This window comes from Nicotiana attenuata, chromosome 11, assembly GCF_001879085.1.
Source record: "Nicotiana attenuata strain UT chromosome 11, NIATTr2, whole genome shotgun sequence".
In the NCBI taxonomy this organism is placed as follows: domain Eukaryota; kingdom Viridiplantae; phylum Streptophyta; class Magnoliopsida; order Solanales; family Solanaceae; genus Nicotiana; species Nicotiana attenuata.
The window spans coordinates 49,393,024-49,463,410 of record NC_031999.1 but is presented as its reverse complement, the minus strand read 5'-3'; the positions used below and the strand labels follow the sequence as shown (position 1 = coordinate 49,463,410).

The 70,387-nt window shown below is 38.6% G+C and overlaps 1 protein-coding gene, 2 long non-coding RNA genes and 1 pseudogene across 11 annotated transcripts; all 4 read right to left on the bottom strand.

Annotated features, from left to right (window-relative positions):
• On the bottom strand, nt 13,444–17,771 carry LOC109234493. The gene is made up of 2 exons (XR_002069234.1): nt 14,957–17,771; nt 13,444–14,432 (listed from the first exon to the last, which is right to left on the bottom strand). It is a non-coding gene; the product is annotated as an uncharacterized LOC109234493 (long non-coding RNA).
• On the bottom strand, nt 27,166–38,539 carry LOC109234491. Of its 9 annotated transcripts, none has more exons than XR_002069231.1 (5): nt 30,952–38,539; nt 30,282–30,844; nt 29,764–29,830; nt 28,136–28,300; nt 27,166–27,899 (listed from the first exon to the last, which is right to left on the bottom strand). It is a non-coding gene; the product is annotated as an uncharacterized LOC109234491 (long non-coding RNA). The 9 variants fall into 9 exon arrangements; XR_002069232.1 differs by having other exon boundaries at nt 30,308–30,844; XR_002069229.1 differs by having other exon boundaries at nt 29,764–30,844; nt 30,952–31,490; nt 31,621–38,539.
• Nucleotides 54,200–60,190, bottom strand: LOC109234877 (annotated as a pseudogene).
• LOC109234876 lies at nt 63,284–63,985 on the bottom strand. Its single transcript, XM_019400919.1, has one exon. The coding sequence runs from the start codon at nt 63,983–63,985 to the stop codon at nt 63,284–63,286; it is 702 nt and encodes a 233-aa protein (XP_019256464.1).

Sequence of the window (70,387 nt, the reverse complement as noted above, 5' to 3'; positions counted from 1 at the left end):
AAACTATCTACTTGGGTTGGAGTTTAGTTTCTGGTTGAATTCGAGCTTGTGGTTGCTTAGTAAATTCTGGTTTCTGTTGTTGCTGTGCTGACCATTTCTCCCATTTGTTTTTGACCTTCAGGTACACATCTTGTATTTCCAGGCTTTTGAAATGAAATGAAGTACTGATCAGGCCTCACTTGTTGAATTCCTTTGTTTTTAACTTGTAATTGATTAGAACTCTATTTTTGTATGTAATCAAACTAAGGACTGTATAATTGGACTGAATATCTGGACTGTGCAATGGATTTGAATTCTGATTATGTCAATTCACATGTTAGCATCCAATGTTTAATTTCTGTAATCAGAACTGGGCGGTGTTAGGCTGATATGATTGGACTGTTTCAATTTTTTTTTAGTTCGTATCAATAGGACTGCATATTGCAGTTGTTTGCATGAACAAGTGTTAGTAGAATAATGTATCATACCAGCCTGATAGGTTGAAGTTGGAATGGAATAAGGACTTGAATATCTTGAGTTTGATATCCCCATATTATTTGTAATCACCTTAGTTTAGTCATCCCAACTCTATTTCTAATATTATTTGCAGCAAGTATTGGATACAATTTGAACAACTTGATTGGGGTCTATTGGATAGTAAAAGCGTATTATTATTCCAGTTTTGATTGGGGTCTATTAACGGATCAAGGCTTAACAGCCTATTTCTGAGTAATGTGGGCACCAGTTTCTACTGATGTGCAACCCCGCCCAGTTGTAATTAGCCCCTCCTTTGGGTCGGCGTTAGCCCTGAATGTTTAGTTGGCCTCTTAGGATCTGGGTTGATTCTAAGATTGAGGCCCAACGTGACGAACACCCAGTCTACCATAGGTTCTGGTACGGGTTTTGGACCGTTCAGGCAAGTATTAATGAAATTAAATTGCGTTATAGATATAGTCATTAATAGAAGAATTATAGTCCTTTTAGGATATCCTTTAAAATATTCGAGGTGCGCCGCGCCAAATAAAATCACAAATTGCGTGGCCCTTTTAATCATATTTAAAATATTTAGACCTCGGGAAAAGCCATTTAGCGAATTTCATGGCCTCCCACAAAGTTAATAATACGCTAGTTGCTTCAGGTCCGACATTTAATAATATTACCTCCCTAAACTCGGGTGTACATTTATGTGACCCAAATCTAAATCTCAACGGAGTCGAAATGCGTCAAAAGCCACGGGTGCACTGGCGTAACCTGGTTCGAGATACATTTTCACGACGTTGCAATTCTTATTAAAAAGACATAAAGTAAAAGCGGTTAAAATAAAAGGCACATAGGTTAGGATATGTTTTAAAATCAGATAAAAGCAAATACAATAGTTGAGCGACCGTGCTAGAACCACGGAATCCGGGAATGCCTAATACCTTCTCCCGGGTTAACAGAATTCCTTACTCGGAGTTCTGGTTTGCGGACTGTTAACAGAGTCATAATCTCCTCGGATCGGGATTCAACCGGTGACTTGGGACACCATTAATCTCCCAAGTGGCGACTCTGAATCTTAATAATAATCCCGTTTCGATTGTCACTTCAAGTTGGAAATAACTCCCTTTATTATACCCTTCCAGGGTGTAGTAGGTAAGAAAGGAGGTGTGACAGCGTGGGCAACCTCATTATGAATCCTTGGAATATGCCTGAAATCTATTGATTGAAACCGTTGACAAAGTTCATGCAAACACTGCCGGTACGGTATGAGCTTCAAGTCTCGTGTCTCCCATTCTCCCCGAATCTGGTGCACCAGAAGATCCGAGTCACCCATGACCAAGATTTCCTGGACACCCATGTCTATAGCCAACCTCAAACCCAAGATACATGCCTCGTATTCAGCCATGTTATTGGTGCAATAGAAACGAAGTTGAGCCGTGACAGGGTAGTGTTGCCCTGTCTCGGAAATCAGTACTGCTCCTATCCCGACGCCTTTGGTGTTGGCAGCCCCATCAAAGAACAGTTTCCATCCCGACTTCTCGACTTGTTCTAATTCTTCAACATGCATTATCTCTTCATCGGGGAAATATGTCTTCAAAGGTTCATATTCATCATCAACTGGATTCTCGGCCAAATGATCAGCCAACGCTTGTGCTTTCATTGCAGTCCGGGTCACATAGACAATATCAAACTCCGTAAGCAAGATTTGCCACTTCGTGAGCCCCCCTGTGGGCATGGGCTTCTGAAAAATGAACTTCAACGGGTCCAACCGAGAGATGAGATAGGTGGTATATGATGACAAGTAATGTTTCAACTTCTGCGCTACCCAAGTTAAGGCACAACACGTCCTCTCAAGCTGAGTGTAGTTCACCTCATACGATGTGAACTTCTTGCTGAGGTAGTAAATCGTCTGCTCTTTCTTTCCTGTGATGTCATGCTGCCCCAGTACACAACCAAAAGAGTTATCCAAAACTATCAGATAAAGGATCAAGGGTCTTCCCGGCTCCGGCGGGACCAATACGGGTGGACTAGCCAAATACTCCTTAATCTTGTCAAACGCTGCTTGACATTCATCCGTCCATCTGACCGCAGCATCTTTCTTCAGCAGCTTAAAGATGGGCTCGCAAGTCGTTGTAAGCTGGGCAATGAACCTACTGATATAATTCAACCGGCCAAGCAAACTCATCACCTCTTTCTTGTTCCTTGGCGGCGATAGCTCCTGAATGGCTTTGATCTTGGACGGGTCTAACTCAATACCGCGTAGACTTACCACAAACCCCAACAACTTCCCAGATGGGACTCCAAACGCACACTTCGCTGGATTAAGTTTGAGGTTGTACCTGCGGAGCCTCTGGAAAAATTTCCTCAAGTCCTTGACATGGTCACATTGTTTCCTCGACTTTATGATCACGTCGTCTACATAGACCTCAATTTCCCGATGTATCATGTCATGGAACATGGTGGTCATTGCCCTCATGTATGATGCCCCGGCGTTCTTCAACCCGAATGGCATGACCCTATAACAATACGTTCCCCAAGGCGTGATGAATGCCGTCTTTTCCGCATCCTCCTCATCCATCAAAATCTGATGATATCCCGCATAACAATCCACAAAGGAACCAATTTCATGTTTGGCACAATTGTCAATCAATATATGGATGTTTGGCAGTGGGAAGTTGTCTTTTGGACTCGCCTTATTGAGATCACGGTAATCTACGCACACTCTGGTCTTTCCATCCTTCTTTGGCACAGGCACAACATTGGCTAACCAGGTGGGATACCGCGTGACCCGGATGACCTTTGCCTCAAACTGCTTGGTGACCTCTTCTTTGATTTCACACTAATGTCCGTTTTAAATTTCCTTAGCTTCTGCTTGACAGGAGGGCATGCTGGGTCGGTGGGCAATTTGTGGACCACCAAATCAGTGCTTAAACCAGGCATATCGTCATATGACCATGCAAAAACATCTTTGTACTCAAACAACGCTTTAATTATCTCTTCTCTGAGCTGAGGTTCCAAATGGACACTTATTTTCATTTCCCGTACATTCTCCTGATCCCCTAAATTGATTTGCCTCTGTGTCATTTAGATTAGGTTTGGGTTTTTTCTTCAAAATGGCTTAAATTCTTTACTGATTTCCTCAAAGCTTCCTCATCATCGGTATTCTATTTCGTCATCACACTCAATTTCTTGTATTATTATTTCGGAGTTAGATTGGCATTTAAGACTGGGCCGAAGATTCCTCATGCATGACATATCAACTGAACCAGCGTAAAAGGGACTGTACAAGAAGGAAAAGAAAAGACAAAATAAAACTATCAGGAATGAAAAAGGAGGAAAATTGCATTTCAATTAACATTTAAGATAACAAGGTTTTAAACTCATCCAAACGGACGGAACATAGCATCCGAATTACACCTTGGAAATCATCCCGATTAAACTGAAAGGACATCACAACTAACTATCAGACTCCCTTCTGGGTAGGAAGGGGAGTTGACTTCCCAATTGTTAAGCTTTGCCTGGGGCCCACGAACGGAACATCGGCCGGGCGTGGACCTGCTCCGGCCGCCAATACATTCACCTTCATCAAACAACTTTTCAAACCTCTCGATCAGCTCCTTGTCGGGATCAACCACACCACTGGGCATTGCTTTGCTAGGCGCTTCTTAGTACCAGGCCTGACAAAGGAATGGGAAAAGGCGGGGTAATAGGTTTTGGAAGGGTCCATGCTTTTCTTTTTCCATCTTTCTAGCTCGCCTTATGTCTGCAGCAGTGGGCTTGAAGCCTAAACCAAAGTAATCCAGGTTTCCAGGAAGGGATACCGGCTGTACGATGCCTTGTAAAGAAGCACCCAAGCCTTTTCCAGGTAAAAATCCGTTCTTCAGCATTTTCCGACGCAACCATGAACGGATGCAGTAGCTACCTTTGGCACAAGAATACACTCCCTTCCGGGATTTTTTCAACCGATACCGTATCAAAGACTTGATAAACCATGGACCTTTGTCGTCCTCAACTTCTTAGAAAGGCACAATGGCACCACCCAGAGACACGAACTATCTTCCCATGCACCACAATCTCTTGGCCTGTCACACTCGAATTTTAACCATCTGGTGCAAGGTAGATGGCACTGCTTTTGCTGCATGGATCCAGGGTCGGCCTAACAGGAGATTGTAAGAGACGTCCACGTCGAGCACTGGACTCCATAGTAATTCAACCGGACCTACCGTCAGTTCCAACACTATATCCCCAACTGTGTCCTTTCCTCATCGACCAAACCCTCGCACGCAAATACTATTCTTGTGGATTCTCTCACTGTCCACCTTTAACTTTTCCAGGTGGAGAAAGGGCAGATGTTTGCACTGGACCCGTTGTCAATCAGCACCCAGGTGACCACAGAGTCTTCACATTTCACCGTGAGGTAGAGTGCTCTATTATGCTCAGTGCCTTCCAAAGGCAGCTCATTATCAGAAAATGTAACCCCGTCGACCTCGAAAATCTTGTTTGCTATTTTCTCTAAGTGGTTTATAGAAATATTATCAGGAACATGGGCCTCATTCAAAATTTTCATCAATGCCTGGCGGTGCTCATCTGAGTGAATCAGTAATGATAGCAAAGAGATTTGTGCCGGGGTCTTTCTCAACTGTTCTACAATGGAATAATCTTGTGCCTTCATCTTCTTCAAGAATTCTTCTGCCTCTTCTTCAGTTACAGCTTTCTTTACTGATACTGGATTATCTTTGGTGAGTTTAGCCTTTCTCAGCTCGTCAGGAGCAATGCATCTTCCTGAGCGAGTCAGTCCATGGGTTTCACAAACTTCTTCCTTAACTTCCTTCCCTGATACATCACTGTCACTCGGCCGTAATTCCATGGGACGGCCTTTTCACTGATTACTGGTAACTGAGTCACTAGCTTGATGACAACCGGCTCTGTGAGAGCCCCTTTCACAATCACAACGGGCTTGACAGCTGCCCCCGACACTACCACTTTAGCTGGTTCTTGTTTTACTGCAACACTGCTCAAAAGCTCCTTCTGTACCACCACAACTGGTTTGCTAACTGTCTCTTCTACCTTGATCGATGCTCTCCCCCTTGTTGGTTTCTCATTTGATCTGTCCTCACTAGCCCTGATCATCATTACAGTTTGTGAAGGCTTCTTATGCTCTCCCTTTTGTACTAGCTCAATCATATGGGTCTCGTGATGGGTTGGCAATGGATTTTGAGTGATGTTAGGCGTCTCTGGGGCTTGCACTTCAATTCGGCGGGTGTCAATGAGCTCCTGGATGGCCGTTTTCAAATGCCAGCATTTTTCTGTGTCATGTCCCGGAGCACCTGAGCAATACTCGCAACTCACAGAGTGGTCCAGATTCCTTGGGGGAGGATTTGGCAATTTGGGTTCAATCGGACTCAACATGCCCAACTGTCTCAATCTGTGGTATAAGCCGGTGTAAGATTCACCCAATGGAGTGAAAGTCTTCTTCTTCTGCAACCTATCATTCTTAGATGCAGGGTTAGGTCGAAAATCGGTTCCAGTGGGGTTTCTGTTGGCTCTCGAGGGTGGGTAGGTACTTTGAGCTGGGTAAGTATTTTGTGGGGTGGGTGCACGCCATTGCGCATGGGTAGGAGGTTGGGGGTATGTTTGGGCATGATGGACAGAGAAATGGGGAACAGGAGGTGGGTAGTAGTGTTGCGGTGGGCCATATGGGATGTATGGGTAGGTTTGGGGATGAGGTCGAGGTTGGTGATAATATGGTGATGGACCCCTGGACCAAACTCTCGATTCCACTACTGCAACATCTTCTTTCTTTTTCTTTCCCAATACCCCTCCAATGCCGCTCTGAATAGCCTGGGTAGTTGCTTTGATTGCCGAATAGCTCATAATCTTGTTGGATTTAAGCCCCTCTTCCACCATACTTCCCATTTTCACTACCTCGTCGAAAGTTTTCCCCACTGCTGACACCAAGTGACCATAGTAGGTAGATTCCAGAGCCTATAGGAAATAATCAACCATCTCGCTCTCTTTCATTGGAGGATCGACCCTTGCCGCCTGCTCTCTCCATCGGAAACCGTATTCTCTGAAGCTTTCTCCAGGATTCTTCTCAATTTTAGTCAGTGACAGACGGTCCGGGACAATTTCAAGATTATACTGAAAATGAAATGCAAATGCTTGGGCCAAACCGTCCCAAGTGTACCAACGAGCATGATCCTGGCGTGTGTACCACTCCAGGGCTGCTCCACTTAGACTTTGGCTGAAGTAAGCCATCAATAACTCGTCCCTTCCCCCAGCTCCTCTCATTTTGCTGCAGAACCCCCTTAAATGGGCCACCGGATCACCATGTCCATCATATAAGTCAAACTTGGGTAACTTGAATCCTGCTGGCAACTGGACATCGGGAAACAGGCACAGGTCCTTGTAGGCTACACTCACTTGACCTCCGAGACCCTGCATATTTCTGAATGACTGCTCTCAGCTCTTAACCTTCCGTATCATTTCCTCTTGCTCAAGGTTTTTGGGAGGCTTTTCTTCTTCAATTGAGAGATCAAGACGGGGAGTGTAAGAGCATGGTTCTGGTGGTTTGAAGGTGGCTTCGGGCGGGTAGTACTAGTTATCATGGGTTTGGAACAAAGGTTCACTAGAGGACCTGTGTAATGCGACAGGTGGCGGAGCCACAAACACAGGAGTAGTTGGTGGTGGAGGGCATGGAATTTGTTTGGGTGGTGGAGGTGGTGGTGTTTGAGAGGTGGTTCCGTGTACTGCTGGTAAGTAGGGAAAGCCGGAGATGAGTTCACTGTGGGAGGATCTTGAGGCTGAGCTAGTGGTGGGAGGTAGGCGGGGTTAGCAGGATAGGCTGGTGGTGGATGTCCCTTTGACCAGGCCTGGTACATCTCGGCCATTTGTTGCTTCAGTTTATACATCTCCTCCTTCATTGCATTAACGTCCATTACTTCCTCCTCCCTAGACGGGTCGACAATGCTCGCTTCTAATTCCTGGTTGACCATGTTTGACTTATCCTTAGAGCGGGTGTTGTAGGGATGGGTTGCCAAAATGCCAGTCAACTTAACCACTTGCCTGAACTCATCAACAACAACTTTATTAGCGGTTAGAGCATTAACAGATAGATAACCGCACATTGGGGAATGAATGTACCTAAGCAGTTAATCATTTCTATTATGCCTTTGCTTGGTTGCATGCGTCATCCCGGCGTTCTTTTTTTATTTGCTTTAACCTCTCACTCTTCCCTCTCATTTTATTGCCTTTCTCTCTTTTCGGGATTTTTCAAATTTCCATTAATGAAACTCCGATTACAAATTTATTAGGTTATTTATGAAGACTCGATGATTAAAACTAGATCAGGAAAGCTTCACATCCTGGGGCCCGCGGGGCATCACTCGGCATCGCCCGGGCCTGCGCAAGACTGAGAAGGTTTCAATGTCAACTGCGACTATTTAAAGAAAACTGGCTATGTAATGACTTATTTTGACTTAAAAAGCAAAGTGGCTATTTTTCAAAAAAATTTATTTAAGAAAACAGAGACTCGGTTTTGCGAATACGGCCCTTCAGCACTTCCGACAGGGAGATTTTAAGGCTGTACCCACAACCCATTTTAAAATGACTCAGGGTGGCTGTTCTTGCAAAAACGGCCTTCCGGCGCCCTTTTGAGGGGCATTCGGCTTATTGTTAACAAGAATGGCGTCACCCGACTTATTTTGACAACAATTTAAAATTTTGACATTATTTAGCTATTTTTGAAAAGGGGTGGTTGGACCCGATAAGGGTTGCCTACGTATCTCACATCCGGTGAGAATCAAACCAGCGTAGTTCGGGCAGATTTGCCAAAACCAAAACTATTATGAGCAACAATTTTCTTTCTATTTTTTCAAATACTTTTCTCTTTTCCTTTTTCTTCATTTTTCAAAAATCCGGCAGCATTTCGGTACTATTTGGGCATTGGGTTTTCCAAAACAAATGGTCACCCTCACTTAGTCCTAACACTACTATTTTTCTCAATTTCTCTTATTATATACAAGCCGGTCAATATGCAAAGCCGAGCAAATAAATGCGCACGTAGCACGTAAGATGCATCGGATGGTCAATTCAATTCAGGTCACCTGTCCTAGACGGACCCAACCCCTGTGTTGAGTCCCCTAAGTCAAATGCACATGATGCAAACAAGCGTCCTACTAGGGATCCGGCATGAGGTTATTGTTCTTCTAGGTTTAAACCCTAGGTTTATTGGTCTAGACCTGGCTTACCCGAACGGACAACTCGGGCCGAGGGGGAGGCAGCGTACCGGGGATACAGAAGCTCCGCCGGCTTAGCAACTTATCCAAACCTCGTTCTAAATTGGGAAAGACTCTAAATAGAAGAGAAGCTACACGAAGTGCACCCTTCTCCATGATGTAGAAGACTTAGAGAGAGAAAGGTATTCGCGACAGTTTATATACAATTCAACAAATATCAAAGTGGTAAAGCATTTAGCACATTAAGCCCATACATGTTACAAAATTAGATAAAGCCAAATATAACAATTTAACTGAGCTCGAATTCTGAACCCTGAACCAAAAGTTCTGGGTTCTTGTCCCCAGCAGAGTCGCCAGAGCTGTCACACCTCCTTTTTCTTCTACTACACCCCGTGAAGGGTATAAAGAAGGAGTTTTTCCAATTAAAGGACAATCGAAACGCGATTCGTTTATTAAGAGATTCAGAGTCGCCACTTGGGAGATTTATGGTGTCCCAAGTCACCGGTTTGAATCCCGAATCGAGGAAAGGGTTTGACTCTGTATTACAGTCGCGAACCAGAAATCCGAGTAAGGAATTCTGTTAACTCGGGAGAAGGGGTTAGGCATTCCCGAGTTTCGTGGTTCTAGCACGGTCGCTCAACTGCTATATTTGGCTAAAATCTGATTTTTATATACGTTAAAACCTATAGTGCAATTTTAAGATTTTTACCGCTTTTAGTCAATTTTTAAGAAAGTGAACGTCGTTTAAGAACGTGTTTTTGGATCACGTCACATGAAATGCACCTGGATCCTCGACACATTCTTATTCAACGTTTTGGGATTTGGATTTGGGTTGCATGAAATGCACACCAGTATTTAAGAAGGTAAAATTATTAAAAGCGCGCCTAAAGTGGCTAACGGGTTATTATCTTTGCGGAGGGCCGTGAAATTTGCTAAACGGCACGCCCCGAATTCTAAGTATTTTAATATAAGCATTTAATGAGGGCCCCGCAATTTATGCATTTTTGTTTGGCGAGGCTCATTTCACTTTATTATTTAAAGGCCAACCTAAAGCAAACTATGATTTTCTATTGATTTTTTGTCTCTAAAGAGCCTTAGTTAATGTTATAAAATCCGGGCCTCAAGTTCAAGTTCGGATTCAAACAAAAGGGACAACCTTTTAATTTGAACCCGCTACCTAACTCGAAAGCCCAAATATATTACTAAACCAAATTACACCTTTAAAAGAATTTTAAGCTTTCCAAATATTGGCCCAAGAACTAGGAATTTCAATAGGATCTCTGGCCGGCCTTGGCCCTTTGCAGGGGCCCAAATGGAGGAAAACACTAGGAAGGGTCTTATATCCGACTGGGCCTATTATTAACATGACTGGGCCCAGTATAAGCGACTATTTTCAGAGTTTGAGATTAGCTTTAACAATGTGACTAATACAACAACTAAGTAACTATGCTACGACAATCATTGGACTGTCCATGACTCTCCTGAATGCCTAAACCAAAATTGTATCATATATTGTGTCAAAACAAGCTATCAAGTGCTTCAATCCACAGGCTGATTCTAAATCTGGATTTCATGTTTTGTGCTTGGATTTGTATATTTTTAATAAAACAAACGCTGATGTTAAAACTTAATTCCAAAACTGAAAACCTACGTAAGTCATTGTCAAATTCCTTTGGACCTGGATTTAACTGTAATTCAATATCTATTAACATAGCATCAAATTCTAAGTGAAATGGAATTTACTAGAGCTATACTAAACAACTGTACTAGACAGCTTCACTAACGCAACTACACAAAAAAAAACAATTTAACAGTCTAATTACAACAGTCCAAAAGTCTCATCAACGTGACTAATTATTATTCGAACAACACATTCGTGTAACAGCTTGTCCATTATTGAACTTCAGAAGTGTATACAAGTGGATCTGATTCTTCACATAACATTTGAAGCTTAAAAAGGTACCTGGATGTGAAATCAAAATGAGGAGAAGAAGAGGTCAGCTACAGCAGTATAAAACAGATGCAAGGCTTCAGCAAATGTAATCCAGCAACAACACAGCAATAGGATTAATTGAAACCCAAAACTGTATTGCTATAACCCAGGAAGAAGGACAGACGAACAGCAACCAGTAAGACAAAACGAACAGCCTCAATTTAAACTCCATCACTCTCGAATTTAAACCATGAACCTCCAGAAAGTTTTCAACAATCAAATCCTTAGGCTTAATGATGCCAAATCAGTTGATGAACTTTGAAATTGACCTAGAATTACAATAGAACAGATTTTTCTTTTTGATTTTTGGAGTTTTGCTTTGAAGGACTAAGATCTCAGGAATTTTGAATTTGAAATTCAAATTTGAGCTGATGAAACTTGGGACAGTGGGGGGAATTTTCAGAGCTCAAATCTTTTTGGGGAATTTTCAGGGGTTCAAAACTTATAAATGAAGGCAAGGGGGATGCCTTTTATAGGCAGGAAAGGGGGAGGTAACTTCTAGAATTCATTCACTCATTTTTCCCCTTTTTATTTTCAGATTTATTCAATAGTCCCTAATGTTTTGACTTGTTTCTCAAGTTACTGCATTTACTTGTTGAATTTTCAGATTAACACCCTATCTAGAAGGTTCTAGGGTGTTCTAGTTTCAACTACAACATTAGTCTCTACCTAGGAATGCCTATTTTACCTTTGCTTTTAACCTAAAATTACTATCTAATCCTAGTTTCTATTACCTTGATCAAGACCAACCATGGTTAGTTATTCAACAAGATTCAGCTAGTTTGATCCTAAAATTGAACTAATCCCTCAAACTACTTGATCAAAACCTAAAATTGAATCTAACCAGAATGTTAATCCAACAGAGATTCGGTAATTCAAAAATTAAACTAACGCCAAATTATCAATAACAAACAAGAATTATTCAATCAAAATCAACAGAAAAATCAGAGTAAAAACAGAACAAACTTAATCCAAACTAAAAGACTAGCATGCCAACAGAACCTAATTAGATACTTGGACCTAAAATTGAAATAGTTATAGACCCAAACTAATTGACTTGAAACAAACATATGTAGACTGAAATCAACAAGATTTTAACTCGAAACTCAGAAAAGGAAAGAAAAAGAAGATGAAAAGACAAGCGGATTAATTAAAAATGAGTAAACGAGAAAACCTTACCTAATTAACACGACCTGAGACGGACTCCAACCACACTCGAAACAGAAAAACCTCAAAACTCCGCTCAAGCTTTGGCATCCGGACCCTAGATTTGAATTTCGACCAATCTTGGAGACCTTTGAGAGAGTTTGATGTTGAATGTTGGATGGGGAAGACAAGGTGATCACAGGGTGTGATTTTGGGATGATTTGATGGTGGCGCCGCCACCGGAAAAAAATTGGGCGGCGCTAGGGTTCTTGGCTTCAAGCCTAGATTCGAAGGATTCTAGGCACGTTTGAAGGACACTGAGCTTGGATTGGGGATGTAGGGAGTGAGGAGATACTAGGGTACTCATTCTGAGGGGTTTGGACATCGGCGCCGTCGTGCACGGCGGTGGCGGCGCTAGGGTTTGAATCATTCGAGATGTTTGGGTGATATTTGAAAGAAATCAATGGCGGATATAGAACGGGGAGGTGAAGGAGAGGGGGTGGTGTAAATTTGGGTTTGATTGGAGTTTCTCCGCCGCCGTGGGCGATTTCCGGCCGACGGCGACGGCGGAGGGGCGGCGGAGAACAGGGTACGAGGAAGAGAGGATGCGGTCTCTAGGGTTATTACAGGATTTGGACAGTTTTATTCAATTATCCTTGAACTATAGGGACCGTTGTATTAGAGAAATGAACGGTCAAGATGGATTGGGACTTAAACGGTGTCGTTTTGTATATGGGGGTCTGGGCCGGGTTATTGGGGTTTTGGGTTGGGCTATTTTGGACGGGTTTAGGGGTTTATTCTTTGGGCTGATGCCAGAACTGGCCCAAAAATAATTGGCCAGAATTCTCTTCTTCTTTTTTATTTCTTTTTCAATTAACTTCTTTCTTTTATTTAAATTCAATTCAATTCCATTCCATTTTTGATTTTTTTATTTTAAAAGCAAAACATGGATTAAACTAAAATTAAACTAATTAATTTCCTCAAACTAACTAAATCCTAAAAAAGAATATAAAATGACAAAATACTATATTTTATATTTTTGTGAATTATGCTAACTAAACATGCACAAAAATGCAAACAAACACAAAGATCACGCAGTTAATTCCTAAAATTCAAATAATAAAAGAAAAATCCTAATTCTAAGGCATTTTATAGGAGTAATTTAAACGTGGGAAAAATCACGTGCTCACACCAAGGCTATTAATGCATGCATTAGCATGGTTAAAGACAAAATTATACTTAACATCACTTAAAGCTAAAGAATATGGAGGGTATTTTTATAAACAACTAATTATCTTAAAAATTAATAATGCATCTCTACATAACTAATCCCTGCATTACTAACACGTGCATTACTAATCCTTGCATTATTAATACACCTTATTCAGCACTATAAGAACCTTATTCAGCACTATTCTTATAAGTGCTACCGGACGATCCCTAACTGTATTAGTAATAAAGTCTCAATTTACTCGGTTAGTTAGGCACTAACAGAAGACTATATCTTGTATGTAAGGAAATATTTCTCTAATATAGAGAGCAATTGCCTATTAGAAAAGAAAAATTGAAAAAGACCACCAAAAGAAATGGATCTATGCAAAAACCATATAACAAGACGAATAATGACATTCCATAGAAAAAGGGTAGCTTTATAAAAGTCTGTATATATCAGATATATTCTGCGGCAGAAATCAACGCCAATATCAAGCAAATGAATACATAATTCCAAGAATTGGACTAGGCTCATAAATCAGAATGAGGTCCAACTGTCCAATTACTACTACTACCGGTGGCGAAGCCACATGGTCGCAAGGGTGGCCAACTGAAACTACTACTGTTAATGGTCTACTCGAGTTCTCTTGCACCTGCCATGGCTGCATATCACAGTAATTAAAGTTGCCCCGCCAAGATACAGGCAACTGTACTGCAATGCTCGATTTCAGTTGGCTCAGCAAACATTATCATCATAGCCCCATCGTTTCCTGTTTTCGATATCATTGATGTGATACTTTGCTTGCTTTGCATTGAAATGCAGCCGGTGAGGAGAAGATAAGAACTGAAACAAACGACACAAATTCACATATACAGAAACATGCATAGACACAAAGGATTGTTAGGCCTAAAGCAAAAAAAGAAATCATCCGCATGTCAGAGATAGTCATTCACTCTGAGAATCATCCCCCAAAGCCTCAAGGTTAAATCAAGGTCTTTCAGTTAAATTTTCTCCACAAAAGAGGGGCCGTTTGGTTTGAAGCATAAAATCATCAGACAACGGAGAACGCAAAACACACCAGAACTGAAATTTCACCAAAATGGTTATGAGGGCTCAGCTGATACTGAACAGATATGGAGAAATATTAGGACAGCAATATGATTTATAACTTGGTTCAACATATCCCAACATTCAACCATGGAAAAGATTCTTTTTTTTTTGTCTTTCAAGCATGTAATGATAAGGCAAAGAGAAGCCAGCCACGCCAAGGCTGCAAACACCGGCCATACCGGCTTGCCACGCCAAGATACAGGTCAGTTAATCTCAATGCCCGAATTAGTTAGCCCAGATATAGAAACACCATCATCACGGCCTCTTCATGTACCTTCCATCAACACCGAAAAAAAATAAAAAATCTACACTTACACAGAGGAAAGACAGAGATGTTCAGTATATATAGGTTAAATCCATTATGCATGTTCCAGTTTCTGTTTCTGCTATTCAATAAACAAGGGCTGTTGGTTGTTTAATAATTAAGGAAAATCAATGGTGCAATAGAGCAGGGCAACCACCCTTTAAAGAAAATCCCAAGCCCTGTTTTGCCTCATTTCTTTCTGGGATAACCATTTCTGATTATGGGAATTTTTTTTGGTCTTTTCAGCTCCGAATTTCCCAGCACTGTCTTGTATAAAAATCCGCCGTATAATTAAAGATAGAGCAAGATCATATTAGCTCTGCACAAAGGGCCATAGGAGAAGTAGAGATCAAATAAATCATAGACAAAAGCCCAAGCAGGAACACCATCAAAAATATATATCCATATCCTTCGGTACAATCAAATATATCAAACGATTTGATGGTATAATACGATTAAAGTTGTTTGTAACCAAAGTGAAATCATAGGCTTACCAGAGAAGTAGGCCAACCACCCTTACATTTTTCTCAGATGCCACATTTGAGGTTTTCAAGATGCTTTATAACACGTAATCAGAAAACTGCAGGTTCGACTTAACCCCATACTGAAGCATGGAAAAGTTTCTGTTTTATTTTTCTTTCAAGCAAATGGGGCTCAGATGTGTATTATGATAAGGCAAAAGAGAAGCCAGCCACACCATGGCTGCAAATACTGGTTGCATGTGAGAAAGAGAAAATCTCCATCACATGCCATACCGGGTTGCCACACCAAGATACGGGCTGGGTCATCTCAATGCCTGAATTGGTTAGCCCAAACATATAAACATCATCATCACTGCCACGTTATGTATCTTCCATCAACCTTGTCAAAAGAATACACGCGCACACACATAGAGGAAAGCCAGAGATGTCACTATATGTAACTTAAATCCTTTTCGCTTCTGCTTTTTTCATAAACAAAAAGGTTGTTGGTTATTTATTTGTTTTGATAATGGAGGAAAATCAATGGCGGAACAGAGGGGCAACCATCGTTTTAATGAAAATCCAATACTCTCTGTGTTGCCTCATTTCTTTCTTTCTTATCAGGGCTAACCTTCCGGTTACTTTCTTAAATCGAGACGTACACGCGGCTTCGGGTTAAAGTGAGGGCTCAGATTTGCTGTAAGTTTTGACAAAGCAAAAGAAAAGGCGACGTCATCATGGCTGCAGACACCGATTTGCTATACAAAACCATACCGGGTCACCCTGCCAAGATACGAGTCGGATATTTTCTCAATGCCATAATTGAGCATAGCTCAGAAACGAAAGCAATCATCACAGCCCCTTCACAACATCAGTATCCGGTAGCAGCAGCACAAAGAGTGGAAAAGAAGAGGAATATATTAGGGGTGTGTTTGGATGAAGTTTTTCTTTTTTTCTCTTTTTCTTGTTTATTTGAAAGGGCTGTTGGGTTTTTTGGTTAACAATGGAGAAATCATAGGCATAGCAGAGAGGCGCAACCACCCTTTACAAAAAATCGCTCTCTCTCTAAGAAGCACCAGTGATCTAGTGGTAGAACAGTACCCTGCCACGATACAGACCCGGGTTCAATTCCTGGCTGGCTCAACTGGTTGAGCTGTGAGGAATCCGTGCACTTCATGAGGTGATACGGGTCTCAGCAGTTATCTGATTACTGGACAGATACAGTAGTGCATCTGAGCTCTTCCACCTTTTTTTCCATCAAAAACAAAAGCTCACTATCTCTCTGATGCCTCATTCTCTAGGCCATGCTCAACTCTTTGCTTTTCTGGTAGAACTTTGGGTAGGCTCAGATTCACCTTTTTCAGATAAAAACCAAAAAGCTTTGGAAACCGCCATGGCTGCAAGCATCAGTTAGACTTATGAGAGATGAAACACCAAAAATGGAACTTTTCCCCCATATCTCACAGACCCACTGAGCTGCCACGCCATGTAACAGTTTTCTTCAGCTCACTTTAGTATATGTCTGATTCAACTTACACAGAAGACAAAATCTTCATAGCCTAACATAAAATGAAACAGAGGGAACAACAAGAATAGGAATACAAAGAGGTCATTATGTATTTTCACCATACCGTATTTCTTTCTCAAAACTGCTGTGATTATGCTTTCCTTGAGCCGAGGGTCAATCAGAAATAGTCTCTCCACCTTCACAAGGTAGGGCTAAGGTATGCGTACCCACAACTTTCCCCAGACCCCATTTGCGGGATTACACTGGGTTATTTTTACCAAAAGGGTGGTTTTGTAATTGGATCACTGGAGTGATCATCGGGGTGGAGAATGACAGAGAGGGGCAAAATCACCCACTGAAACTCCCCAACAGCTCTCTGCTTTTGCCGCTGCCTCACACTTAAACTAATGAGACACCATTTCTTAAATCGCACAAAAATTGAGGCTAAAATCTGTGTTTAAGTTCAGGCGAAAAGAGAGTCCAACAACGCCATGGCTGCAGAAACCACCAGAAAATCTGGGAACATGCACTGCCAAGATACGGGTTGGATAGTCTCAAATGCCCTATTTGTAAGCTCAGATTCTCCAAAGAGCTTTAAACACAGAGGGCTGTTGGTTGTTTGATAAAGGAGGAAAATCAACAGCGTAACACAGAGCAAACTTTTTCAAATAAACATAGGGCTGTTGGTTGTTTGATAATGGAGGAAAATCAATGGCGGAACACAGAGCAAAATTTATGTATTTCGGCTATGCCTTAAATAGCTGTCCTCAATTCGGCTATTGCACTTCCCCCACCTCACCATGGCTGCAAAATACCGGTTGCATGTGAGAGACAGAAATCTGCATCACAGGCCATACCGGTTGCCACGCCAAATACGGGTTGGTTCATCTAACTGGTTGCATGCTTTGCAGCTTTTCTTCTCATGTTGAAGTAAGCAAATTCCGCAAGGATCAAACTTGAATAAAATACCCCATCAAAAAACATTGCGTTGCAAAAGTCAATTGTTTAGTAGTCAGAAACAAAAGATTAGCCCACCATATTCCCATCTGAAATAACAGAAAGCAAGCTGAAAATTTGAGACGCAACAAATTGGTTAATCACAGATGATAATAACAAGGACTTTAAGGCTCAGATCTGTATTCCGTCTCAAGCACCACCAGGCTGCAAATCCCGAAACCGGGATGCCCCGCCAAGTTACAGGCCCACCGACTTCCTGAATCCATCTAGCTCAGAAAAATCAATAACTTAAGGGGCCATGAGGTCCTTTTGGTAAAAATAGCACGGGCTAGCCAATTTTCGGACTGGTCATTCAAAATAGCCAGCGTTCGCAAAGTCATTGAAAAATAGCCATTATTTTGCAGCAACACGAAAAGTTCCAGCATAATATACTGGAGATCGGTGCACCTGTATATGAACTTCCAGCATATTATGTTGGACCGGTATATTATACTGGAACTCAAGTATATTATGCTGGAACTACAGTATATTATATTATGCTGGAGCATTTTCCGGATTTTGAAGAGTGTTTTTGTTCAGATTTATCTTTACATGAAAAGTGGCTAAATCTCGATTACTTTTGAAATTGTGGTTATTTTTGAATGACCACTTGTAAATCTGGCTATTTTTGAATTTCTCCCGTCCTTTTGTTGCCCCATTACAATATCTGCTCCATATTTTCATTGTGTAGCTTTTTAAAGTAACAATACAACTTGTATTATCACTTTTAGCCTGCGCCAAAAACTATTTACATTCCGTAGCCGAAAAAGTGTACAAAATTTGTATAATTTTCATATAACATACAAAATGTATATATATACAAAAAATATAAACAAAATATACATTTTTTGGATATTATGTTGAGAGCGGCGGTACAATGTCATTTTCCCTAAAAACAACCTTGTAACAGAGAAAAAGACGGATACATGCATATCCATCAAGAGGTGGATTTAGGATTTGAACTTTATGGGTTCGAGTTCGAAATTTTATCACAACACATTTGATTTAATGAGTTCGCAATCTATCATTTTTAGCAAAGCTTGCATTCGACATATCCCAATATCGAATCATGGAAAGTTTCTTTTTTCAAGCAAATGGGGCTCAGATGTGTGTTATGATAAGGCAAAAGAGAAGCCAACCACGCCATGGCTGCAAAACACCAGTTGCATGTGAGAGACAGAAGTCTCAGTCACAGGCCATACTGGGTTGCCACACCAAGATACAGGCCGTGTCATCTCCATGCCTGGACTCGTTAGCCCAGATATAGAAATATCATCATCACCGCCTCTTTATGTACCTTGGATCAACACCACAAGAACACGCACACACAAATACAGAGTAAAGACAGAGATGTCAGTATATATAACTTAAATCCTTTTTGCTCTTTCTGCTGTTTTCATAAACAAGGGCTGTTCATTTTTCTGATAATGGAGGAAAATCAACAGTGAAACAGAGAGGGGCAACCACCCTTTCAAAGAAATCCCAAACTCTGTTTTCTGCCTCATTTCTTTTATCTTACTAGGCTGACCTATCTTTGCTGGGGAAGTTCAGACTTGTGAGGTCTCTTTGATTAAAAGCTCTAAAAAGAAAGAGTTAGTATCTTAATTCGAGACTTACACGGGCCTTTCTTTTTTTAAGAACTTAACAAATACTGAAATACCGTATCTCGAATACCAAAATCTTAATTCGATATATACCAAATTATGCACACCCCTAGCTGCAAGCATCAGTTAGCCTTATGAGATATAGAAGAAAAACCATAAAATGGAATTTTTTCCAATATCTCACTGACCCATCTGAGTTGCCATGCCAAGATAGAGTTTTTTTTTCCAGCTCAATAGAAAAATATGCCTGATTCATCTTCCACAGAAGACAAAAACAGAAATATTCATAGCCTCATAGCAGATAATATGAAACAGAGAGAGTAACAAGAAATTTAGGCTCAGATTCGTGTTTAACCTCAGGCAAAAAAGAGAGTCCAACAACGCCATGGCTGCAAAAACCCACTGGGAGCATGCCCCGCCAAGATACGGGTCGGGTTATCTCAAAATGCCCCGATTGATTGATAAGCTCAGAAAGGAATGACAAAATCATCATCGCCTCTTTTTTAACCGCCGATTATACTCACCGCCACCGCCACCGCCACCGCCAGCTCCACCGGCAACATTGAATGCTCCGGCGAAAGCATTAAAAAAAAGAAAAAAACAAAGAGTGGAAGGGCTGTTACTAATGCTATTCTTATACCCTCTACCAAACGACCCCTTAATAAAATCGATAAAAAGGGCTGTTGTTAGGGTTCTTACAACATATGGAGAAATCAATGGCTAATTGCAGAGAGAGAAGCAACCGCCCTTTCAGAATATCCTCAATCTCTGTAGCCTCATTCTTTTCCCTTCTGAGCTTTTGCTTTCTTCATTTCACTAACATTTTTTGTTTGTATAGTAGTATGCCGAGAAAATGATCCTTAATGTATAGGGGTTGGAATATTTTGGTCCTTGATATATACCACTTAATAGGAATAGTCCTTAATGTATACAAAAGGTGATAGCTTTGGTCCTCAACTCTAAAACTAACAGTAGAACACAAAGAATTCTGTTAAACTTCACCCCAGCCTCTCCCGACTACCCCCTCCTCTTCTCTCATTCACCATTAACGACCTTAAATCCAAACCCTCTCTCAAACAAGAATGGATCTGCTTGGGAAGCTAAATTGTTTTGCTTGTTAATCTTATGAATTTTATAAATGGAAATCCTTTTTTTTCTTGTTTGAATTTATTTGCGAATCTGTTTTAATCACTTCATTTGTTAAAATTTCAGTTTGATTTATAATTTGCAAACAGAGATACATAGACTTGAATCTAATGCTTGGGCGATGGATCATGAAATATATTCTCTATAGTATTCAAGTTTGGAAAACCAATTTAATTTCATTAAGTCTTAAGAGAATAGTTTTCAATGTGCTACGGAATTCTAAACTTTTTCTTTGTATCTTGATGAAGTTTGAATTTTTTTCTTATTGGGAAAGATTCAAAGAAGTAGAATAATGGTGAACCGGAAAATTGTAGCCATTATAGGACTAGTAATATAGTCGAAGAAGAGGTGATGGGCCAATTCATGATATGCAACCAATAATGTTGCTTGACAAGATTTTATATTGGCAAAGATTGATAGAAAGAGCAATCGCCACAAGGCCAACAAGGACAGTTAAAATCGTCTTGTCCAATTTGCTTTGTAGCTGTTGTGCAAAAACAAGTTTTGGTCTTTGGATATATCATATGGGTTCACTCAGCTTGTTCTTGATATTTTCTTCCATTCAACATATCAATCATGTGTAACAGTTTTGATTGTTTGAAATGGGTGCTTTGGTAGTAACAGAAATGGTGGAAGAGATGCGAGCTGGGGTTGGGTCTTTTTATCGAGGACCAAAGCTATCACCTTTTGTATACATTAAGGACTATTCCTATGAACTAGTAAATATCAAGGACCAAAACATTCCAACCCGTATACATTAAGGACCATTTTGATCATTTTCTCTGAATATAGTTTGGACTTTCTTTTTTTAGGTGGTGATTTTCAGTTTTTTTCTTTTAATTCAAGAATGACTTTGACAATATTGAAATGGCCTTTATAAATACTAAGGGCTCCTTTGCCAATAATTTTTTTTTTGTAACTTTTTTTTAAATTAGTGTTTGGTCATAAAAAAAATTAAATTTTAATTTAATTTGAATTTCGAAATTTTTTAAAAATTTAAAAAACTCTAAGAAACTGTTTTTCAAAATATTAACTTTAAATCACTCACAACAATTTAAAAACAGCTTCAAATTATATTTATGTACAAACATAATTCTAATTTTCTAATACCATTTTTACTTGAAAACTATTCACTTTTTCTGAAATTTCAACATTTGGATGTCAAATTTATAAGAAAAGTAAAAAATAGTTATTCACTCTTTTTTTTCCCTCCCAATTTAGGAGGATCTATAGTATTTACATACTTCTCTTTCAGCGTAACTCGGACCTAACAATTGTGGGTGGAAGACCAAAGAGCAAGCATCACTTGTCACAAATACACTTGTGTACACAAATTTCAAGACAAAGTAAAAATTGTAAATTATAATTTTAATATTAAGAGCCTATTTGGGTTACCATCTCCAGGATTTTTGGCTTGTTAATGGATGGAACTCGTCGCTAATAGTTGATATATATTAGTCACAGAAAATAATAGTCTCTAGCTTTACTTAAACTCACTGGATGTATTTCTAGTGTCTGTTGGCTTGATGGGGGTTTTCTTATTTATAGTGATATATAGAACAGAATAATTGTGATAAAATCAATTTTATTTCTTTAATTTAATTGGTCTGTTTGAACTATAAACTTAAGTCTCATATTTCTTATGATAAACTTCCACTTGATTGGCCAGAATGTCACTTATACACTTAGGCAACCTTATTGCGAGTTGAATTGACTTGGCATGCCATGCTATTTCACATGTAATATTTTCCTTTGATTATTTTGTTTGATTTAGAGTCAATTAATTTGACAGTGTGACAATAGTTTATGCTTCAAGATGAACTAAGAGTCATGTTTGGGACATGTGCGAGCTTGTATTAACAAGTTGATTTGACTTGACATGCTACGTTACTCGACATATAGCATAATTCTTTGAAAGAATTACAGCCCATGTCACTTGGCCTAATAGCCCAATCGAAAATGGCCCACATTTGAAGCTCTTACCCTATTTAGCCCATGTTGTATATAACTTGAAAAAAAAATTTCAGCCTTTAGCCCACTATTAAAGACATACTTTTAGGGTTTTTATTATTTTCTTCTTTCTTCATTCCCTTCTCTCTCTCACCGCCTCTCACTTCTTTCTTTCTAACCCACATAAATCTCTTTTTTCCTTTTCACTCGATTTCAGTTTTCTGAGGATTTACAACTACCACCACCGCCACGACCTACATACGTGATTGCCCTTGAAATCTCACACACTTACTTTGTTGAATATGCATCAGATCTTAATGCTTCGCTGGATTTTTTACCGGGGACAATTCCCCCTATCCCATCGTTTTGTAGGTTTGAAAAGGATTGGGATGAAGAAGAGGAGCTTCGTAGCAGTGCACGCAGTGTGAGTCCTACTGATTACCAGAATGATCCATATCATGACTACTCTGGTAATGTTCTCGAGTATATCTTCGCATTAAGGGAATATACTGGCGAAGGTGGAATTTGTCCAACTAAGCCACCCATTGCGGTAAATGTACCAAGAGGACTTGTGGAAGTTAAACCCTCTACCCCCCACGCAGTTCTGCCATTAATGGCTCGAAGAAGGCTCGAAGAAAGACTCCGTCGTCCATGGTGGCAAGCAGAAGAATGAAGAATATTTTTGAAAGAAACATGAAAATACACACAGATTTGAAAATAAATAGCTCTCAAACTTGATTTGCACCTAAAATAACCACTAATGTTGGAAGATTTTGAAGTTTGAAGTTCTGGTCATTATTATTATGCCCTTGAAGTCTCGAATCTGAAATTGGGTTTGGATAAAAATCATAACTATGTAGCAGTTTGTATCAACACTGTATACTAGTGTATAATTGTGTATATGATATACAAGCACCTCTTATATACTATTATACATGTTTATACAAAGTTATACAGTATTGTATAATTGTGTATAAATGTGTATATTTGTGTATAATATTGTATAATTATATATTTTTTCAGTTTATAAGGATGTATATACATTGTTAGTGTGTAAGAGGCCTCTACAGAAGTTTGACACTTCCTTCTCTTCTTCTTTTTCGTGTAATGTGTTGTATGAGCGTTGGAGGGATTCTACAATTCATTTATCAAGTTTTTATTTTTCTTTTATCCTGTTGGATTGCTTCAGCAATTGCACATAAAAGTGTTTGAATTTCTTACCTTCAGATAATATGTATTATTCAGGATTTTTGAGTTGCGTTGTGGCTGATTTGCATTTTTTTATCAAATGCTTAATAATCAAAGGAAATTAACAGAATGAAAACAACTGGTTGTATACAGAGGGAGCAAAATAAGCTGTCTTTCGGGAATTAGCCTATTATTTTTTGGGCTATAGATTTGTAAAGTGGTATCTAGGCTATTATGTTGCAAGTCAGGTGTGTGAGTTATATTTATGTGAAATTATCCCTAATTCTTTTCGTTGTTTTATTTGACTCAGCGACACATAATTTGACATATGTTAGCTTGAACTTTGAGGTAAACTAATAGTCTTGTGGATATGTGCTCATTATTTGAGGCCTAACGGGACTTGCCCATATAAATTTGGACCTTGAATTTAACTACGTAGTTTGAAGTTAAATAATGAAAAAACAACCCATTCAGGCCTTTCAGAGCTAAAATACTAGTATCAAAATTAGTCCATTCATGAGAAATTTTCATAAAGCACTATCTTTTAGTAGTAATTAGCCATCTATAAATATCATTTGCTATATTACGGATTATAGATACCTTTTATGTGGTTATAAAATATATTTGATGTATTTAAGCTATTGTATTCATGAATACAATAGCAAAAATAGGCGTGAATCAGGGAAGTCCAGCTAATCAGTTGTTGTATTCGACTGTATTCATGGAGTGAAACATGGGATTACAGCTGCACAGAGAGATTACAATGTTTTTAAAACGAAAAGTGAATCAATTAACATAATAGACTCCTAATATAACTCAACAAACTCAATTATAACATACAAATTTTTTTATTTTCAGTTATAAAAAAGATTCTCAACCGAAAAATACCCAAAAGCATAGCAATCTTCAGAGAAATTATATAATACATATGAATACATAAATTATATTAATTAAAAAAAAACTTATGAATACATTTATGGCATATAGCGAGACAGTGAATACAATGAAATACATAGAATACAGCGGGATACATTGAAATACAATGAGAAAAAAAGACAGTGAATATAATGAAATACAACGAGATACATTGAATTACAATGAAAAAAAAGACAATGAACACAATGAAATACATGAAAATATAGCGTGATACGTTGAACATACATTGAAATATATTAACAGGAAAGCAAGTTGCTCAGCCCCAAAATCCGTCGTCTTTGTTCAAGGAAAAAACCCTAATTTCTGGCGAATCTGCCGTCGAGCAAAAACCCTGAATCTCACTGTTCCCACGCATCATGTACATTGCTTCTGCCACATGTTTGAACCAACGATAACCATTTTTGAATGATTTCTTGACTTTTCCTTCCATGGAATAAAAGACAGTGAATATAATGAAATACAACGAGATACATTGAATTACAATGAAAAAAAAGACAATGAACACAATGAAATACATGAAAATACAGCGTGATACGTTGAACATACATTGAAATATATTAACAGAAAAGCAAGTTGCTCAGCCCCAAAATCCGCCGTCTTTGTTCAAGAACAAACCCTAATTTTTGGCGAATCCGCCGTCGAGCAAAAACCCTGAATCTCACTGTTCCCACGCATCATGTACATTGCTTCTGCCACATGTTTGAACCAACGATAACCATTTTTGAATGATGTCTTGACTTTTCCTTCCATGGAATATATTTTATATTTGGCCACCCTCTTCTTTCCTTTTAAGCTCCGGCGTTGAATACCATGGCCGATTCTCTGGTAATTGATAGTTACTGGATTTTGAGGTTTGGTATTTGTGAGAAGGCATCACATCCGTCAACGTCGTCGTCGCCAAGAGAAGTGGTGGCCGGTCAATGAATCTGGTATTATTTGGAAGAGAGAATGATGTGTATCAAATTAGAGAGAGAAATAAAATAGTGTAACTGAATAGCGTATTTAGTGGCTTAGGGGTAGGAGGTACCAAAATGAGATATTTTGCTATAAACATTAAAAGATATCTATAGAATATAATTTTTTTTAAATAATTTTTATTTAAAATAAATAAGGTGTTAACCTTTGCTATAGGAGGTAAAATTTCCTTCATAAAATACCATCAATATTAGCCAAATGTTACCAAATTTAGTCCTAAATCCTATTTTATTAAGTGGTTAGTCTCCTTCTTTGTTTGTGCGTCGTTGCTTCTAAAAGCACATAACTGAATGTGATTCAACAGCGGGTTGAAAGCAAAAGGCACAAAAAGATAAGGTCCTTGATTTTGAAGCGAAAAGCGAGAAACGAAGCACATGATAATTTGAAGTAAAATCAAGCAGAAAATTTTAACAAATAACTGAATATATATGAATATAGTACTATGATAATCAAATTGCAAGTAAGACAACTAATTCTAGCAACCAATCTACAATAATGCAAATCGTAATCGTAATCTTTCTGTGTTGAAGTTCAAAGAATCGAGCTCCTTAATTCATATAACATGTTAAATTAATATGATAATCTAAATTTTTTAATTTCGTTGGTGATATCAGTGTGGTGATAGTCATATATCACCTTATTAGCAATTGAAATTTATATTCTACGAGTAGAAATTTAATTGTGGATAGATGGGAAGCTATGCATTACAAAACCAGTAAAATTAGAAAGCAAATAATACATTATGGAAATGTTTCCTCAATTAGCTACGCACCAACAGACTATTTTGTACAATAGAAAATGTTTTTCGAAAATATTTAGAACTTGGGAAAGAAGAATAAGCCTCTCTAAAGGAAAAAGGCAGTGGGTATCACTTATTACTATGAAATGTTCTTATATCGAATACATATTAAGAATTGATTATTAGAAAATAATCTACGCCAAATCAAAGGAAAGTAAGTAACATATTTTAGCTCAATGCAAGTAGTAGAATTCCTGCTGAAATCCTTGTCACCACAACAATACCCCAATTTACTAGTGATATTGTCGATATTGTCTGCATACATTAAACTAAGCTTGCACGACTTTAGAATACGTCATTAAAATCTAATGCTTGCCTCCTTGTATACTTCATATGTCTCTCGTATTTTGCCACGGTGTCGCAAACATCCCACCTTAGGGACTACGCATTTGATAGACTCAACACTTTTATAAAACACGTTACTAGAGTCTAAAATTTGCTTTGTTCTATACCCAATATCTCTGTTGCGTCTTCTCAATGTAATATTACCTAGAATGTTACACTACTCGGGTAGTAATTTCCTAGTAGTAACATTTATTTCAGCTAAACATATGGTTTCACTACGACTCAAAAAATTTCAAAATATTATCCTTCTTCATAAGAACAGTAGAGCTTTTGTTGATAAATAAAAGATCCTCGAGGATGAACGTTATACAGTTTGATACCCAGTAGCTAATGGGCCCGTACCTCTACCCGTCCCTACTTGAATACTAGACTTGAGTCTAAAACTGAGGTCGAATTATGAAGTGCGCCTAACCTCACATCACACATTGTGCTCTTACACTAGACCAAAGCATATTTATGAAAACAACCGAGAATTCCTGCCCCATTAAGAAGAGAATAATATAAATACGAGCAACATCTATAGCCAGACACGGAAAAGTGTGAAAAGAAAATTGCAACTCTCTTAGCAATCTTGAAAACAAGTAGAAAATAGGGGGAAGAAAAAGAATGAAAAGAAAAAGGAATTACATAACACTCCTCAAAACGAGTAAAAACGTAGTTACAAAAGAAAATCACATTAAAAAGGGGAAAACAAACATAATTACAAAAGAAGCATGTAGGACTGAGCACAAAGTTAAAAACCTGAAAACGAAATCTTGAAATATAAGGTAAAAATATGGATCCAAGCTTGTCCAGTGTAACTTTTTTTTTTTTGGTAATTAAACTTTTTATATTAATGTCCAAGTGAAACTGTACAAAGGCAATAGGTAAGCTATACACAGCTAGCTAGCTGTAATTGACTATTTGAGCTATCAGACTTCACTAGAAAGTATAACTATGAATTACATTCCTTAGTCTAGGTGGAGCTCTAACCAGAGGCGGATCCGCGACGGGGCACATTATTCTACTCAACTAGTGCCCCCAAACCCTAAACCCTAAACCCCCAAAGGCTTTTAGTGTTCAAGATGCCAAGTGCTTTAAATTAACCATTTTGAAGGTATATATATACATATACATATAAAAGATTTCTGCCGAAGCTTACGGGGTCCGGCGACCCCTCACTATAACACATAGGTCCGCCTCTGGCTCTAACACAGGCTCACATAGACGATCTCTTTGGCAATGTTTTCCCAACTTCTACTTCTCTTTTCAAAGATGCTCCAGTTTCTTCAATCCATATGTTGTATATGAGCTCTGAGTATAACATCCTGAACGCTTGAGCCCACTGAGATTTACCTTTAGCATTTTCAATCACTCATTGAAGGTGCTGCTCCCATGATTAGGCTCTGTTGCAATGCATTTACATCCACTGTGCCACTTTGTCCCAGACTCATCCTTGCCTCGAAAATCTTTCGGATCATCCAACAGGCTTCCTTTGGAACCTGGACATTTTCTATCGGCTGCTCCTTGATGTAGCATGTGTAAATCCACCTAATCCAGAGCTTATCTTGCTTATGAGCTATGTCCAATGAATATATTGCAACAGGAAAAAGAGGGAATCCACAAAACAGATTCCCTCGACAAAGTTGCTTTATTTGCAACTTTATTTTTTGGCTTAAACATACAATTATTCTCAACTTTAATAATGTTAAGACCCTTTTCAAGACAATAGAAAACCATGCTTATGTCACTTAAAAACCGCTCTCTGGAGGTGCATGAAAACTTACTTGGAAATTTTGGGAGGTAAATGCTTCCTTAACAACCAAGGATCAGCAACAAACAGCTTAGAAAAGACATGTATTTCCTTTTTGTAATGGTTTTACTCGGACCACCTTGTGCACGCCTCGACTATTCCACTGGGTTCTTGCTTGCCTTTCCCCAATACAGTTACTCTAATCAACCAAGGCATAGAAAAATAAGAAGAAATCATCTGGCATCTTTTTCTTTTTTTTATGGGGTCTCAGCTAGGATTTAACCCTAGTCTCTAAGGTTTGTACCCACTTCCTTGACAACTAGGCCACACCATTCAGTACTCATGTAATATCTCTTGTTTTTTTTTTCTTTCTATTTTTTGACAGGTATCATGTCTCTTGTTTCTTTATCAAGTATTATATCTCTTGTTATCTACAACATCACAAACTATGAGATTATTCATCAAGAAAAATAAACCCTATGATAACACACAGCAGCATCAAGAACCAGATTAAATAAGGCAGAAAATACACCTATGAAACAATTTTTTTGGACTAGTCGTGACAAAATAGACCTAAAAGAGAATCTCATCTATCAGTGTAACTATGACAAAAAGCTTCATTTGGATATTAATCCATAGCTTACTTGAATTACTCATCATTTAGGATATTCCTTAATGCACAGAATGAACAAATATAATTGAAGGAAAAGAGCAAGGTTTATGACTTCTTGTTTAGTCAATCACAAAGTGCATGCGAACTACTGCAATGAACCCACGTACACAAATAATAAATCACATTTCCCCATTATATTGCTATTTTAGTTGAATAGTTGACACTTGACAGACAGATTATATTTATGTGTATATTAGGCCATCTACCTTCCCCATTTCCCTATAATAGGGGCAACTTTTGCAATAATGAAGCTCCAACCCTCTCCCATTTTTGCCATGTTTCCTCAAATATGGGGTACACTATTCATCTCCCCCATTACTATTCATGCATATTTTATTATTATTTTATTATTTAACTCTTTTAATTTATCTAATTATGTCTATGTATATCTTTATAATATTAATTTTACATCTTAACTTTGGCGTATAATTTTGATAAATTAATTTTCGTGCATTTATTATTTTTATGTAAAATTGTAAGTTAATTTTATTATAAGTTATAATTGTACAAAAAATATATAATCATCTCAAAAAATGAATAGTGCAAATATAAAATATTAGATGTTGCTAAAATTGAAAAGTGAAAATTAAAAATACATTAAATGAAAAGATAACAATATAATATAGAAGAAAGAGAAGAATATAAAAAAGTATATTCTCTTTTGGGGGGAAAAATGGAGGAATGGTAGAGTAAGTTGTCCCCAAAATGGGGAAATACCCATTTTGGGGCCCAAAAATGGGGTAAAGGTTGGAGATGCCCTTAGAGCCTCATGATAGCTTACATCTTTACCCCTCCTCCAGTACCAACTCGTCACAGGCCAAAGGTGAAAAATGAAAAACATTGTTCTTTAATAGAAATGCAAGTCGGGAATGTGACACCCCTTTCAATCTTTCTCCATATTCTCGTACAAAATTCAAGTTTGCTTAATATCATACTCCTTAAAAGGAAACAAGTGGTATACAATCTTTAAAAAAAAAATAGTGGCTTACAAAAGTTATCAACAGATGAAAATTTTAGCTTTTGGCTTGTATTCTGACAGCAGCAACTGCAGAGTTCCTGCATAAATTGATTCAGTAGTATTACATTATTTTCAAAGGTGAGTATATTGTTCAAAGTACAGGTAATGCTGACGAAATTATGGAATTCAACAAGAATAAATCCAATAAAACATCTCAGCAACAAAGTTAACTCCAACATAGACGTCAGTATTCACAGGCCTAAATTTCTAGACAGAGGGAAACAAATTAACCGTATCAAAGAGGCAACATTCTGATTCTTTACGGAGAGTTCAAAAACAGAGAAAATAATGACACTTCTTTTTGAACTTGGGAGGAGGTCATGATGAGAATGTTAGAGAATTCAAAAAATTATAAATTAAAAAGAACATAATAAGAGCAGATAGATTGTAGAAGGAATTCAAAGTTTAACAGAAATGAGGCTCAGATTTGTCCAAAAACCATCAGAAAATGGGCAAGTCTGCCACGGCTACAAAAGGCAGATGGCTTACTGTAAGAGAAAATAAAACCAACTCACAAATTCGACTGAACTTCGTCAAGCCAAGATATGTATCAACTCAAAGAGAAACAGAGCAACCACCCTTAAGAACTCCTTCATTTATCGAGTCTAAAAGCCTCATTCTTTTAAAAAAATCAAGGCAATGTAGTAGGCTCAGATTCGCCTTTTCTCAGACAAAAACCGAAAAGGTTTCAAAGTACAGGTAATGATGACGAAATTATGGAATTCATCTTCCACAGAAGAACAAGATCTTCATAGCCTCATTGCACATAAAATGAAGCGGAGGGAGTTACTAGAAAAGGAAAAGAGGGAGATCAACTGAAATTTCACCAAAAGGGTGGTTTTGCAATTAGAAAAATTTTCATTTGAGAGATCATCTGAGCAGAAAAATACGGGCAAAACCACCCATAGAAACTCCCCACAGCCCTCTGCTTTCACCACAGCCTCAGACTTGTATCACCATTTTCGTGTTTCCTTTTTGAGGCTCGGATCTGTGTTATATAGCTCAAGCAAAAAGAGTCCGCCGCCGCCATGGCTGCAAATACCAAGGGAAACCTGAAGAATGCCCCGCCAAAGTACGGGTCAGATAATCTCAAATGCCTGATTAATAAGCTCAGAATGGAATGAAATAATCACAAAATCATGCCGTCAATCATACTCACCGCGAGTGGCATAACTTGTCTCTAAACCAAATAGACTAATAACAGCTTGTTTGGATGGTTGTTACCATTGTATTGTATTGTTATTCCAGATAGGCAGAATACATAGATAGCCCCTTAAACTTGTCATGAATTGTCGTTGAGACACTTCAACTAGACAGATGCAAAAAGAGATCCGATGACACCATGGCTGCATAAACCACCACAAATCTGGGGGCATGCCCTGCCAAGATACGGTCCGGATAATCCCAAATTCTAATTTTTAGTCGTGGCAGAAGGTCGCAGGTTCGATATATCCCGACAATGAATCATGGAAAAGATTCTGTTTTGGTATTTTCAAGCAAATGAGGCTCAGATGTGTGTTATGATAAGGCAAAAGAGAAACCAACAATGCCATGGCTGCAAAACACCAGTTGCATGTGTTAGAGAAGATTCAAAACTCTCCACAGAGGCCATCCCGGGTTGCCACGCCAAGATACGGGTCGGCTCAACTCAATGCCCAAATCGGTTAGCCGAGACATCATCACTGCCACTTTATGTACCTACCATCAATAGTGTAAATGAACACAGAGGAAAGACAGAGATGTCAGTATGCAACAACAACAACAAAAAACCAGTATAATCTCACAAGTGGGTCTGGGGAGGACAGTGAGTACGCAGCCTTAACCCTACCTTATACGGGTAAAGAGGCTGTTTCCAAACAGAGATGTCAGTATATATAACTTAAATCATTTCTGCTGCTTCTGCTTTTGTCATAAAGACATAAACAAGGGCTGTTGGTTCCTTTTTTTTTTAATAATGGAGGAAAATCAATGGTGAAACAGAGAGGGGCAACCACCCTTTCAAAGAAAACCCCAAACTTTCTGTTTTTGCCTCATTTCTTTAATTCTTCTGGGCTAACCTTTTCCCTTCTCATAATTGCATACTTGTGAGGTCTCAAAAATTAAGGGTTAGTTTTTTAAAGCTGATAAGCTGTTTTTGGAAGCACGGCCAAACAGGCTATTACATGGGGGGCTTTTCGTGAGGGCTCAGATCTGCTGTATTCTTTGTGCAAGCAAATGAGAAGGCGACGCCACCATAGCTGCAGACACCAGTTTGCTATACAAAAGCCGTACAGGGTCACCCTGCCAAGGTACGGGTCGGATATTTTCTCAATGCCATGAATCGAACGTAGCCCAGAAACGAAAAGCAAAAATCACAGCCCCTATATATACATCAGTATTCAGTAGCAGCAACACAGAGAGGAGGAAGAGTAAGAGCAATGTATTAAGGGTCTGATTGGATGATGAAGTTTTTTTCTTTTGGGTTTAATTCAAAGGACTGTTGATTACAATGGAGAAATCGCAGGCATAACAGAGAGGGGCAACCACCCTTTTACAGAAAATCCCAATCTCTCTGTTGCCTCATTCTTCTCCTTTACTCAGACAAAACCCAAAAAGCTTTGGAAAACGACCGTCATAGCTGCAAGCATCAGTTAGTCTTATGAAACAGGGAAAACACACAAAAACGGATTTTTCTCCAATATCTCAAAGACCCATCTGAGCTGCCACGCCAAGATTACAAATTTTTCCCAGCTCAATAGATTTATGAGTCTGATTCATCTTCCACAAAAGAATAAGATCTTCATAGACTCATTCAGGGCAGGCCGGTGCACTAAGCTCCCACTATGCGCGGGGTCCGGGGAAGGGCCAGATCACAAGGGTCTATTGTACGCAGTCTTACCCTGCATTTTTTCCACGGCTTGAACCCGTGACCTCCTAGTCACATGCCAACAACTTTACCAGCTAAGCCAAGGATCCCCTTCCTTCATAGCCTCATTGCGTCACATAAATTGAAAGGGAGGGAGTAATACTTATTTTCACCAAAAGGGTGGTTTTAAAAACGAGCATTTGAGCAATCATCAGCAGCAGACAATTACAGAGGGGCAAAACCACCCAATGAAACTTCCTACATCTCTCTGCCTTGACCGCAGCCTCAAACCAACAAATAAGTTTTTTGTTATTTTCCTGTTAATCCAAGGGCAGCCCAGTGCACAAGACAACCCACATTCGCGAGGGCCCGGGGAGTCGCCCCACTCAAGGAGTGTGATGTAGACAGATACCCTAATGCAAGCATCAATAGCTGTGAACGCTTTCACAACTCGAACTCGTGACGGATAGGTCACACGAGAACTTACCGTTAATCCAAGACTCCCCTTCCTATTTTCCTGTTAATCCAAATCATAGAAAAGATTTATCTTTTTTTATTTTCTTGCAAATGGGGCTCAGATATGTCATGATAAGGCAAAGAGAAGCCAGCTATGCCATGGCTGCAAAACACCAGTTGCAAGTGAGAGACAGAAAACTCAATCACAGGCCATACCGGGTTGCCACGCCAAGATACGGGTCCGGTCATCTCTATGCCCAAATCGGTTAGCCCGGATACAAGAAACATCATCATCACTGCCTCTTTATGTAACTCCCATCAGCAACATAAACACACACACACAAAAAGTAAATACAGATTCCACTGAATTTTTTTTTACTTTTTTCAGGAATTTTAAAGTTCTTATGTCCAAACATTGTCTGCTTCTGCTTTTGTCATAAACAAGGGCTGTCGGTTTTTTTTCTGAAAATGGAGGAAAATCAATGGCGGAACAGAGAGGGGCAACCACCCTTCTAATGAAAATCCCAATACTCTCTCTGTTTTGCCTCATTTCTTTCTGGGCTAGCATTTTTGCGTTTTTAGGGGAAATTCTCGTGAGTTTTTCACCTGCGAATTTCAAAATTCAACGGAAAAGAGCCTGTAATTTTGAACTTAAGAAAATAACCTTCCAATTGAGGCTCAGATCTGTAATGTTAAAGCTAGGGCAAGAGATTGGAGACACCGCCATGGCTGCAAATACCGGTTGCAAGTCGTCACCGTCCCGGTCGCCCCGCCAAAATACGGGTCCAATTGTTCTCTTCCCTAATTGATTTGCTCAGAGACAGAAGAAAAAAATATCATCACAGCCTCATATTTTTGCTACAATTAATATTATTATTATTGATTCGCTTTTTGGGAGTGAGGATTTGGAGATAGAGTAGAGCGGTCGTTTGGATACAGTTTACTGCAGTAGGGCCTTTTTTGGCAAATATGAAATCACAAGTATTGTAGAGAGGAGCAGCTGCCTTTGAGCTTCCCTCTACTCTCTGCAACCCTCATTCTTTGTCTCTAAACCAAATAGACTAATAACAGCTTGTTTGGATGGTTGTTACCATTGTATTGTATACGTATTGTTATTTCAGATAGGCAGAATACATAGATAGCCCTCAAACTAGTCATGAATTGTCATTGAGACACTTCAACTCGACAGATGCAAAAAGAGATCCAAAGACGCCATGGCTGCATAAACCAACAGAAATATGGGGGCATGCCCTGCCAAGATACGGTCCGGATAATCTCAAATCCTAATTTCTACAACTCTATCGGAAACAGCCTCTCTATCTTCACAAGGGTAGGGTTAAGGTCTGCGCACACACTACCCTCCCCAGTCTCCACTTGTGGGATTTCACCGGGTATATTGCTGTTGTTGTAATAGAAAGATATCTGATTCATATTCCACAGAAAAACAAAATCTGCATAGCCTCATTGCACATAAAATGAAACCGAGGGAGTAACAAGAAAAGGAAACTAGCAAGGTCATAAGTATTTTCACCAAAAGGGTGGTTTTGTAGTTGGAAAAGTTTTTCATTGGAGTGATCATTGGCAGCGCAGAATGACAGAGAGGGGCAAAACCACCCATTGAAACTCCCCACAGCTCTCTGATTTCACCGCAGCCTCAGACTTAAACTAATGAGATTGCAAAAAAGCTTACGCAACAAAATATAAATAATGACCTCAAAGCATCCTATTTGTGCAAATCACCCCTGCTTCGGTCCAACCAGGTAGACCTGATTACGGTTTTGAGGCTCAGATCTGTGTTCTAAGTCAAGCAAAAGGAGATCTGACGGCGCCATGGCTGCAAAAAACCACCAGAAATTTGGGGGCATGCCCTGCCAAGATACGAGTCAAGTCATCTCAAATGCCCAATTGATAGGCTCAGAAGGAAATAGAAGATTGAAAAAAAATCATCAGCGCCTCTTTCAAGCAGTCAATCATACTCACCAACACTGGCTACAAGTTAAATACTTTGAAAAAAATGGATATACCTTAAATAGCAAGGCGAAAACTGGCCATTCCATGAAATTTTTACAGGGTTGTTGGGATTGTTACAGTAAGGGAGAAATCATGGGCTAATACGGAGAGAGGCAACCACCCTTTCAACAGAAAATCCTAAACTCTCTGAAGCCTCATTCTCGTTCTCCTGAGCTTTTGTTTTGTTACATCTCCATAACAGTTCTTTTTCTACTATCCTGAAAGCTGTAAATATAAATTATTTCTTGTATATATTCTCTTTCTTTCTTTAGGAATTAGAAGTGAGTCATTAGTGAAAGCTTTCGGGTAACCTCAGATTAATGAGGCAAAACCAAGGAGAAGAGCAAAAACCAAAAACTCTTGTACATATTTCGCTTTCTTTCTTTAGGAATTAGGAGTGAGTCATTAGTGAAAGCTTTAGGGGTAAGCTCAGATTAACGGGGTAAAACCAAGGAGAAGAGCGAAAACCAAAAACCAAATTCAAAGTAACGGGGTAGGCTCAGATTCGCCTTTCCTCAGACAAAAACCAAAAATGCTTTGGTAAAACCACCATGGCTGCAAGCATCAGTTAGCCTTAAGAGACACGGAAGAAGCACCAAAGAAATGGAACATTTTCCAATATCTCACAGACCCGTCTGAGCTGCCATGCCAAGTTACAGTTTTTTCCCAGCTCAATAGAAATATGTCTTGATTCATCTTTCACAGAAGAACAAAATCTTCATAGCCTCGTTGCATCACATAAAATGAAACAGGAGTGACAAGAAAGGAAAATAGAGAGGTTATATGTGTTTTCACCAAAAGGCTGGTTTTGGAATCGGAAAATATTTTCATTTGAGTGATCATCGGCATTAGAGAATGACAGAAAGGGGCAAAACCACTAATTGAAACTCCCCACAGCCTTCTGCTTTCACAACAGCCTCAGACTTAAACTAATGAGATTTTTGCTATTTTAATATGAGGCTCATATCTCACTAGGATCAGGCATTGAGTTTCTCAAAACCGCCATGGCTGCAATCTCCTCCAGATTGCCCTGCCAAGATACGAGTTTAAGGCCATCTCAATGCAAATCAATAACGCCATTTGCAAGAGTCATATCATCACTGCCTCAAAATGTTCACTTTTACCTTTATCTTTAGTATGATCCTCGCTGTTTGGGTGTTAATGCAGCCACATAGCAGCGAGAACAAAAGAACGCTAGCAGCAACAGCATCAGCAGATCAACAACAACATGCATCTCTCGAAGCTAGATTTACAGAAAGAACTAAGCACTGTTAATTGCTTCCAGCAAGAAATCATGGGCTTACCAGCAAAACTGAACAAATGCATAAATAAATAAATCATATTTCTCACTGATGTCTCATTCTATGAGCTGACTTTCTCTCTGTTTGGCCATTGAGGGCTCAGATTTACTGTTTTGATCAAAGCAAGAGAGAAGGCGACGTCGCCATGGCTGCAGACACCAGTTTGCTATACAACAGACATACTGGGTCGCCTTGCCAAGATACGGGTCAGGTATCTTCTCAATGCCATGACTGAACATAGCCCAGAAAGGAAAACAATCTTCATAGCCCCTTTACAACATCAGTAGCAGCAGCACAAAAAGAAGAGGAAGAGCAACATAATAGTGTGTGTTTGGATTAAGGATTTCATTTTTTTCTTTTTTCTTGTTTATTTGAAAGGGCTGTTGTTTTTTTGGTTATAAATGGAAAAATCATGGGCATAGCAGAGAGGGGCAACCTCCCTTTACAGAAAATCCCGAGAGATGCCTCATTCTTCTATATTTCTAGGCTATGCTCAACTGATACTGAAAAAAGATGGTGATACATTAGATCATGGAAAAGATTCTGTTTAATTTCTTTCAAGCAAATACGGCTCAGATGTGTGTTTTGGTCAGACAAAAGAGAAGCCAGCCACGCCATGGCTGCAAACAATCGATTGCATGTGAAAGAGGAGCCTCAAATCACAGCCCATACCAAGCCAAGATACGGGTCAAATTGTCTCTATGCCCTATGGTTTATAGCACAAATAAACAAGTACAATAACTGCCTCTTTCAGAATGTTGACTCTTTCATTCATTTCATGTAAGTGTGGAAGTTTTGGACTAAGCGCTCAAACTAAGAATCCAGTAATGCCTAACGCAAAGGCGCCAGATGTTTATTTTCTTGGTTTTCTTTGAGGAATGAGGGCTGTTGGTTTTATTAATGGAGAAATCATAGGCCAAGCAGAGCGGGCAACCACCCTCCTAGAACTCCCTCTTACCCCTGTTGGCCTCATTCTTCCTTCTGGTAAAGTAGAGATGATAATAACAAAGATTTTGAGGCTCAGATCTGTACTCCATCTCAGGCACCGCCATGGCTGCAAATCCCGTTATCGGGCTGCCCTGCCAAGATACGGCCTATCAACAGGGACCATTGAGGTCTTTTCTATCACCTGATTATAATTTCTTCTCCATATTTTTTGTTGTGTAGCTTTTCAAGGAAACAATACAATACAATGAGAACAACCATCCAAACAGGGTGTTAGTGTACAGACAGATAAATGCATATCCATCCAGAGGCAAATTCAGGCTTTGAACTTTATCGAGTTTGAATTTCTACAAATCATTTTGAGTTACTGGGTTTGCAATCTAATAGTTGTGGCAGAAGGTTTTCTATTTTTTGTACTTTAGGGTAAGAGAGGCTGTTTCCAAACATATAACTTAAATCATTTCTGCTGCTTCTGCTTTTGTCATAAAGACATAAACAAGGGTTGTTGGTTTTTTATTTTATTTTAAAAATACTGAAGGAAAATCAATGGTGAAAAAGAGAGGGGCAACCACCCTTTCAAAAAAAAATCCCAAACTCTCTGCTTTTGCCTCATTTCTTCAATTCTTCTGGGCTAACCTTTTCCCTTCTCAAAAAATAATGGTTAGTTTCTTAAATCTAAAAAGTTGATTTTAGAAGCACGACCAAACAAGCTACTACAAAATAAGCTGATTTTAGAAGCACGGCCAAACAGGCTATTAGACGGAACTTTTCGTGAGGGCTCAGTTTTGCTGTATTTTTTGTCAAAGCAAAAGAGAAGGCGACGCCGCCATGGCTGCAAACACCAGTTAGCTATACAAAAGCCGGACCGGGTCGCCCCGCCAAGATACGGGTCGGATATTTTCTCAATGCCGTGAATTGAACATAGCCCAAAAAGGAAAAAAGCAATCATCACAGCCCATTTATATACATCAGTATTCAGTAGCAGCAGCACAAAGCAGAGGAGGAAGAGGAAGAGGAATATATATTAGGGGTGTGTTTGGATGATTTTTTTTGTTTTTGTTTTTTTGGTTTAATTGAAAGGGCTGTTGATTTTCAATGGAGAAATCATAGACATAACAGAGAGGGGCAACCACCCTTTTACAGAAAATCCCAATCTCTCTGTTGCCTCATTCTTCTTCATTTCTAAGGCTATGCTCAAAGCTATTTTTTGGTTGAAGCGTCTGCTTAAATAGGGGAAAACTTTTGGGGGAGGTGGAATCAAGGGCATATTGGTCAATGGATATACAGTTTTAGGAATAAACAATATTATAGGGAAAATATACAAAATTCGTATTTGTATGAAGTACAAGTGAGATTTAGCCTTCAAATTTTCAAGCAAATATGGGATAGATTAAAGGTTAAGGGAAAAACTTGCGTTCAAGTTTATTACAATTTCATCAAGTGTTTAGCCGGGGTTTAAAAATAAATCTTGGCAGAGACAAATAAATACTCAGTACCAATTTGTCAAAGTGTGCGCAAGCTTGCTTTGATGGTAAGTTCTAAATAGAGCAAATATACCAACCATTATCTATAGCCTCAATTAAGGGGCACGTGAACCCATGCTCTTAGTGTCAAACTAGGTAGTTTTTGTATATATTTTTTAAAATTAGTCTAATATTATATGTTGACACCCATGCTCCAAAAAGATTAAATAGTGCACTTGATTGAATACTAGGTTATTTACCTTGAGAAATATGGATCAATTTTCATTTAATACTTTTTTTAATGGTGCACCCATGTTCAATGAATTCTAAAAAAATTCTTTTGATCCTGCATCGTTGCTCAAAGCTATCTTGACTAAAAAAACACTTTCTCAAATAACTTTAATAAAATTTGAAAAGAAAAACTTGGCAGCATGGGAGAAAAGAAATAAAATAACTTTGAGGGACATACAGGGCCCGAGCTAGAAGGCAATTTCTGGGTTTGACCGAATCCAATAAGTTAATCTTATAAGTTATTATTTATGTACAAATTGTGATCTCGTCCAAAATCTAACACAACAATAACAATGGAAAATTTAGCACGAAAGAGCATTTTATATTCGACTCCTTAATAAAAAATAAGTCGCTAATCTTTAGTGTGCACTATGCATGAAAGATCACAATGTCATATTTCAAATGTCGAAAGGTTATCAAATATATGTCACAATCTGAATTTTGAAATTCAATCATTTGGTTCAACAAGCCCTTGAGCTATCATGGGTCCGAAATTTTTTTGATGCTTTTTTTTTTTGGTACAAAAAGCACATTTTTAATGTTAAAAAAAAAAAGTTATACAAATAGGTAATTCGCAGTATTATACTGTAAATTACATTAACGAAAATTTAGCCGTTAAAGTAATTCGCAGTATAATACTGCGAATTATTAAAAAAATATTTTTTTTATGCAATTCACAGTACTATACTGCGAATTGCTTAAAATGGGCCGAGCTCTTTTTTCAAAAGGCATTTCGCAGTATTATACTGCGAATTAGGGTAATTCGCAGTATAATACTGCGAATTGCCTTTTGAAAATTTATCCCTTCTTCTTCCTTGGACCGACAGAAACTCCCCCGCTTCCATTAAAATACTCCTCTCTCAAATCTGGTCCCCCACCCCCCGTGATTTTTTAAAAAAAAAAAATCGGCCCCACCCGTCACCTTAAGAGCAAAGAGTGTAGGTCCCAGGCACAAGACAAGCTTTGGATTCCTTCTTTCTGAGTGTAAAAATTCCATTTCAGTCAAATTCAAAAAACTTTAATCGAGGTATTTCGATTTTATTTATGTAGAAACTCGTATAATACATGCATATTTGCATTGTTTAATGTATTTCCATGTTAATTTGTGTTATGTTTGTGTTTAAATTTGTATCTTATTTATATTCGACTTGATTTATTAGTTTTGGTAAAAAAAATGTTAAAAGTTGATAAATTATTTGTATTTTAAATGTTATGTTTTTATTTGGTTAAATAAAAAATTAATTTGATTTTTTTAGTTTGTTGTTCATATTTGTATTTTATGTTAGTTGTTTTTATATGTAATAGATAAAAAGCGTAGTAAAATAAATAGCCTTTTAGTGTAGTAAAATATAGAGCCTTTTAGTGTAGTAAAATATAGAGCCTTTTAGTGTAGTAAAATATATAGCCTTTTAGCGTAGTAGAGCCTTTTAGATTACACTTTACAAAATTACTTATTTAGTTTATAATAATAAATTTACAAAAGTAACAAATTAATATATGTTGTAAATTTAACCCCATTATCGAGCCTGGAACCCATACATATTTATTCAGTCCAATTCAATATTATTTAATTTAATTCCTTAAGCTAACAAAATTGTAAAAATATTAAAATTGACACACATAATAATTAAGGATAACTCGGTGCTACCGGGCCTCAAAAATCGAGCCTGGAACCCATACATAATTATTCAGTCAAATATTAAAATAATTAATTATTTAATTTATTAAGCTAACAAAATTGTAAAAATATTGAAATTGACACACATAATAATTAAGGATAACTCGGTGCTACCGGGCCTCAAAAATCGAGCCTGGAACCCATACATAATTATTCAGTCCAATATTAAACATAATTAATTATTTAATTTATTAAATTAATTCTAAAAATTTAAAATTGACACGCATAATAATTAAGGATAAGTCGGTGCTACCGGGCCTCAAAAATCAAGCCTGGAGCCCATACTTAATTATTCAGTCCAATTCAAGAATTTTTAAATTTAATTTATTAAGCTAACAAAATTCTAAAAATATTGAAATTGGCACACATAATAATTAAGTTAGCTTGGTGCTACCGGGCATCAAATATCGAGCCTGGAAGCCATTCATAATTATTAAGTCTAATTCAAGAATTTTTAATTTAATTAATTAAACTAACAAATTTCTAAAAAATGTTGAAAATGACACACATAATAATTAAGTATAGCTTGGTGCTACCGGGCCTCAAATATCGAGCCTGGAAGGCCATACATAATTATTAAGTCCAATTCAAGAATTTTTAATTTAATTTATTAAACTAACAAATTCTTAAAAATATTGAAAATGACACACATGATAATTAAGGATAGCTTGGTGCTACCGGGCCTTAAAAATCGAGCATGGAACCCATACATAATTATTCAGTCCAGTACTAAACATAATTAATTATTTAATTTATTAAACTAACACACACAATAAATTTTGTTTAAATTATAGTAGACGACATGGCCTTTCCTCCGCCTGCGCATCCTGGACCTGCCGAGGATCAGCTATTAGTGTTGCAGGGCGACCATAGGTCCTCCTTTGTATGGGAGGGACAGCTATCGGAGCAGCCGCTCCGCCCCAGGAGACCCGACGATTTGTGGGAGTTCATGGCGGAGCATCCTTTCCATGGCCGCGTAGTCGAGCGCCTACAGGCTACGGGCTTCTATACGATTTTTTCGCTTGGACGGATGCAACTCGATTGGTCTCTCATCATGGCGTTGGTAGAGCGGCGGCGACCGGAGACACATACTTTTCACTTGCCCACCGGAGAGGCCACCATCACGTTGGAGGATGTTCAGGTTTTATACGGGCTGCGCGTAGATGGGCGGGCCATGGCACTGCCCCAGTACATTAGAGGGATGACGCGTGCCCAGTTTTTGGATATGATGGGGAAGTTTACTGGTTTTAGACCAGAGGGTGGCGCTGGGGGCAGTCGCGTTCTTTTGTTAGCCATTAGAGATCAGATGTTGTTTTTGCACCTAGACATTACTGGGGAGATGGAGGATCTTTGGATTGAGGGGTACACGCGGTTGGCGTTGCTCCTGCTTTTCGGGTGTGTCTTGTTCCCGGACACTTCGGGGAGTAGAGTGACTATGCGCTTTCTCCATCATCTCCAGCAGCTGGATGAGTTACCCCAATACTGCTGGGGTGCTGCTGTTCTGGCATACCCGTATAGGAGCATGTGCCGGGCGAGCATGGGCCCAGCGGTGGATATATGTGGTTTTCTCCCCCTCCTACAGGTGACAAAATTTTTGAATACTCTGTTCATTACTCCTAATTCTATATCGTGAAATGACTCATAAATTTTACATCAACCTTTTCTCTTAGGTTTGGGCCTGGCAGCGGATCATGCCGTTGTAGCCACCTCTACCACCACTTCCGCCCGGTGAGGCTTATCCGTTTCTCCCTCTAGCTGTCAAGTGGATTCTCCGGCGTGGGAACTACCGAGGGAGCGATGCTCATCATAATCTCCCCCTTGTCAGGGATGTGTTAGATATGTTGGTGGACGGACAGGTAAAAATGTACCTACACTTGCTTGTTTTAAATTGAGTTGTGTTGCGCGTACTCACTTTTATCTTATTATTTGGTAGTTCATCTGGACGCCATACAGCGTTGAGTTGGTTGCTCAGCTGCCCACTTGTTGCTCAGTCGACCGGATGCTTTGGAGCACCTCTGTCTCGATGATCTTCTTCGATCACGTTGAGTATCATGCCACAGAGCGTGTGCTTCGACAGTTTCACCGTCCCCAGCTTATAACGAGGGAGCCTGGATGGGAGGCTACACACTATCAGCGGGACGACCGTGCCAGCATGGACCAGTGGTATATGGGATGGCTACAGCAGCAGATAGTTTATTGGGAGGAGCGAGTTGAGCGTATTCCGCCACCACCTACATTTACACAGGAGGCCACTATTCATCTATATACTGAGTGGTACAGCCGTCACACCCGACTGATGATCGGGAACCCCATTCATGTACTTGACGAGCGTATGCCGGGAGGCTCGAGGCACTGGTATGTTTTTTTGGCTTATCAATATCTTATAATTTGGATATAGCGTTATTTAATTAATATTTTAAATGTTTCACAGGCTATTGGGCATCATCACATATACCAGTTGGCACAGCAGATGCAGCAGCGTGCCGACATCCCTGAAGTGGTGGAGTATGGCCGGCAGGTGGAACAGTTGGCTCGTCGGACACTGTTGCAGGCGAGAGATGCCGCGGGGTTGGACCACAAGGCTCAGTACGTGGCGCCAGAGGCCTACCATCGGGGTAGGGGTGTCCCGCGAGGCAGGGGTAGGGCACGAGGGAGGGGTGCCCCACGTGGTCGCGGGGGTCGTGGGGGACGGCGAGGAGGTGGTCCCCAGCAATGGGGCGGTGAGGCACCTGTCGACCCACATGCTGAGGGACAGGATGAAGACTTTGGAGTTGAGGCGCTTGGAGATGATCGGCAGGGTTATATACCTCAGGCAGATGAGCCTTCCAGCAACATGCCTTCTTGCAGCCTTCAGCTATCTCTGCCGCATCGCAGGTCACCCCGTCAGGAGCATTGTCGATCACGGGTACATTCGACGGGGATGTAGAGCAGTACTTCGCATGGCCATCTATCGTAGCTGAGGATCGGCCGACCCGGGACGTGGATGGCGGGCGCAGGTTGAGTTATCCCTCATCCCCGACAGTTCATGCGGATCTACCACAGGCGACAGTATGTTTGTATTACTTTAACATTTCAATTTGTTTTCTTTTCCTTAATGAGTTGCCATTAATTAATTTTTACTTTCTTATGCAGTCTTTGTCCCAGCCCATCTTTGAGGACACTACATGCGGTGATGAGCACACCACGGATGCATATACCCAGGAGGCTGACGAGACCATGGTGAGAAAATATTTTTTTACTTAAAATAATAATACATTTTGTAGGTTAAGATAATAATACATTTTCATAAATAATACATTTTCACATGCTAAGATTACTTCTTGTTTTGTAGGTTGCTGACGGCCCGACGGCCTATTCTTCCGATCCTGCCAGTTGTAGTGCCGATGCTGCTGCACATCCTCACATAAAGAGGCGGCTTGATGATGATGATCCAGATAGTGTGCCCGGGCGACAGGGGATGCGACTTAGGCCAGTAGCAGCACTGAAGCACACAGGTTGCGGCACTCACTGATTTACTTATGTATTAACTTTGTGTAAATAGTGCTTTATGTAAATAATGGTAACAATTATCTTTTAATTACAATTTTATTTTAATTGCGTTTGAACATCAATTTTACTTAAACAGTACAAAACTCAAACACAAACCTTACAAACCTAACACGAAAACAAACAGTAGAAGTAATGAAAGCACTTCAGAAAGGAAACATGAAGATACACTACAACACTCAACACGTAAATGCCATTGCTTAGTTACGACCGCCTAGTATTCTCTGCTTCATCCTCTCGAGCTTCTTTTCCAATTTTTTTTTTCTCTTCTTCCACCTCCTTGATCTTCGCCTTCAACTCTTTAATTTCTTGCTTCGATTGGCGCTCTCTGTCGCAATGCCCCGTACACACATCTTGAAGATGACACAACTTGTCTTTGTAGTATTCCTACTCACATGGTTCATCAACCCATACCTTAAAATTGCATATAGGTACATCGGGTTGCCTATAAAACTTGTTCATACACACCCAGTAGCGGCGTCCAACTTCTTCCCAATCATTGTGCATCATGCTTTTGATTCCACAGTCGCACTTTGGGCAACGAAGGGGTCGTTGAGACATTTCTTAAAGAGAAGTTTGGTTTTATGGAAAATCTCGATTATAGATTGTTGTTAAGCGCAGAAAATAACTCGAATGCGCTCGTTATTTATAGGCAAGATTTCAGATTGATCGTAGTATTATACTGCGATTTACATATTAAATTTTTATGAAAAAACAGGGTTTTCACATGATTGTCAGCTCTTTCAGAACGACATGACAACTCAACAAAATGTAGTATAATACTCCGAATTACATATTAAATTTCTCTGACACGAAACAGGGTTTTCACATGGTTTTCAGCCTTTTCAGAACGACATGACAACTCGACAAAACGTAGTATTATACCACGATTAACATTTTAAATTTCTTTGACACGAAACAGGATTTTCACATGTTTTTCAGCCTTTTTAGAACGACATGACAACTCAACAAAACGTATGTATTATACCACGCTTTACATATAATTTTTTTAAAAATTTTATAGTTTGGAGTTCTTTAGCAACAATAATAAGTTGAATATTTGAACAATTCTATGAAGAAAATAATACATTATGTATTTAATGACAACAACTCTACTATAACAACATTTTTATTGGAACAGAATTTGAACAGCAATTTTATTTGAACATGACAACACAAACACAAAAGCGGCAAATCTAAAGATACAAACAGTACAACTAATACAAACACATGACAAGGGAAACATAAAAATAAACTACTACGCTTATCACGTACAAGCCACTGTTAAATCACGACCGCGTACTACAATTTGCTCCAACCACTCGAGTTGTTCTTCCAGCTTTTTTTTCTCTTCTTCTACCTCGTTGAGTTTGGCCTTCAACGCCTCAATTTCATCGTTGGTTCGGCGCTCGCGTACCGCTTGGCTTGTACAGGTACAATGAAGGTCATAAATTCTTTCTTTGTAGTACTCCTGGTTACATGGTTCATCCATCCAAACCTCAAATTCACATGTAGGCTTGCCGGGTAGCTCGTCAAGCTTGTTCATACATGCCTAGTAGCGACGTCCACCATCTGGCCACCATTTGTACAAACTGCATTTTTCTCCGCAGTAGCACCTTGGGACATAAACGTTTTGTTCAGACATTTCTTATAGAGAAACTTTGGTTATTGTTAAGCGAAGAATATAAGTAGCATGCGACCGTTATTTATAGTCAAGATTTCACACAAAACGTAGTATTATACTGCGATTTACATATTAAATTATTCTGATAAAAAAATAGGGTTTTCACATGGTTTTCAGCTTTTTCAGAACGACATGACAACTCAACAAAACATAGTATTATACTGCGATTTACATATTAAATTATTCTGATAAAAAAACAGGGTTTTCACATGGTTTTCAGCTTTTTCAGAACGACATGACAACTCAACAAAACGTAGTATTATACTGCGATTTACATATTAAATTATTCTGATAAAAAAACAGGGTTTTCACATGGTTTACAGCTTTTTCAGAACGACAAGACAACTCAACAAAACGTAGTATTATACTGCGATTTACATATTAAATTATTCTGATAAAAAAAAAAGCTTTTTCTTCAATCATTCAAGCTTTTGAACGACAAGACAATTGATAAAATACATTATTGTACCACGCTTTACATATTTAATTTATTTTTTAATACGAAATCTTTTTTATACCACATTCTTGGTCATGTTTACTAACACAAAAAATTCAATATTTGAACAACCATATCAAAGTATAACGTTAAAAAATTAGATGTAACAAGATTATGGAAATTTATTTTATTTCATATATATTGAAACAAACACAACTACAGACATGAATTACAAAAAATAATACCAAAATAAAAGACTAGGGGTATCCTTGATAGTTGGGTACATTGGAGGAACTTGCACCAGGATTACCACCGCCACGCACACCACCTGAAGGACATTTACGACGGTCGTGTCCTATCTGCGAGCATATGCCACATTTACGCGCATAAACGGACTCACCAACATCCATTTGGTTCTGTATACGTGTTCTCTTTTGCACTTGCAGCTTGCACAAATAGTCCTTGTTACATACCATCTTAAAAGGTTCCGGCGGCCAATAATGCTCAGCACCTAATGGATGCAACTTCCCACTATACGTGTCTACGTATGCAGCAACACTGTATTGCCTATCAATATAGTTTGTTGCCCCATATCCAACTTGTTGAAAGCACTTCAACGCATGTGCGCACAGCATGTGGTAGATGGTCCATTTCCCACATGAACATAACCTTCTATTTTCATTCACCGTCTGTAGATTATTCCCACGGTGTCCGTGGATAGCGGTCTTAACTTCAAAAACACCTCGTTCATGATCATACTGAAGAAATGAATGCCACTGTGCTCGCCTCCTGGACCTTTCAAATCTTCTCATGGGTATTGGCATAAATTCAACACCCTTGTCCATCAATGCCGATGCAGCTGCACGCCTTTCAACAAACCTCTCCGCACTCTGTTTGAATATCATGCGGACCATGGCAGTGACAGGCAGTCCACGGGCAGACTTCAACAAGCCGTTGAATGACTCCGACACGTTTGTAGTGAGGGCTCCCCATCATCTGCCGCCATCAGCATGCAATGTCCACACGTGAAGCTCATGTTGCATCAACCAAGTATAGGCTCGTGGATCTATCTGCCGGATCGCTTCCATGCGCCTCGTGAATTTGCACTGCTGGTGCTCAGTTGCAGCCATCCATATTAAGTCATGCAAGGCCTTGTCAGGAAATTTCTTCTGGAAATTGGCCTTCAGGTGCCTCACACAGTAACGGTGGTATGCATATGGTTCATGCCATTCAAGCAAGTGACGTACAGAACTTAAAATACCACCATGCCGATCAGATATTAGACAAATACCTGAATGCTGTTTGACAACGTGCTGCTTCAAGTGGTTCAAAAAATGCATCCACGTCTCTTCACTTTCGTTGGCACAAATGGCAAAAGCTAGTGGAAATATTTGTCTGTTGACATCTACTGCAACTGCAATCAAAAGCTTAATATCATACTTTCTATAGACATGAGTACCGTCTATAGAAATTACAGGACGACAATGCAATAAACCATCAATTGCTGGTTTAAATGACCAAAACACAAAGTTGAAAATATATTCCGGTCTGTCCGGACTCCGCTCACGCCTCCATTCAACAACAGTCCCGGGGTAAAAGTGTTGCAGTGCGGCCATGTACCTGGGCAGATTTGAAAAAGACTTATCCCAGTCGCCATAAATAAGTTCAAAGGCACGTTTGCGACCGAGATATGCCTTTCTTTTGGTTCACTCTTTAATCTTGAACCTAATGGACACTTCCAAAAATGGAATCAAGACAAGGGAAATCAAGTCCACATCCAAGTTGAAGTGATTCTCATTGAATGTGTCCACTTCACATCTGTGCTCGCTAATAAATTTACCCACTTTCCACAAACCTGATTTCTTCTTGGTGGCACGCAGCATCCAGTGACAACCCATAAACCACCTACGGCATACAGCCTTGTATTTCTCCGTAGTTGATTCACTTACCGTCATCTCACGACACTCTCTTATACTGTAGATTTTTACAGCCCTAATGAGGCGAGCTTTATCGGGGAAATACATGCCCTTTGTCAGAACAGCTGGTCTAGACTCATCCCACATCGCTGACCGAATTTCATCATCATCCCTTGTGAGGGCATCCACGTTCGGCATGCTTGGAAAATTATCAAGGTAGGGAATATTCTGCTCATGAAATGGCACGTGGGACTCGTACACTCTTGGTCTAGCGGGAGGTGGAGGAACATGCTCCCTCGTCAGCTCAGGTTCAACATTCACTTCCTCCTCCTCATCATCACCCTCATCATGGAAGGGTGTGTCATCCCCGGACTCATCCGCATTGTTGTCATAATCACTATCATCTTCCTGACTCTGCGCATCTGCCAAATCACGAGTAAATACGTCGTCTATGGGCAACTGTGTGAGGTCAGGAGCTTCAAGAAGCTCGTTTTCACTGCACAAAAAGAACAAAAAGATAAGTTACCCAAAACTCAGGAAAAATACTTTAGATATAGCTATATCACTTTACTTACAAATCGTATTGTCTTGACGTTTCATGATGGATATTTTCATGTTGGTGATGACTTCCGGATGGACCACCGTGGTCCAATACTCCAGAACTACGCATATTCCAACTAGGGGCGGGGTCATAACTTGTAAAATTCATATCCGGATGGTACCCCCTATAAAAAATATAAGTGTTAATACAAATCCAATTAAAACATAAAAAAACATCGCTAAAGCGTTGTAAAATTGAAGTTTACCAGTCGTCTTGTTGATTATATAAAGTGAAAAAATTATTTTGTGGCTGCTCATTCGCTGGTGGTGACAAGTTTAAATCAAGGCAAGCTCTTTCATCAGCAATCTGTCCGGCAAAAATTGCTCCAGAATAACCACCCGATGACTGGGGGTTATCCCTGCTATGCACGCCCTCATTACTGGGAACGTCTTCCACCTTGACGTACATTTCCAATAATTTTATTACAATAAATTCCCTGTATTCATCCGGAATCCGCAAAAAATCTCTAAGAGTTTCATCATCCTCGATGTTAAACTCAGAATAATAAGCAAACTCCTGCGGAGTCACTGAATACGGAAATCTACCGGTTACTTTAAGGTTAACCGAACGCCTCCGTTCACTCATTTTTTTACGTAACAACGATACTAATGTATCGTACTCCATAGTAAGTGGCAATTTAACATGACACTGTGGATGTGAGCTATACCTCACAGAGTTATTCTCCACCACAACCTCACCCCCCCTCCCCCCAACAATACAATGAAACCCTTATTTTTGGCACTTCAGAAATTGTAAAAAAATGATTGATAAGGAGAAGAGAGAATGATGAACGTATGTTTGAAGTTAAGTATTGAATGAATTTTCATAAAATTGAAACGCCTATAAATAAGGCAAGTCCGAGCTTGGGGTGTAGAATTTTTTAAAGGAATTCACAATATTATACTGCGTTTTATGTATTTGAATTATTGTTATGTCAGTTAATTATTATTGGTGGGGCCAAAAATCAGTAAAAAAAGGCAATTCGCAGTATTATACTGCGAATTACCCTAATTCACAGTATAATACTGCGAAATGCCTTTTGAAAGAATTACTGGGCCCATTTTAAGCAATTCGCAGTATAATAATGCGAAATGCATAAAAAAAATAATTTTTTAATAATTCGCAGTATTATACTGCGAATTACTTTAACGGCTAAGTTTCCGTTAGTGTAATTCGCAGTATAATACTACGAATTACCTATTTGTGTAACTTTTTTTTTTAACATTAAAAATGTGCTTTTTGTCCAAAAAAGCATCAAAAAAGTTTCGGATTCGGATGTCACCTTGCTTGCTTCTAGAGAAGCTTCTAACTCCAAATAATAGGAATTCTGATATAGCATGAATGTTTTCATTATGATGAGCGATAATGATGCCAAGCCGTATAAAGGCGAACAACTCTTATAGCAATAGCAAACAACCTATATACTTATAGTCTACCTACATGTCAGTCAATATCAATAGTTGTGTGCTTGCTCTCTGCATCGACATAGCAGAATTGAAATTTGCTGGCTCAAACGAGTGGCACTTGGCTTTGTAAACATATTTATATTGTTGCTTTTATCATTTTTAATTATTAGGCAACTTTGAGTGCTTACGGAGATATGACTTTGGTAGCTGCTGCTTGAAACAGAAATTGTCAGACTCTAGCTTGAGAGTATTACAGCAATGTGAAGTAAGGACATTCTGATTAACCCAAGTGACTTGCATTGACTTTTTCAATAGGGTTTTCACTTGATTTTCAGTTCGATTTGATATTTTTGGTTTATTTCTACACCCTAGTTCAAATCAAGGTACATGAAGTTGCAGTGCATTTGCGGTTGAGGTCGGCGATTGTGCATTTCCAGTTTAGTTATTTTAGCATATGCTAGTCACGTGCTCTTTGACGTGACAGCCTATAAATAGACACCACGTGTATTGTTCAGAAATCAGTTTTAACAGAAATATATATTTTTGTTGCTTTCCCACTAAAATTTTCTCCCAATTTCCAATTTGATCTCTCTTCTAATTTTTCAGCCATTGACAGTTTCATCAATATATGTAAATTGCACGTTTTGATAGCTAAGAAATGAATTAGAATGAATAAAAATAAATAACTGAAACTTCAAGTTGTTTGAATACAAATTTTCCCAAAACCAGTACCAAAAAGTCAGTATCCTTCTTTAAAAGGCAAGAATTCTCTTTATCAGTTTGAATAATTCTTTTGATAGAATATCTTGTGCACATTCCACTTAATCTGCCTTGTAGTTGAGTTCATTTTAGTTTTCCACATACACTTAACAGAATACGCAGAACAATTACATCAATTTAGAGGTTGTCCAGTTTGCTGTTTCTCGTTTAATGACTGCACAAATTATCTAGTTATTTTGGCACTATATTGAATCATTAAGTACAATTTTGAAGCAGCAAGCAGATTCAAAATTTTCTTAAAAATAATCTGTGGGAAACTATTGTGCATGGCATTGGGAGCAAAAGTAAACATGTGAGTAGATTTAAACACGTCCCAAAAGATGAAGTTCACGATACCAGAGTAGGAATCAGTTTGTATAAAGCAAGTTAATTTCAAGAAATCTCTTTTGCTTATATTAGGTAAAGTTTAGTCACTTCACCGTTATATATAGAGGGTACCTCGTAAAGAGACTCAATCTTGAGTGAAATAAATACCAGCCCAAAGTTACGTCTCCTTCACCTTCAAGTTTGCCTATTATGGTACCAGAGTGAATATAATCTCCACAAGAGATGCATAATGCTTTTGCTAATACCAGGAAGTGGATACCATGATTCTTCTGTCTATCAATAACCGCATGGAGTCTCGCTTTTATACTAGGGGGAGATGAGATCCATAGATCTGGATAGAGTCTCGCTCATAGAGGAAGACTGAAAGAGTACGCGCGCTAGCACACTAGCTAACAGCCTGCCAGGCACTACATCATCATAGGCAGATTCAAAACGGATATTTTCAAGGTTACTCTTGTCCGAATCTAACGGAATTTTCTCATCAACAGACCAACTCTGTTCAAGAGCAAATTGGCCTTCTTCATTTCCAGCACTTCTCACAAAATTCCACTACAGTGGATCGGCTGGCTCTTAGGCTCTATAGACTCGCTCTCTTCACAACGAGAGGAGTTTACTACATGTGTGGCCTCCTTTAGCCTTGTCTTAAGCGTTGGCTCCGTGGTCCAAAGTGCTTGTCTCTTTTTTTTTCTCTCTGGAACTTTTGATCCCTTCCGCTCCGTTTCCGAGCTCGCGAGCAAAGTTTTGGCATATCGAGTCTTTTTTCTTTCAACTTCGCTTTGCGATCACTCATGGCTAATATAGGTAGGTCCAGAGCTAGCTAGTGACTTCCCCTCTATCAGAAGATTGCCTTGTGTTGAAGGTTGACACTGAACTTAAGTCAATGGGAGGAATCCCCTTATCTAAGGTTCTTTTTATGACACTCTAAACTCTCTTTCTTACGCGAGACAGAAAGTGTAACTATCGAAGCTCTTTCAACTCTTTTTCACCCAAGCGGATTTCCCCGTACTACCGAGTTTTGAACAGACTACGGATCCATTCGATGATCTTTTTGATAATATATGTGAACAAATAATAGCTATAGTCCAACCATTTTCCTAATTTCAAAGGTGGAATTTGTATTTTTTGGACGAAGTTATTTCAAAAGTTAATTACTTTAATGTTGCAAACAATAGTTTTATGACTTTACGGTTATAATGGGTATGTTCAGTGACCATATGTAAAAGTAACACTTTTGTTGGTTTCTGAGAAAAAATAAATAAAGAATGTTGTATTGGTCGGATATTTAGAAAAGTTTATGTTTTGTGCACTGACAATATAATGAATTCTAAATAGTCTGGTCTTATTGACACTGAATGTTCCATCCTGTATCAATTGCTATGTATGTGAGGCAAAGGAAACTGAAGCTTTATCTTGAAAGGATAGTTAGATGGTCAAAATTCCAATTGGATCATGTATTAGTTGCTATGTATGTGAGGCAAAAGGGACAAAGCTTCTTCTTGCGCTAATAATCCATTGGTTAAAAGGTTAGAATTTGAAATCATATGTAACATCTATCATTCAATTGTATCAACTGCAATGTATGTGAGGCAAAAAAGACAGAAGCTTGCTCTTCTATAGTGGCGGCAAAATGGTTAAAAGAAACAGTTATCTACCCATATTATCCATTTAAAATGGGTTAGATAGTGAATTTTTTGAAAACAGGTCAAATATGGATAAGAACTATATTATTCAGTTAGAAAATGAATAACCAATGAATAACTAAAAATTCTCCCAAAAGTGATCATATTCAAGAAGCCATGGATTATATGGATATCCATATCATCCACCGATTAACTCGTTTTTTTTATCCATATTAAATATGGGTCGGGTCGGTAATTTAACCGTTTGACCTGCTCATATTTGACCCGACCCGCCCGTTTGCCACCACTACAAAAATATAATGGTCATGAGGTTAAACTATAGTGTTACATCTACTGTTCAGTTAGATTCCATCTTCCTGTCTAACTATGTAAAAATAAAAACAACAGATACTGATCCTCAATATATCAATAAGTTGATGAAATTTTGTAATGTAACAACAGATACAACACAAAGAGATTACAGCTACAACACAAAGAGTCACAAGCTTTAGAAGAATTAATACATCAGTTCTGAGAAACCTCTTTCAGAAGAATCATAATCACAGCTATTTTACTTTTAAGAAGCTGAATAGAACAAATTTCGAACAAACATTTACATAAGCTTACACAACCTCTTTCATAAGCTTAATGAAGCAATATCCCCAAAACTGTGCGGGATCTCCATAAGCTTACACAACCTGTTTCAAATATACAATGTTTCTTGAAATGTATAAATATTTGCAGGAGCAGCTTTCATCCCATCGAGCCTTTAGTCAAAGCATTAGAATTTCAAACCCAGATAGCGCATTTCTTCTGATTTATGCTACTAAAAAGATATTTATTCCGATATTTATTCATGTTGGAAATATAATCAGTCAGTATCAAATTGATGGATGACAAAATCACTAACATTTTTACCTTTTCTTTATTCTGATTTATCTGAAAGGCAGATGTTTTTTCGAACGATCAAAGAAACTTCCAGCTACAATTTAATAACTGATTGATTTTCTTGTTTCTCGTAATTTTGATTTATGTCATGGACTCACTGTACAAAATGCTGATTTGACAGATGTGACCATTCTTATATCATAGATTGGTTAATACGTAATTTCAAAAAAGCATTAAACGTTTCAAAACTACATGGGAATAAGCTAAATTTGAGATTCTCTGAATTCTAAAGTGATAAAAAGAGTCATTAATAGAAGAATCACATGTATATAGAGTTATACATGTGATTTGTAACACATGAGATAATTTTGCTGTTCCTTAGCAGCTTTACTCACCAAAAAGAAGAAATTAAACAGAAATCCAACACTTGACAATCAGTTTTTGGCTGCAAACAGCTGGAATAAGATCCATCATTGAAGCCCCTACAGTAAATAATTGGAAAAAGTACACCGGAAAGGAACTTAATGTACGAGATTTATGCAGATAACGACCTAAAAGGACTCCTTTAACTCAAGCTTGTCTTCTCCCGTCATTTCTGAAACATATTCCTTAATCCTTAGGGCTGAATCTTCAAGTTGAGAGTTGCTTTCCAGAGTCAAGGGCGGATGTACGTATCAAATTTGGGTGCTTAAGCACCCATTAAACTGGACAAAGAGTACATATTTTTATATTGAATTTTTAAGGACCCAGGAAACAAAAACTTTGATGGGTGCTTTGGTCAAGAAATGGGGCTGAATGGTTATTAAAGTAGGCAGCGGGAGTTCGATTCTATAACAAGATCTTTTTAATAGGCATTTTTGGCTCTTTCCAGTGGAAAATACTTACCCACACCGGATGTTTACACCAAACTGTATTAACTCACTATGGTTAATTAATTTAATTAGATGAGAATGCATGTAATTTACCATGGTTAAATGATTGAAGTCCATATGCAAGACACATGTCATATATCTATCGGTTTGGTGTAAACACCCGGTGCGGGTAAGTATTTTTCCTTTCCAGCAGCCACTATTCTAATGCTGCTAAGACTTTATTTCTTTTGCTGACTTTTTGTTTACCTTTTCTTACAACTTCTTTTACTTTATCTAAAAATCACTATAGTAAAGAAAGAAAAAGTACTTAAAAAGGACTCCGAAGTTCGACCCTTTTTGAAGACCAACGGTTCGTCTACGGTCTAGACCAACAATTGTGTTATTCATGATTCATCATAGTTCCATGATGTCCATATTAATACTACTGAATGAGTTTTCTCAATAGTTTTTTATCACCGTGTTCAAATAGTTATGCACTTATACGATGTAATTGATAGTACTTTTTGTCAAAAAAAATTAAGCACCCACGAACCCAAAATCCTAGATCCGCCACTGTCCAGAGTGATAGACTTCAATGAAGTAATATCCCCAAAACTCTCTGGGATCTCCCTAAGCTCAGTACAATATTGTAATAGTAATTCCTCGAGCACAGGAAACGATTCCTCTCCTACCTGCCATTCAGAAAAAGACACCCATGCCAAGTTTAGCAATCTCAGACTCTGGAAGGTGACTTCTTCCACGTTCCATTCTTTCCCCTGGATGGTTAAGCGGTGTAGACACAGTTCTTGAAGGTTGGGTAATCTCGCAATTCTTGATAGTGAATCCGATGTCAGATCAAACCGTCTCAGGTCCAATATTTTCAAGCTCGAAGGGAAGTGAAAATCCTACTGATGTGTACGTGGACGGATGAGCCAAGAGACGTCCAGAAATGCGCAAACTTCTTCTAGTTCGTTAACGACGTCCAATCTTGGAAAACAAATCTGCTCTTTTATTGCATCTGATCTGAAATTCCTTGGTATACCAATGCTGAAACTAAGGCTTCGAAGATTGGGAAACCTTTTGAATATCTCCTTTCTGTCTTCCAAACAGAAAATGATGGGATTATGTAATATTCTCAAATTCTCTAACTTCGACTCCTCTTCTAACACTGTTGGTTTGTCGATGGTCGGTTCAAAGAGATAAAAACTACTCATTCTCAAATGTCGTAGCTTTGGAAGACTCCAAATACTAGGTGATATTACCATTGCTGATGACCCATTATCCACCACCAGAGTTTCCAGATTCAAGAGGTTTGCAAATGATGGAGGGAAAGCTCTTGCATATGTTAGAATGTTTAAGTACCTCAAATGAACAAGCATGCCTATTTCATTCAGCAAAGAATCTGCCAATGCTATATCTGGGAGCTCCAACCTTTTAAGAAGCCTCAAGTGTCTTAGGTGATAGTTTTCAGGAAGCTTGTCATACATGTCTACCACCTTCAAAGATAGGAGGTGTTTAACATAAGGATTTTTCTTTTCTGGGCTGAACAGGACAAATTTTGTTTCTGAACGATCATAATGAATGGTCATTCCCCGTGGCATCAGATCTGAAGAAGAGGATAGATCACTTGAACTTGCAAAGCCAAACAACTTTTCCTTTTCGGCTTTTCTCGAACAAAAATCATGCACAAGATCATGAATTTTGATACCTCTCTCATTGAAAAGTATTACCAAGCTACTAGAAATTAACTCATCCACATAAGACTCCGATACTTCTTCCACACTCTTCATGTAATTTTGTTCCACAAACCCTTTGGCACTCCATAAGTCATTCAATTGAGAGATTTGAATATCTTCGTCCTTTGGGTAGCTTGCGAGGTAGAGCAAGCATGGCTTTAGGTGATCCAATAAATGGTCGTAACTTAACTCTATAACCTCCATCACCTTCCCTTCATTCTTAAAGGATTTCAAATTATTTAAAACTTCCAGCCACAAATCCTTTTTCTTTTCCATCTTCGCAATGACTCCACTAATCAGATCAAGTGCCAAAGGAAGACCGTCACACTTTAGGGCTATTTCTTCTCCAACACCCTTTAGTTCATCAGGACAGCTTTCTTCTCCGAATATCTTTTTCTCTAATAACTCCCAACTTTCTTCTTGTCTTAGCAATCGAAGGTTAAGAGGATTACTGTGACGTTTTCCATGCAAAGCCACTTTCTTTTCTCGACTTGTTAAAAGAATTCTACTTCCTTTTTGAAAATCCTGAAAAGCCATTGTTAGCTCGTCCCGTGCTTTAGTATCACATAAGTCATCCAAAACAATAAGGTACCTCCTACTGTGCAGTTTTTTTCGAAGCTCATCATAAACATCAAAATCCTCAATAAATTCCGCATCTAAACCAATGACTTGATTAAAAATTTTATGCAACACCTTTTTGCTGTCATACTCTTGGTCGACTGTGCACCATGCACGAATATCGAAATGACTAGTAACTGACTTATTATTGAATACTTTGTACGCGGGAGTAGTTTTACCTGCACCAGGCATGCCAATGATTGAAATAACATCTAGCTCTGCTAGTCGACGGGTAAGCTGTGAAATTATCAGGTTTTTCTCTTCCTCAAAGCCTACAATTATTTGCCCAACTTGCTTTTTTGATGACTTTCTTTCAACTGGTTTGTTGGGAGAGTTTACAACAATAAGACTTATGTTTTCTTGTACCTCTTTCTTAATAAGCTTGATCTTTTCTACGGTATCAGGTAGCAAGAAAATAAGCTGCAAGAGACCATGATCTCTGACAAGAATTGAATTGATGACATGTTCCGCCTCATATGCGACATCTAGAACACGAGTCCAAAGATCCCTATTCAATTCTTGCTCAACATTCCCAAAGAACGATCTTATGAACTGTAGGTATTCTTTCACCAACTCAATTTCTTCCTTTATCAAGCAACTGCATAAGCATTGGAATTGAGCAAACCATCTAAGTTTATCGGTAGAAGATTCATGAAGAGTGATCCATCACTCTTGGGGAAACAGAGTTGATATGAGTCTTCAGGGGCTTTCAAGAAAACATGTTTGAGGTCTTTCTTCAGGAATTCAATATTTCCCAACAAATCTAGACTTGCACAACTTGTTTCATTCATATTCTCTTCATTCCTTGTGTTCTCTTCTGAGTTGCGAACAAGAATGGATACCTCCCTCGTAAGATCTACAACACGTGACAAGAATACAAAGAATTTGTCGTGATGGATAATGTCTTTGGGCACATCTGTAAGAATAATCAATAGAAACTCTATCATGACATGAATGTTTTGAGCTGAAGTGCTAAGAGTAATAACATTAACCCTATGCTCTTGTAGATGAATAAGATATTCTCTAAGAATGTCGGGAGAGGCTTCTAAGAGCTGCTTATTGAAGTGTCCAACTTCTGCTGATTTTGAAGCTTTCAAATTTGTACAACATATGTGCATAACCTCCAGTTGAACAGGAACAATCTCCAGAAGAAGATGAGCTAGCTTGACTTGAGGAACATCATCTATCATTTCACAATGATAAGCCAAAAAGGTAAAACAGAAGTGTCGTACTCTCTCAGCCATACGTTGAAACTGAGGTAAGACATATTCAATTGTCTCATACTCAACGTAATTATTTACTTTTAGCCCATGGAAATCTCTTAAATTACCACATACATTCTGAAGAACCTCATATTCAGTCTTTAATGGGCAAATGAACTCAGCAAGCAACTTGGATTGATCATGGAGATACACGAGGAGGGCGTCCAAAAGTTCAACCAACTGATCCTCAGTCATAGTGGCACTTGGTTCAGAATTATGATATGAGCTCAGACAACTTTCCATTTTTTTTAGGAGGCAAGGAGCGACATCACCCGTCAACTTACGCAGCACGCCATCTCCACTCAGATTAAAAAGTGACTGAACCAGATCATGAAGCTCATATAATACGCAAGATATTTCGGCATCAAAACCCTCGGGAATGAAATAAAAAAGCTGAAAAAATGTCGACATAAACTTCAGCAACATTGTTAGATTTTCAATTTCATCTGTGTCAAGAGCAATTTGATCTCGTCCATTCTTCAGCCTCTCTATGAAATCCAGAAGATTGTCAATGTCCTTGCGAAATACAACAGATGAAACCTGCCAAAAGACCAAATGTGTATCAAATTTTCAATGCCACATATTCACCATGATAAATTTTACTCTAAATTAACAGGCAACTAACATTCCAATTTATTTGAACCAATTTGACTCGGCACGGAGTTTAAAAAAGAAATGAAGACTTTTAAAATTTGTAGTCCTAAACAAACCATAATATTTGTGTGGCTTAATTCTTTTGAAACTTGTGGTGCTAAACATGCCAGATTATTTGTGTGGCTATAAAAAATTTTCACTGAGGGTAGAATTGAAAGTTTAAGTTAAATTTATTTTCGAATATAGAAAGAGGTCATTCTTTTTGAAACAGTTAGTGAAGATTCATAGAGCCGATCCCAACTTTTTTTCTTTTGGTTAAACTAAATTTTTTTATTTAACCAAGTATATCAATATAAACAAACGACTCATTGGACTCATGAGTCAGCTCTCATTAATCTCTATAACTTTCTAATTGTTCTTTATCTAGTTAACTTCTATAACTATTGTCAATATCAGTGGTAACATGATTAACTCTTTAAAATCTATATTGGATAACAGGCCATCCAGGTGCTGCTGCCATTTGCCATTCTTCTGACCATATATATGTAGCTGCAATGTAATCTCCTTGATCAGCTGCCTGCTTTCTCGTCTCTGATTTCTGAATCTTCTTGCATTCCTCTCAGCCCATATGTGATATATACTTGCTGCAAATAAGAAACCAATGATACCTGCTCTTGCTCGAGAGTTATTAGTTCTCTTGGAAGCCCGCATGACCTCATCATCCCATCCTCTAATTGATCTCTTCTCCCCTAACCAGTGTAGCAGCGAGCTCCATATATGCTTTGAATAATCGCAGCAAAAGAATAGATGCTCCAATGTCTCTATTGCATTTGTGTTACATAAAACACAATCTTGCATCACTGTAATTCCCCATTTCTGTAGTCTGTCCACTGTTGATAACTTTTTATGAACTGTCAGTCATAGAATAAACTGGTGCCTAGGGAAATTCCTTTCCCTAGGGCCAGACTCTTCCATGGAACTTTTGGAGATGCAGGTATAAAGTATTGATAAGCCTTCTTGATACTGAACTTCCCTCTATCTTCAAATGATTCAAGGCAGTCTATCACATTCCCAGATTGAGTCAACCATTTCCTTGCATCAAATATCTTCCTCACTAACCAGCCGGATTGGCTTGGGGTTGGCATATTGTTCAGCTCCCTGCCCTTTATGTATATACTATGGATCCATTAGACCCATAGTTTGTCCTTCTTTTTACCCACTGCCCACAATAGCTTGCAGATTGCAGCTTTATTCCATGTAAAGAAGTCCAATATATTTGATCCTCCTGCTGCTTTAGGAAGACATACTGTGCTCCAAGCTATTAAGGCTCTTCTTGAGTATTCATTACTCCCAGTCCACAAGAAATTCCTGCATACATTTGTCACCATAGTCAAGATCTTCTTAGGCAATGGGAACACTTGGGCCCAATATGTCTGCATCTCGAACAGTACACTCTTGATGAGCTGCACTCTTCCACTGTATGACAGGAACTTAGTGGTCCAACATTGAATTTTAGCAATTATTTTTTCGACCAAGGGTAGACACTGATGAATAGAAAGCTTCCTTGAAGACAGTAGAATACCCAAGTATTTGAATGGCATCTCCCCAATAGTGAAATGCATATCTTGCATTATTTGAGTTATGAACTCTTGTGTCACTCCTGCAACATAAAATGAACTCTTCTCCAGATTTGCCTTCAGTCCAGAAACACTAGAAAAGTGCTCAAATGCTTGCATCATGAGTAGAATAGAGACCTTGTCTGCCCTGCAACACATCAGTAGATCATCCGCAAAGCAAATATAAACTATTTCCTTTTTTGCACATCTCGGGTGATAGTTAAAATCAGGGTTGTTCCTTAGTTGCTTCAAGGATCTATTTAGGTACTCCATAGCTATGAAAAATAGATATGGGGACATGGGGTCCCCTTGTCTCAACCCTCTCTTTGCATGAAATATAGGAGTTGGACCACCATTTAGAAGCAATGAATAACTCACTGTAGAAACACAATTCATGATCAAATTGACCAGTTTTTGAGGAAATCCAAATTCCATTAGCACTTGCCTCAGGAAGTCCCAATTCAGAGAATCATATGCTTTTCTGATATCTACCTTTACTAGGCATCTAGGGGATACTCCTTTTTTCCCATAACCCTTCACTAACTCATGAGCTACAATCACATTGTCCAGAATGTTTCGACCTTCAATGAATGCAGATTGAGATGGACCCACCAGGTAATCAACCATGGGTTTTATTTTTATAGTTAGCACCTTTGAAACAATCTTATAGACAGTACTACAACATGCTATAGGTCTGAAATCTTTAGCATACGATGGACAACTTTAGGAACCAAGGTGATTGTGGTACAGTTCACCTCCCTTAACAGTTTACCAATGTCAAAAAATTGTAATATGGCCTTAATCATATCTTCACCTACTGTCTCCCAGTGAGCTTTAAAGAATTCAGCTGTGAATCCATCTATACTAGGGGCTTTATTATTTGGGAGGTCTTTAACAGCTTGGATAATATCTTCTCTAGTAACTGGTTTTAGCAATTCCTGCTGCTGGCTCAATGAAAGGCAGGGACCATCTCTAGCAATAGTAGTATCAATACAAGGCATTAGTGACTCAACATCTCCCAACAACTGCTTATAATATTCCAAGAATTGTTGTTGTACCAAATCTGGCTCTGAGAGTAGCACTCCTTGATCATTGCAAATAGAAGATATCCTGTTTCTGGCTTGTCTTGCTTTCAGTTGTGCATGAAAATACTTGGTGTTGGCATCTCCATATGATATTCATGTAGCTCTGGACTTCTGCCTTAGTATTTGCTTTTGAATTCCCATCCACTTTTCCAACTGAGTAAGTGATTCTTTCTCCTCAACTATTAGCTGATTATTGAACATGTCTTGGGCCATTTGATGCTGCACTTCCTGCACCCTCTGTTGTAATTTTTCAATTCTAGACTCTGTGGTAGACATCTCTTTGTTCATCACCCTTGCTTCACTTGGCAATGTCTTAAGCTTCATCCACAATCTGTACATATGGCATCCAGTGATGTTTTTATCCCAACATTGTTTGACAGCTTCCTTAAATGAGTTCTGCTTGATTAGTACATTGAGGAGCCTGAAAGGCCTTTTCAACTTTTGTCGAGGGATCAATGTCCTGATAACAATATGAGTATGATTTGAGCATTCTGGATTATAGTAAATGGCCTCTAGGTTTCCATATGCTTGAAACCACTTATCATTACCCATCACCCAGTCAATATGGCTATAAATTCTATCATCTCCATCTCTCTTATTACACCATGAGAATTGCCAACCTTTTCTATTAACTTGGTCCAGACCAATATCAGTGACAAGATTGAAAATCAACTGTTTCATTTACATGCACCGACAACCCATTAATTCTATCTTCTGTGGAGAGAATAGTATTGAAGTCACCAAGAATAATTCAAGGCTCAATAGTATAAGTGCTAATGTGGCTTAGTGTCTCCCATAGGACTCTTCTGCCCCCTGCAGTATTGTAACCATATATAAAAAACATCTTGCATTGAAATTGAGAGTTCTTATCTTCAACAGAGCAGTGTACCACTTGTGGGGTACTTTCCAGAATAGTAACAGTTACACAGCTTTATCTCCAGCATAACCATATTCTACCATTTGGGACTTGAGTATAATCATAATGAAACCTCCAATCTGTATGAAATTTACCAGTAATTTTTTTGGCATTTTTTTTGTCTAACTTTTGTTTCTAGACATCCTACTAAGTCAATTTTATTCTTGAGCAAAAGGCTTTTAAATTCTTTTTTCTTAAAGGGCTTGTTTAGCCCCCTAATATTCCATGAGGAGGAAATTATGGGGGAGGTTTAGCAATAGGACCATCCCTCTGCAACTTTCCAGACCTGTTCTGCTCCCCTTCATTCTTCTACTTGCAGGTTCTCCAATTTTTAAGCATAGCTTATTGAATTGATTAAAATCCATCTCATTATCTGACTTTTCATCTGTCTGTGGTATCTCCTTACTTCCTTGGAACACTACCACTTGCTTCCCTCTAAATTGAACTTGGGAAGGGGCAGTGTGAGTTTCCTCCTGATGTATCACTATTGGAGGAGTGTGGACTGTCACATCTTGGTCACAAGTGGAGCTGTTGGTTCTTCTATTTTAGCTTTGGTTTAGGCTGTCATACTTGCCTAGTGTATTTATCTTGATTGGGGTTCCTGATAAAGCCTTGCAATCCCTACTTCTGTTTTGGACAATTCTCCTTTTGGTGTCCAACCTGCATACACTCTTGACATAGAGTAGGCTTCCATTCATACTCAATCTTTTGGCTCCAAATACCACCATCTGGGACTTCAACATTAACAGATTCAGGTAATACTTGGGTGATATCCATCTCAATTAGAACTCTTGCATAAGATATTCTGTCACCTTTAGCTGTTAGAACATCAGTACACATTGGTTTGCCTAGGAAGCTAGCAATTCTTCCTAGATTTTCCTCAGACCAGTATAGGAGTGGCAATACAGGGAAACATACCCATATTGGTAATATACAGATTGTTTCCTTATGCAGCTGAAAATCTGAACTCCATTGTTTCAGAATCATTGGCCTATTCCTAAATGTGTAAGGCCCATTTTGTATTATGCAGGATTTGTCCTCTTCAGATTCAAATTGAAAGATATAGTACCCATCATCATGTAGGAAGACCCTAGGTGTGTTCACAAAGTGCCAGACCCCATACACAAACTGAAGCATTTCCTTGAATTTCAGGGTTCCCCTAAACACATACCCAATCAGCGCACATTGGCATTTCTGCTTCTGTTTGTCAATTTCCCGCTGATTCAATTGCACAACCTTGATTCCATCTTTCATCACTGGAGGATAGAATTTGAGTTTCATACCTTGAGTTTGTGTTCGATTATTCTTCACCACCTCAGCCATTGTTGGCGTTGCATGTGGCGTCTCTATTGCAAAGGTCAATTTCCGGGCAGGTTGGGTATGAACTTCTTCTCCATTTTTAACTTGCTGGGTTTCCCTTTTCTCAGTCTAACTCGAGGTCCTTGGTAACCAGCTAGCCAACTGTATTGGGGCTAGGTTTTGCTGTACCCCTGAAGCTGGAGTGATTTGCCAGATTTTGATTTTTGGATCGATTCCTCTGTTAACTTTAGGGTTTAACTCTTGTAGCTTTCCATGTGAAGATGCTGTTTGTGTATCCCTCTCTTCTGTCTCCTGGGTAGGGCTTTGAGTCTGAGTGGGTTTTGGATCAGTAATTTTTTTAGTGATGGTTGAGGTATAGACTTGAGGGGCTCTCCGTTTCCGGCGAGCCATGGTGGTGGTGCACGTTAGCAGACCATGCTTAACATACACCTGTGGACTTTCTCTCCCCTCTCTCTAAAACCCCCTTTTGCCGGTCCCAACTTACTTCGTTGAGATAGCAGTAGCTGTTGTATAAAACTTGACTAGCATCAAATGTGTTATTATTCGCACAAATATTTGCACTATATAGCGTGGATGGGTAAGGCAATGACAATTCTGTATACATGTTAAATAAATGAAAACAAGAATATAATTTATTTATTTTTTTGATAAGTAAAGGCTTTTATTAAAAAGGTAGAAATGAGAACAAGAATATGATTTGAGATCTTAGTTTTCCCTAAGTCAATAATCCTTCTCGGTTTCATCAGTTCAATTAGTTGCTTAGTTTAGAGTTTTTCCACTGAAACCCTTTCACAGAAATTCAAGCAAGATTTGTTTCCTCAAAAGGAAGTGTTAAGAAAAATATTTTAATATCTCAAAACGAATATTTAAAATTATGTCTAGATTCATATCTTAACATAATATTAATGGGTCTTAATACAAATGTAACTGATGAAATATTTTTCAATTACAAATTTGAAAACATTAAAAATGATGATTGAAGTTAATTACTATGATTTTAACGTTTTGGCATATGATAGCTTTCAATGACTTCACATTTTGAAATTAGTACATTTAAATGGCTTTGACGTTTTGGCCTTAAGCCTTAATGGCTTTAACTTTCCTCAAATATATATATAAATATATATTCTTGTGTTCATTTGAGAATGTGCGTGGAAAACTTCTCCTTTTCTTTTGTGTTGGGTTTTCTTTTAAACAATCTTTGTTGTTTCTGCTCCTAGTTATACTAAAAGTGCTTGTTGAATCCTGGGGGATACGCCTCATAATATTTATCACGGTGTGGGTGAATTATCCTTAAGGACAGTGTCCTTGACACGCCTCAAGCTAAACTCATATTGTCCATATTCATCAAATTTTTTCCAATAGTCTTAAGGATATTTCCATGTTGTTATTATGGAGAATAACGCTGCTAGTGTCTACACCTGCTACACCAACTGTTTCTGTTGTTGTTCCATCACCAATTACATATGCCAAACCTTTTCCTGTTGTTTCGAAAATTGAGATTTTTGGTGGAGATAATTTTAAGCGCTGGCAGGAACGCGTACATTCTATTTTGGACATGCATGAAGTTGTTTTTGCACTTACTGATCCTAAGCCAACTAAAGCAACTTCCATTCAGATGGACCAATGGGTTCATGCTAATATGGTATGTAGACATACTATATTTTCTACTCTTTCTAACTAGTTGTTCGATGTCTATGTTTCCTACAAGGAGGCAAAAGAAATTTGGGAGTCAATGATAATAAAGTACACTGCTGAAGATGCTACTAACAAAAGTTTGTAATTGGCAATTACTACAAGTGGGAGATGATGGAGGACAAGGACATAACTGCACAAATCAACGAATATCACAAGTTGATTGAAGATCTCAAATCTGAAGATATCTCTCTACCCGAACAGTTTGCTGCTGGTATGCTTATAGGAAAACTTCTCAAATCTTGGAGTCACTACAAACAACAATTGAAGCACAAACACAAGCAATTGTCGCTGAAGGATTTGGTCAAGCACATTATAATTGAAAATACTAACCGCAAACAAGCTGTAGTTGACAAAGGAAAGGAGATTGCTACAAGAGCCAACCTTGTGGAGGACAACAAGTGGCAGAACAAATCAAACAACAAGTACGATAAAAGAAATAGTTATAAGCCCAAAACCAACAATCAAACCTTCAAGAAAAAAGGCAACTGCTTTGTGTGTGCCAAACCTAGCCACCATGCTTCTCAATGTCGGAAAAGGGCTGGGAATGACAATCCCTCTAAGGCTAAAGTAAATTTATCTGAGGACTATGCATGGTTATGTGTCGGGGCCACACAGAGTACCTACCTTTAGTAAAGAGTATGAGAACTAATAATAGTTGTGAGTCACCTTATGAACTATTGTTCAATCATATGCCTTCACTAGATCACATGAGAATTTTTGGATGTCTAGGATATGTGTCCTACAGTGTGAAGAAGGGTGATAAATTCAGTCCTAGATATGTGTTCTACAGTGTCCTAGGCTATTCATCAACAAAGAAGGCATATAAGTTCCCGGAGCTGTACTTAGATATATAAATAAGCTTATTTCCATGAAGATCTATTTTTACTTCGGAAGTTCACCTACTAACTATTTTTACGCCTTAGAAAGTAAATATTCAACAAAGAAAATGCCATGATCAGATTATGAACCTTTGAACAAGAATTTCCAAAAGATATGAATAACATATTATACTGTCTTGAGGATTACTTGGATAATCATCCAAGTCATATTAGTTTTAATACGTATAAATATTGTATGGCATACCAATGAGTAGTTTGCTTCCCCTTTCTCTCTTTCTCCTTCATTTTCTTTTCCTTTTTCCATGTGTGTAATTCTCGCTAGTCAAGCCAAAGTAACTTTTCCTTCCCTTCCTCTAAAGTTCTCAAGATCTGATGTCTGAAAAGTACATAAACCATTATTAGGAGAAAGAAGTAGAAGAAAGAACACAAGAATCTGAAAGAATAAGCATAAAGCATATCGCAGATGACAATTTACTGCACATATAGCTCAGGGGTGGATTTAGGAGGGCGAAAGTCGAAAACTACACTGTACATATAAGACAAAATTTATTTTTTAGCTCTATATATTATATTTTGAATCCCCTTGACACAACCCAAAAGCATAATTTAGTGGTCAAGCGGTCAAAACCTTTTTGAGGTCACAGGTTCAATTTCCATTGGCCATAATTTCTTTTAATTTTTAACATTTTTTCATTTTTGAACCCCTAAGCAGAAATTCTGCCTCCGCCACTGATATAGCGAGACACCTGAAACAAAAAAGGTGGATTGACCATAGATCTCCCAACCCAATTACCAAAATAATATGGAGATATCTACTGAACAAAGCGGATGAGCTACAAAAACAATGGAAGTACTGTACTTCAGCTTGAGCCTATGGTTGTCTTGTTGAATTGCCCTCTCTAAAACAATTTGTAACACTTGTTGTCAAATGTCAAGTTGATTGCAGTAGATTGTTGCTAATATTTCAGCATATAAAAGATTTACATCTTGTAGTTAGTTGCACTTGTTTAAATCCACTAATATTGATCACAGATCTCTTCTCCTGCTCATTTACAATGACTTCTCAAACACAGCTATTCGCTGCTTCTATTTCTATATATATAAGCACTGTGCATTACTCACTCAATAATCATCATCCGGCAACTTATTTCCAACTCTTGGATATAAGAAAGACCTTTCATTATATTGAACAAATATAGCTACCACAAACAGAGACAAAATCAGCAAATTAATATACATGAAGAGACTCCATAACCACATAGTCTGAACCAGAATAATGAAACATCATGAGCTGGAAATGTTGTGTATCAGCAGAAGGTCATTTACTCACTACAGAAGAGCATTTCAACATCTTATGTCATTGTGTTGCTAATTAAGGCCAAATCTATCGAAAATAGAACAAAAAGATCTCATCTTGCGAAACAACACAGAAGATCTGTGAGAAATTAGGATGAAAAAATCGCAGCAAACAGATCCGTCAAATCCCAATCAAAAACATTAAACAGATCAAGCATAAACTCAAGAGCACCAGTCTTGAACTCGGCCAAATAACTTCCTTTGAATTTTTCGGATTTAAAACTCTAATTAGAATCAGTAGAGGGAATAAGAGAGTACAATAAATCAAGCTACGCTGGAAATAGAAGCACCAGAAAGAAAGAAATAAGAGATTTCCAACATATAATCATACCTTTAGAACACTTAAATTTCAGCAAACCAACCAATATTAAGCTGTTAGATTGAGAAATAGGTGAAGAAAGTAAGCACTGGGATTCAGAAAAAAAAAAGGATATGTGAGAGAATATGATGTAATTGAGTAAAGACAACTTGGAGGCCACTAGTAGAAAGAAAATTATATAGAGATTTAGAAGTCTTTTTTAATACATGATGTTCGGTCAAAAATGCATATATTTTCTCATTGTTATCTCATGTTCTAGTACTTTTAATCGTCTTTTGAGTGTTAATTATATTACTTTGTGCTTCATATTATATTTTAACTTTATAAGAATAAAACGATGTGAAGATAAAGAGATTTGAAGCAAAATTAAATAAAATGCAGAAGCAAAAAAAAAGGAAATAAACTAACGAAAACAAAGGGGGACACCCTTTGGTTTTTTGTCCCCCAAGTCGGAGACAAAACAAGGGAGAATACAATTCAAACCAAAAGAGTGAAAGAAGGCAAAAAAAAAAAAAACGTAACTGTTTTTGGCGCCGGGGCCAGCTCTGGAGGCGGGAATTTTTCCTACTTTATTTGGGACAAGATTATTTCGGCCCTACACGATCCCAACTAGTATATAAGGAATTCTAAACCTATTTTGGAAGAGATCTAACATACATTGGAGGAGAATTCACGTGAGGGAACACTGTGACGACCCGGCCCGTCGTCACGTGAGTTACCGCCCCGTTTCCCCCATATTATGTCCCTCCATGATTTAATATCAGTATTTGAGTTGATCGAGTAGAATTGAATTGGTTCTAGTCGGAAATATGGCACTTAGCCTTTTTGAAGGAAGCTAGCTTTGGAAAAAGTCAACCGGAAGTTGACTATGTAGTTAGAGGGCTCGGATGTGAGTTCCGGTGGTTCGGGTAGCTTCGGGGGGATGATTTGTGACTTAGGAGTGAAGTCGGAATTCAATTTGGAGGTCAGGTGTAGAATTAGGCTTGAATTGGCTAAGGTTGAATTTTGGCGAATTCCGGTTGGTAGGTGAGATTTTGATCCGAGAGTCGGAATGGAATTCCGAGAGTTTCAGTAGCTTCGTTAGGTGATGTTGGATATGTCTGCAAATTTTCACGTCGTTCGGACGTCGTTGGGTCGGGTTTTTGGTCAAATGCAAGTTTCGGAAGTTTTAGTTTAACTTAGGCTTGAATCCGTGGTAATTTGATGATTTTTGTGTTGTTTGACGTGTTTTGGTGAATGGAACAAGTTTGTATGATGTTTTGGAGTATGTTGGTGCTTTTGGTTGAGGTCCCGAGGGCCTCGGGGTGATTTCGGATGGCTAACGGGGATTTTTGATGTTGAAAAATGCAGCAGAAATTTGCAGAGCAAATTAGCTCTTCGCGATCGCGAGCACAGGGCTGCGATCGCATAGAAGATTTGGAGGGAGCTCAGATTTTTGCATTATGCGATCGCGTAAAGGGCTCTGCGATCGCATAGGTCTGGGAGTTTGGTCAGTGCGGTCGCGTGGCTAGGTGTGCGATCGCGTAGAAGAGGAAAGGAGTGCTCTGCGATCGCAAGGGGTGTTCTGCGATCGCGTAGAAGGAATTTTTGGGAGGTTTGAGATTGTGATATGCGATCGCATTAGTAGTGTTGCGATCACATAGAGGAAAGATTGGGCGGACAGAATAGTTTTAAGGGTTATTTCAGTCGCGAAACCCATCATTTTTCCACCATTTTTACACCGCCTTGAGAGCTTTTTGATCGATTTTGACGGGGATTTCAACGGATATTGATTTGAGGTAAGTCTCTTGACTAGAAAACACCATTTTATGGAAGAATCAACACTCAAATTCATGAAAGTGGGTAGAAATTGTGAAGAACTAGGGCTTGGTTTTTGAAAACGAATTTTTAGGATTTGAAAGGCCATTTGAGCTCCGTTTCCGGTAAACTTTATATGTACGGACTCGTGGCGAGACGAGGAATCCGTTGGTGTGATTTTCGGAATTTTTCGAGAAGTGGGCCCGGGGCTCGGGTTTTACCAACTTCGTGAATTTTAGTACTTTTCGAGTATTTTTGATTGGGTTATGTTTCTTTAACCCATATTCATGTATTCATTGTGATTTTGACTAGATTCGACGCGCGAGGAGGTCGATACGAAAGGAAAAGGCATTGCGGACCATTCTACGGCCAGTTAGAGGTGAGTAGTTGGTGTAT

Coding starts and splice junctions, on each gene's coding strand:
- LOC109234876 (XM_019400919.1), bottom strand. CDS start 63,985: ATGGCTGAGGTGGTGAAGAATAATCGAACACAAACTCAAGGTATGAAA.